Below are 72,089 nucleotides of genomic sequence, written 5' to 3'. Positions count from 1 at the left end.
GTTTTTTAAATGCTAATTCCTAACTATAACGTGTGTGAAACCCATGGTTTTTTCAGTGAATTTGTATGGTTTTTTAAATGCTCATTCTTATATTTAAAGTGTGTGATCTTTGCAAGGTTTTTTACATCTTTTTTTTTTTTTACTTTTTTTTCCCTTTAAACACTATGGTATAATTTAATGCATTCTTCAATATATACATTTTCACCTTTTTTTTAAAAAAAACAGGTAAGATATAGTAGTATAACATAGTGAATCTTTTTTACAATTTATTTATTTTTTTAAATTTTTTTTTACCGTGCGCGTACGGTAAGCTTATCGTAAGCGCACGTTTTGCTTTATGTACGTAATATTTCTACTCTGCGTATGGTTACGCAATTTGCGTAGACGTCCGTACTGCGTACGCGACGCGTAAGCGCATACTTTACACGCGTACGCGCGTGCGCACGTTACGCGGAAGTGTTCGAGCGTGCCTGTTATGCGCATGCGCGCGTGCACGTGTCTTTTGTACGTGCATGCGTACTTTTACCGTAAGCGCTCCGTAAGCGTAACGTACGCGCACGGTTGGTCATGTGATCAAGAAACAACACTTTTGATTGGTTTAAACTACTTTCAGTTCTAGAACCTTCCTACACCACACCCATTCCCCTCATTACTGCTTGTAACCCCTTAGGAGAAGGAGCTGAGTTGTCTTTGTGATACGATGGCAGAACAGCAGTCCTCTTCTGAGAGTGAGCCTGGTAGCAGCATCATCAGAGAGAGAAGGAGGAAACAAAAGACTTCTTTTGTATGGGAATATTTTACCTATCCAGAGGGGCAGAAAAAGGTAAATGCTCCTTTAGTCACCTGCTCACTTTGTGAGCGTGTCTTATCTAGAGGGAATCCAAGGAAGAAGTATTCCTTTGGAAATCACTCTATGGTTAGACACATTAAGGATAAACATCCCAGGACTTATGCTCGACATACTGGAGAAACATCTCCAGTTAGTCACCCGAGCACATCTGCAGAAGCTCAGCCGAGTACATCTTCGGCAGCTCAGCTGAGCCCTTCCTCTGCGGTGGGAGCATCACCCTTTTCTGCTCCTCTGGATATAAACCCTCGTTTTGGGAGGGTTGCAATGAGGTGCACAAGATGTCATGGCCTAATTGTTCATGCGGAGACCAGTGTTTCAGTCATAAACAATAGGATAGACCAGCACATCTGTGGTCCTTGTTAGTGTTCCCATTCTTTCTTTCCTCTTTCCCTTTATGAACACAACGGTTCTTTTAAGAGCCAACCTTACCTCTTAACTTTTTTTTAAATTTTTTAAATGACTTTTTTAATTTTTTTTTTTTTTTACCGTACGCATTTTTTTTTTTTTTTTTAAAACAAAAAATGTTTAAACAGCCTACAAGGTCCTTGAGGGACTACTACAGAAATGAGAAAAGCATAGAGAAGAGTAGTGAAAAAAAGTGAGCAATAAAGTAAATGTGTGATAATTCCAGAAATTTCACACTTACCTGACAATGAAAATAACTTAATTAAAAACAAGTGATTTATTTAACTTTATATAAAGAAGTTTATTTTTCATATTTTTCCTTTCTCAATCTGTAAAAAAAGAAAAAGGTATTAATATTTAACAATACATTTTAGAATACAGTGCACATATTTTCATATTTCAAAAAACATTTTTTTGCCCCTTTTTTGCTGTTTTCAGAATATATTGCATTTCACTGTAAATCGTAAAAGCAATTGCATTCATCACTTAACAGCGGGCAAAAAAAAAAAAACAATCTGAAAGATTGTTTAAAAAAAGCCCAGAATCTCTTCTCACTAACACATACCGTAATAGAAATGTAACATTTGCAATAAAAATCTCACCTAAGAACAATAACTAATTCCAGTAAATATCGTCTGAAAATTGTGTTGCATAAGCATAATCACCAAAATAATTTGTGTCAAAGAAGTCCACAATGCAAATTATTACCTTTCCTTTAGGCCAAATGGTAATTTTTAAAATATTTTTTGATGACGTTTCCAATGGTAATCCAATTAAATTGTAATAATGTTTTGTACAGATGATGCAATTTCTGTCTAAAATTTTGGTTTCAGAAAAATTAAATAGGAATTTGCTAAATCAAAAGGCAAACGTTGCTTGAAAACCAATTGAGAATCATTACACAGTGTCCAGCCTTTTTCACATTTAAGAAAAACTGTGTAATGACCAGAAGTTACAATAGGTCCATCATGGAAAATTATTGCAACTGTGACAAAAGTTTTTCCAGAAATTGATAATTGCTGTCCTGTAATTTTCTTTATTAAAGTGTCCAATTTTGTTCCATCTGCTCTACAACGTTGCATCATTAAAATTACATACTGTCCATATTTCTTTAAAAATAACGTTGAAAACATGTCTGATTTACATTTAGAACATTCCATGTTGTGATTGGCATCTTTAACTAATTTACTAAAAGTCACTGATTTAGTCTCTGGCAATGTTAAATAGATAAACCTTTCTGAATCAACATTAGAGCTGCATGTGTAGAAACAGTTTTCACAACTATGTTCCCATTTATAACAGAGACCAAACAAATTTTCAATTTCTATCCCTTCATCTTCAAGTACCAAAAGGATATACATCAAGAATTCCTGTGCATCTTGCTGGACATTTTGAGAAAACTGTGTTCGTCCTGAACAAACATCTAATAGATTTCTAATTTCAGTCGCACTTTCTATTTTAGCTTTATCAACACTCAGCTTCTCATAAAGAAGACTTAGCACAGAACAGAATCTTTTTTCATGATTTTCTATTATCTGCTCTTGCAAACTTTCAAGATAAAATACAACATTCAGCACTACATTTGCGTAGCAGTTGACACCAGAGCTATTTTCAAAATGGCAACCAACAACCTCTTCAACATTGTCCTTTTTCTTTTTGCTTTCAATCACATGACTCTCTTTTTGTTTTCTCTTCTGTACATCCTCATTACAGATATTCTCAATTCTCCTTTTCCGGCAAACAACACGTTTCTCCAACACAGGATACTGACCTAAACGAGGAGCATAGGTTCTTCTTAATATATTATACTCCTTAACACAATTTGCATCAGCAATAACTTTTGAGTCATCAAAGTCTATCATGAATAAACCAGATAATGTTTTCACTCGTGACAAAGCAACATATGCCATACCTTCTTTGAACACAGTAGATCCAATGTTTACAAATGCACTTTCAACAGTTAATCCTTGACACTTGTGAATAGTTACAGCATATGCTAGAGAAAATGGAAACTGCTTCCTACGTACATATAAGTCTTTCACAAGCAAAAAACGGACTGAACAACGACTAATGTCTTTTACCTCTTCAATCTGATCAAATTATATTTTTAAAAACTCAATTCCTTCTTATTTCTGGTAGTTAACAAAACCCACAACTTTACCCATAGCTCCATTTACTAAACCTTTTTCAACATCCAAATTTCTCCTTAAAAATACTCGCCAGTTCATGCAAAGATATAGATTTTTTTCTAATCCAGCTGTTTTCGAAATGTTCTTCTCTAGAGAATCCAATTTATTTTTCAGTTCGCCTGTTAATGTAATAGTAATTCTTTCATGTTGGATTTTGTCCACTGCTTCCATTTTCTTAATCTCTTCCTTTTCCAATTTCAAAAGTTCCTCATTGAATATTGAGCATTCACGTAGTGTTGGCATTAAGCAGATTACAGTATTTTTTTCTGCAATGTTCTTTTATATTTTCTCTGCAACTATTTCTTCACTTGGAAACAAATTATGTAGCAACCGACTCTGTAATGCTTTTCTGCCAACTTCTGTGAGTATTCCAATTCTGATATCTTTCAGAATGCTTCCATATTCTTCATCATTTGCTTGCCTCATATTGGTAGTGAGTTCTTTGTACTCAAAGGATGACCAAATATTCGCATTACCAATGCTTACTAATGACTTCTTCGTGTCCTCATGTGTCACAGTATTAAACACTGGTTGTCCTTTAACTGGAGTGAGCTGCAGTAGATCCCCAAAAACTATAACATGTTTTCCACCACATAACACGTCATAGTCTCTTTTTAGAATTTGCTGCATTCTTAAATGCACAAAGGCAAGCATTAAGTTTGATACCATGCTTACCTCATCAATAATGAGAACTTGCATCTTCTTCAACACTCTTGAAACTTCGAAACATGCTTCGCCAGTTAGCTTGTGATATTCTATTTTGTTCTCATGCTCCACTGGTAACATTAGCAAGCGATGGAGAGTAATTCCTTTAATATTATATGCTGCTAACCCAGTTGGAGCAGTAACAACACAAGATAAAGTTGAATCAGTTTTTTGCTGTAGGTAGCTTCTGATGACTTTAAATAAGAAACTTTTCCCAATTCCAGCTTGTCCACTCACATACAACCTAATTGGTTCAAATGATGTGCATGTGCACTCTTTATTTTCATGTAGTAATCCGTGATCAATTTTTTTTCTGACTTCTTCATAAATTTGTCGTTGTTCTTCATTCTGTTGTTGTTCCAAATCTGGTAAGTCTATTAAATCTTCCTGAGCTTGATTCATAGCCGTTTCCACTTCAGTCATGGCTATTGCAGCTTCATTTTCTAAGATTGGCTGTCCTAGTGGATCTTGACTGAGCGTTCCAGAACTTTGGCTGTCTTGAGAACTGTCTCTAGCTACTTCAGCTGCAATTGTAGCTTCCTGTTCAATTTCTTTGTTTAACATTTGGACATAATTCCTGAAAATACTGCATTCAATGGTATCTTTACATGCATTAAATGAATCCTCATAGCTTTGAAACTCTCCAAGTAGTTCGTCCTCTGAACGCCATGGTTTAAACAGCTGTAAAAGTGCCAAGTAGTAAAATTCCTTTTTGTCAGGAGAGTCACAACTCAGCTTCCTGTGATTAATCAAACTTCCTTTTGTTTGCTTCACTAAACATCCTTCCTCACCAATGACTTTATATTTTCCATTGTTGATGTCTTCTGTGGCTTTCCGTGAAAAAATGTAGTTCTGCAGCACTTCATAGAGACACATGTTCTCAAGATGATGACTTCTTTTTGGGTAATATGTGTCCAACATGTTTGTTTTCAAAATATCTGTACTTTCTGGGTCGTTCTCGGCCAAATATTCAATTTCTCCAACAGATTTCAGTACCCGATTTCGCATTCCTGCAAGGCCTAAACTGACCCAAATTATTCTTCTGGATTTCGAGTACATACTTGCAGATGATAACCTATCTGAACATTCGTAGGATCCAATTTCTCGATGTGATAACATCTTTAAACTGAAACTGTACAGCTTCTTACTGACAGTCTTCTCGTGAGAAATCTCTTCCCACATTTCCTTCAATTCTGTTTTCTCAGATTTAGTGATGTAAGATGTGACATACCGAGCAACAGCAATAGAATTGTCTGCCACATACTGAATATCCATGTTAGCATTCCACATGGATAAAATGACTGGGTTGTAGTCATTTATATATTTTGACTCTTCTTTTCTTCTTAGGTTGGACGTATTTTTGGTAGATTTTCTTGTAATAGTATGTCGCACGGCTGACATAAAACTGTTGACTCTTCCTTTTGAAAGAACAGGTCTAGGAAATCCAAATCGACATTTTGTGTAGAATTTGTCTTTGGTCTTGTACTTCCGTCGACAGTATTTTCCACACCAATGACTTTGGAAACGTAAAACTTGCTCTTTTAACTTTTTCTCTTCTGTGCTTTTAGGTATAGCACATGTTGCATATTCTTCAATGAAAGATAACACTGCTTCATCAGCATCTGTTCCAAATTTTGGAGCATCCTTGATCCACAACAGCATATGAATGTGAGGAGCACCTCTTGCTTGGTACTCTTTTCTCCAAAAGAAATCCACAACTTCTCCAAGTGGTGGATTTTTTTTTATTGCAGATGAAGGACATCATAGCCTCAAATCTATGATTGAAATATCTGCAAACATTAACCGGATCCAATGAGCACAGTTCTCCTGCTGTCTTGTATTCGATGTTTTTAATGTTTGAATTTGCCTCTCGTAGAAAATCCAGTAAATCATCCCAAGCGTACTCGGCACAGCTTAGGGTTAGGAACCATGTTGGAGTTCCTAAATTCCGTAACATACATTTCAATTCTCCATGGCGTCGGTACCAATATTAATTCGTCCCACGCTGACAAGCCATTAGATTGATCAATTGTGATTCCAAATGATCATCTCGCTGCTGCACTTTGTTCATAAAATCCTTAGCAGACACATTATGTAGATGTGTTCCACTTTTTAAAATGTGGTTTACTGCATAAGATAGTGCAGACAAGTCACTTTCAAATAACAGATGGAACAAATAAGGAATACTTTGACGAAATCTGGGATCTTCTGCATATAATCTTGTAGTCCGATACTCAGAAGCAGGAATCTGGACTGGACGTTCATCGTATCGTCCACCTTCTCCTGTAGGAAACAGCTGGGGAAAACAACGAGCTTCCAAGCTCTCATCCCATACACTCACAGGAGTTCCTTGTGCTTTTTTCATTTGAAACAGATCAATGGTGTTTGCCATTACTTCTTTTGAATGAAGAGGATGTATGCTGAAATGTTCATCAATTTCTTCTTCTTTTGACTTGTCAACTTTTTCAATTTGCCCAGTTGGTGTTTCTGTGTCTCCTAGTACATCTTCTTCATCTTCATCTATATAAATTGATTCATACCATTTATTATTTTTTTTCAAATACAAATTTGCTCTTTGTACTTTTCGTACATCTACCAGCTCCTGCCAAATTTTCTTACTCTTTGTAGGTACACCATTAACCAGAATAACTAATGGTTCAGTTTCCAAAGTATCTGTTTCAATAGTTTCCATATTTTTTTTCAAATCCAACGGCAAATAGACAACTCTTCCTTTTAAACCTCTCTGTAAATCTGTTTTTGGCTCCATACGTACTATGGTCTGGAACGGATGAACACATTGAATGAGTATAGACTCATACGTATTTAAATCAGAAAGTTCTGCAGGAACTTCAACCAATTCTAAATTATTATGTACAGCTCTAGCTGGCATTTTATTTTCTTCTAACTTGTTGTAACAGTATTTACAAATACGATGATCTTCACCCAAATCAAAACAATTTTCAAGAAATATATATGTTGCAAAATCCTTCCACTTATAATTATCTTCTTCTTCACTTTTTTTGTAGAGATCAACATTCCTTGTTTGGATTTTATAATGGCTTCTCCGGCAACAAATACAAGTAATATTTGGTCTTTCATTAGAGATGATAGCAAATTTTGTTATTTGATCTTCAAATTTCTTATTTACGGAGGGTTCTACATTCTCTTCCACATTTTCCTCAATAACTGTGTCATTCCCTGCACTTTCTTGTTCCGGACCAAAGTAACTTAACTGAATTTCATCAGTAACCTTCTCAACATCTGATACAGATCCACGGAACAGAGCCTTATTCAACTCATTTAACTTTAGTGCTGGACTTTTAGCAAAATACAATCTTCTCACAAATTTTCTAATTTCAGTATGATGAACTGCCAGCATCCTAAAATGGTGAAAAACACTTTGACACACTTTCCTAGATAAACAAGCCAGAGAATGTCCTTGCAAACCAGTATTCTCTCTCACTCTGCATGGATCTAGTCCTTGAAGCACCTTAATCTTCTGTTTAACACTCTTTTTACTATATTCTCTTAAAAATTCACGTAATTTATCAATAGATTCCTGTCGCAAAGTACAAATACTACTACAATTCCAAGTATACACTGGGGCTTTAGGACGTCTCCCCATAACCTCATCCGCAATCACTTCTTCCTCATTTCTTGGAACCATTTTCTCCTTTTCCATTATACAACCATCTTTTACTTCATATGCTCGTCCACTGGTGTCAACTGCATGCAGCAAACTATTACTTTGAAGATAACTCTCTTCATTAAAAAATGGTTCAGTACTTGAACTATGCATCCATTCTCCTAAAAACACTTTACAAAAGTTATTTCTTTTTACTACTCTTTTCGTTTTGCTTTGTGACTTCATTACATTAACTATTTTTTCTAATGTACGCATCCTGTTCAAAATTAAAATGAATAGTTTTCTTTTTAAATCTAAAGCCTTAGCTACAATGGCTTCAATATCTTTTTTTCTCTTGTAAAATTTAGCTCTTTTCTTATATTTTTTCACATCCTTTAGCAAATTGGACATCACTCTTCTCTGAAACATTTTCCTACGGATCTCTTTAAATGCTGATTTTCTTTTCAAGTTAATTTTTATAGCTTCTGCTTGTACATTATCATTTAGTAAATTCTCACTATTCTCCTGTTGTTTTCTACTTGAAACAGTTTTTCCAATGGGGGCATTTTTTAAATTTTTCCTTTTTTTGAATATATTTTTAAAGAATTCCTTTGTCTACTTACCAGAAGACTTTTTCTTTTTCCCAACATGAGCATCTTCAACTAACTTGGGTCCTCCAGTTGTCTTCAAATATACATTTTTTTTCTGTTTTTTTCGCTGTCTTGATTTTATAGGCATCTTATATTTCCTTCACTGCTCTGCAGCAATACCTGAAAGACACAAAAAAAAATACCTTTTTGTAATTTTAATATATTACTATATTTGTTATGATCTTTTCTTTTCTTATAACACTATCTACCCCTTTCCTACAAGTGAAAAACACAAGAAAACCAACACAAATTTAATCTCTAAGAACAATTCCTGTGTGCACACAGACTCTTGGTGTGATTCTAGGCAGAACACGATATTTCATTTGCAAATCAAAAGCACACTTATTTTTTTTTTTTTGCAACTGTTAATTACTCTAACAGTCTGACACATTTTCTTTATAGTTTAGAGAGGCAGAAAAGAGCACATGTCCAATCAGCTTTTTTAGAGCATGTACATGTGTAACCTGGCTGACTGACTACACTCCAGCAAAGATAATGATCCTTGGTGATGTTCAATGCATTAGCGTTCCTCACTCCTACCTAAAACACCACACAGTGCTGATTAGTAAGCATGAGTGTACAGGAAAAACAGCTACCTCTCTGCTAAGTGTGTGGTTCTGAAGACTGTCTACTGTCAGGTGCAAGAGAGACTTGAATGGACCCTTACATAACTGCATAAACACTGTAAACATGTATGTAAGACTACATGTGTGGTAAGGGTTAATATGAGTTTTTAGCATGTAGCAACTACATGACTCATTGCAAGAGTGGAAGAAAAATCTACCATATTGATTTCAAATATGTTAGCATTTGCCTCTTATTTGAGAAACTGTTTTGGGCTGAATGCTAACCACCACATTTCCAGAAAACAAGCTTCCCCTTTCACAAGAAATACATCTCTGACAGCAATTCCTCTGTGCTCACAGACTCATGCTGTGATTTTACGCAGAAAATGAAATTTGCTTGCCAATTTCAAAGCACACTTACTACTGTTTTCTGTGATTTTAGGCAGAAAATGAAATTTGCTTGCCAATTTCAAAGCACACTTACTACTGTTTTTCCCTCCAAGTGTTAAGTACTCTAACAGTCGCATACATTTTCATTACAGTTTTCAGATACAGAAAAGAGCACATGTGCAAACAGCTTTTTGAGACCATGAACATGTGTGACCTTGGTGACTGACTACACTCCAGCAAAAGAAATCAGCCTTAGTGATGTTGAATGTATTAGCGTTACTCACTGCTACCTGAAACACCACTCACTTGTGAATACTAAGCATGATTCTACAGGATAAACTGCTGGGTGTGTGCTAACAGTCTGCTTATGCAGACTGTGTATTCTCAGTTGCAAGAGACATATACATGGTTACTTCCAAAAAGAATCAGAGAGACACGAAATACATCTCTGACAGCAATTCCTCTCTGCTCACAGACTAATGCTGTGATTTTACGCAGAAAATGAAATTTGCTTGCCAATTTCAAAGTACACTTACTACTGTTTTCTGTGTTTTTAGGCAGAAAATGAAATTTGCTTGCCAATTTCAAAGCACACTTACTACTGTTTTTTCCTCCAAGTGTTAAGTACTCTAACAGTCGCATACATTTTCATTACAGTTTTCAGATACAGAAAAGAGCACATGTGCAAACAGCTTTTTGAGACAATGAACATGTGTGACCTTGGTGACTGACTACACTCCAGCAAAAGAAATCAGCCTTAGTGATGTTGAATGTATTAGTGTTACTCACTGCTACCTGAAACACCACTCACTTGTGAATACTAAGCATGATTCTACAGGATAAACTGCTGGGTGTGTGCTAACAGTCTGCTTAGGCAGACTGTGTATTCTCAGTTGCAAGAGACATATACATGGTTACTTCCAAAAGGAACCAGAGAGACACGAAATACATCTCTGACAGCAATTCCTCTCTGCTCACAGACTCATGCTGTGATTTTACGCAGAAAATGAAATTTGCTTGCCAATTTCAAAGCACACTTACTACTGTTTTCTGTGATTTTAGGCAGAAAATGAAATTTGCTTGCCAATTTCAAAGCACACTTACTACTGTTTTTTCCTCCAAGTGTTAAGTACTCTAACAGTCGCATACATTTTCATTACAGTTTTCAGATACAGAAAAGAGCACATGTGCAAACAGCTTTTTGAGACCATGAACATGTGTGACCTTGGTGACTGACTACACTCCAGCAAAAGAAATCAGCCTTAGTGATGTTGAATGTATTAGCGTTACTCACTGCTACCTGAAACACCACTCACTTGTGAATACTAAGCATGATTCTACAGGATAAACTGCTGGGTGTGTGCTAACCATTCTGCTTATTTAGACTGTGTATTCTCAGTTGCAAGAGACATATACATGGTTACTTCCAAAAAGAACCAGAGAGACATGAAATACATCTCTGACAGCAATTCCTCTGTGCTCACAGACTCATGCTGTGATTTTACGCAGAAAATGAAATTTGCTTGCCAATTTCACAGCACACTTACTACTGTTTTCTGTGATTTTAGGCAGAAAATCAAATTTGCTTGCCAATTTCAAAGCACACTTACTACTGTTTTTTCCTCCAAGTGTTAAGTACTCTAACAGTCGCATACAATTTCATTACAGTTTTCAGATACAGAAAAGAGCACATGTGCAAACAGCATTTTGAGACCATGAACATGTGTGACCTTGGTGACTGACTACACTCCAGCAAAAGAAATCAGCCTTAGTGATGTTGAATGTATTAGCGTCACTCACTGCTACCTGAAACACCACTCACTTGTGAATACTAAGCATGATTCTACAGGATAAACTGCTGGGTGTGTGCTAACAGTCTGCTTATGCAGACTGTGTATTCTCAGTTGCAAGAGACATATACATGGTTACTTCCAAAAAGAACCAGAGAGACACGAAATACATCTCTGACAGCAATTCCTCTCTGCTCACAGACTCATGCTGTGATTTTACGCAGAAAATGAAATTTGCTTGCCAATTTCAAAGCACACTTACTACTGTTTTCTGTGATTTTAGGCAGAAAATGAAATTTGCTTGACAATTTCAAAGCACACTTACTACTGTTTTTTCCTCCAAGTGTTAAGTACTCTAACAGTCGCATACATTTTCATTACAGTTTTCAGATACAGAAAAGAGCACATGTGCAAACAGCTTTTTGAGACCATGAACATGTGTGACCTTGGTGACAGACTACACTCCAGCAAAAGAAATCAGCCTTAGTGATGTTGAATGTATTAATGTTACTCACTGCTACCTGAAACACCACTCACTTGTGAATAATAAGCATGATTCTACAGGTTAAACTGCTGGGTGTGTGCTAACAGTCTGCTTATGCAGACTGTGTATTTTCAGTTGCAAGACACATATGCATGGTTACTTCCAATAAGAACCAGAGAGACACGAAATACATCTCTGATAGCAATTCCTCTGTGCTCACAGACTCATGCTGTGATTTTACGCAGAAAATGAAATTTGCTTGCCAATTTCAAAGCACACTTACTACTGTTTTCTGTGATTTTAGGCAGAAAATGAAATTTGCTTGACAATTTCAAAGCACACTTACTACTGTTTTTTCCTCCAAGTGTTAAGTACTCTAACAGTCGCATACATTTTCATTACAGTTTTCAGATACAGAAAAGAGCACATGTGCAAACAGCTTTTTGAGACCATGAACATGTGTGACCTTGGTGACTGACTACACTCCAGCAAAAGAAATCAGCCTTAGTGATGTTAAATGTAATAGCGTTACTCACTGCTACCTGAAACACCACTCACTTGTGAATACTAAGCATGATTCTACAGGATAAACTGCTGGGTGTGTGCTAACAGTCTGCTTATGCAGACTGTGTATTTTTAGTTGCAAGAGACATATGCATGGTTACTTCCAAAAAGAACCAGAGAGACACAAAATACATCTCTGACAGCAATTCCTCTGTGCTCCCAGACTCATGTTGTGATTTTACGCAGAAAATGAAATTTGCTTGCCAATTTCAAAGCACACTTACTACTGTTTTTTCCTGCACGTGTTAAGTACTCTAACAGTCGCATACATTTTCATTACAGTTTTCAGAACAGAAAAGAGCACATGTGCAAACAGCTTTTTGAGACCATGAACATGTGTGTCCTTGGTGACTGACTACACTCCAGCAAAAGAAATCAGCCTTAGTGATGTTGAATGTATTAGCGTTACTCGCTGCTACCTGAAACACCACTCACTTGTGAATACTCAGCATGATTGTACAGGATAAACTGCTGGGTGTGTGCTAACAGTCTGCTTATGCAGACTATGTATTTTCGGTTGCAAGAGACATATGCATGGTTACTTCCAAAAAGAACCAGAGAGACACGAAATACATCTCTGACAGCAATTCCTCTGTGCTCACAGACTCATGCTGTGATTTTATGCAGAAAATGAAATTTGCTTGCCAATTTCAAAGCACACTTACTACTGTTTTCTGTGATTTTAGGCAGAAAATGAAATTTGCTTGCCAATTTCAAAGCACACTTACTACTGTTTTTTCCTCCAAGTGTTAAGTACTCTAACAGTCGCATACATTTTCATTACAGTTTTCAGATACAGAAAAGAGCACATGTGCAAACAGCTTTTTGAGACCATGAACATGTGTGACCTTGGTGACTGACTACACTCCAGCAAAAGAAATCAGCCTTAGTGATGTTGAATGTATTAGCGTTACTCACTGCTACCTGAAACACCACTCACTTGTGAATACTAAGCATGATTCTACAGGATAAACTGCTGGGTGTGTGCTAACAGTCTGCTTATGCAGACTGTGTATTCTCTTTTGCAAGAGACATATACATGGTTACTTCCAAAAAGAACCAGAGAGACACAAAATACATCTCTGACAGCAATTCCTCTCTGCTCACAGACTCATGCAAAAATCACCACATACATCCCCTCTCAAACTCATAACTCACCTTTAAAATTAGTTAGTTGAGAAAGAAATGTGGCACTCAAACAGCAGACTATCAGAGTCAGAATATCAGAGCTGTACACCTCTCTCCTCTGAGCAGAACCAATTAATGGCAATGTTTCCCTCTCTTTTTTCACACATATACATGTTAATTACAAATCTCAGTGCTTCCCACTTTTTTCAAATGAAATCACACATTTCTATTGGTTGAAAAATTCAACCCTTTTCCAAATGTACCCTTCCCCCAACTTGACTTCTGCCTGCTACCATAGCAACAGCTCATGGAACACTGCTGTGAGGAGAGAGGTCAGAAGTTCACCACACAATGTTTCAAATTGAAAGACCAAGAGTGCTTCACCTGTCCAACCTAACAGCAAATCCAAACTATTCTTCTGTGGGAACACAATTTTCTGAACCAATACAAAACATGCTTCTAAAAATGTACACATACAGCCTACTTTTTACTGTAAAAAGAGTTCTTTTTATTTAAAAAAAATATGTATGCCTCCATTTTCAAACTGTCTTTCATTTCATATTGCCATTCTACTGAAAGACACCTTCTGAGTGCATCCAGATCTCCTTGAAAGATGTTCACAGTGTAGATTGTAGGTCACAGCTATGTCTTCTGGAGTGAAAAGTATGCAGAAAACAGAGGTATGGTGAGAGACCTTGCTTTGCCAAATGTAGACATTAAATGGATTGGTCAGAGAGGGTTAAAGTGGCACCAATTATTGCCTTTGGTGAAAACCTTTCAACATCTCCCACAGCCTAACCTTATTATTGTGCACTGTGGTGGAAATGACCTAGGCACTTTAACTGGTGTAGGTCTGGAAAAGCTTATTAAGGACACCTTTGTGCAATTGATGTCGCTTTTTCCTCAATCTGCCTTTGTATATTCTAACATATGCCAAAGGCAAAAGTGGAACTGGTGCAACCAATTTTGTCCGCAGATTGACAAAGCAAGAAAGCACGTCAACAAATCTGTTTCTGCTTTCCTCAGAGACTATGGTATGGGTTCTATATGCCACAACAACTTGCGTTACAACATGCAAGACATTTATAGAGGAGACGGTGTACATTTCAATGATGAAGGGAACAGAGTATTCCTCTTGAACTTTAGACTCTGCATCGGTACTTACTTGTAGGTACCAAAAAACACTCAATAAACACAACGGCTCTTTTTAGAGCCCCCTAATATCTTAACACTTAAATTTGTTTTTTTCTTCTTTTTTTTTTATTTTCTACCGTACGCGTACGGTAAGCTTACCGTACGTGCACCCCACGATTTAAAAAAAAAAAAATTTAAATGTATTTTTCATACTGTTCTGGCCTTCTGGGACCCCCTGACAAACGCTAGGGGGTCTGCAACTCTCTTCGTTGCCCCCTTTCCATGTTCTCCTCCTTTTTTTATCAGTGTGAGACACACAAAATGGAGGCCGACACTTCCTGATTTCGACCGATTCGAATGTTTACAGTCATGTAACCACCAATCAGAATTGACCTCGCGCATGGCAGCGTGCGCGTACGGTAAGCTTACGGTACGCGCTCGGAGCGCGCCTATAGATATATATATTGATTTAAATGCTATTTTCTCAGCAAATACTGAACACATTTACACCAGACCTACAAAAGGCACATCCCTGACCTGAGGACTACCTCTCTGCCAAATTTCAAGTAATTCTGTTCAGCCGTTCGGGCTGTAGCTTGGACTAAAGGTCCTATGGAAAAATGCATGGGGAAAACACGTTTTGGGACCCCCCCTTTTTCTCAGCCCCCGCTTGACGAATCCCCCCGAGACATTCAGGGTAGGAGCGGAGCGGAGCGCCCCACCTATTTTGAAAATTTCACCAGGATTCGTCAATCTGCCTCAAAGTTATTCAAAATAGAATGTTGCGGGTTTCCTATGGAAACATGGTCCTAACTATAACTACCTACTGGCAACCGCCAGTAGGTAATATATATAGATATATATTACCTACTGGCGCTCGCCAGTAGGTAGTTATAGTTAGGACCTATTTTCCATAGGAAATCCACAACATTCTATTCCAAATAAGTCTTGCGCTGGTTGACGAATCTTCGCAAATTTTTTCAAACTTTTTGCCAGCTCCGGTCCGCTCCTCTCCTGAAAGTCTCGGGGTGATTCATCAAGTGGGGGCCGAGAAAAAAGGGGGTTCCCAAAACACGTTTTCCCCATGCATTCTCCCATAGGACCTTTAGCCGCAGCTACAGCCCGAACTGCTGAACGGAATAACACCAAATTTGGCAAAGAGGTAGTCCTCAGTTCAGACTCGTGCCTTTTGCTTAAATGGTGTTAATCTGTTGAGTAGTTCCTGAGAAAATTACAGTTAAAAGTACATATATATCTATGGCCTCGGATATATATATATATTCACTGAAAAAACCATAGGTTTCAGGCACGTTATAGTTAAGAATTAGCATTTAAAAAACCTTAGAAATTCACTGAAAAAACCATAGGTTTCAGGGGCATTATAGTTAGCTGGACTTTTCACTCGTACAAAACCATTGAAATTCCCCCGTTATAGTTAGTTCAGCTAACTATAACTCGCGTGCCCGCAATGCACTGCTGATGACGTCACATATTACATCACTCATGACATGGTCAGTGACATCACTCATGACATCACTGATGACATCTCAAATGACATCACTGATGACATCATCCTGTGAACATGTGTTTTTCTGAAAATTACATATGTTTTATATATGTATATCTCAAGGTCGATGGAAGAATAAATGGGTATATAAGTGTCTAAATGGATGATTTGTTTCTGAAAATTGATTGTATAACTGACTGATTAAGTGTATCTTAGTGAATACATGGCTTAGTGAGTAATGTTTAAATATGTAAATATCTGTATCAGTCTCTCACTTTGTGTATAAGTGGCTGCATGGGTTGGTGAGTAGCTACATGAGTGTCTATATAGGTTATTAGTTGGTTTTTTGAGTATCAGTATGAGTGTCTGAGTGTCTGTATGGTTCGGTGGGGGTATTACGTAGTGCATAGGTGCATGAATGAGTGACTCACTGTTTGTATGTGTTGAAGACAGCATGTGTGCAGGACTGTATGGGTGGATGAGTGTGTGCATGGGTGTGTTAGTGAGTGAATGACTGTCTCAATAGTGTCTTTATGAGTAACTACATATGTTTTAAACTAGTATATGTGACTATTGGTGTATATAATTGAATATATGTGAGAGTGAGAGATTGAAAGAGTTCCTGTATGAATAAGTATGTGTTTCTATAAGTGATTGTTTAAAAGACTAAGTATGTGTAAGTTTCTGTAGAATTAAGTGTGGTGGTGTGTGTATAACTGTATATGCAAGTAAATAGATGTTTGATTCTTTATTAGCATGAGTGACTATGTGTGTGAGTAACTCTATGGTTGAGTGGCGTTGTGTAACAGGATGTATAGGTGTATGAGTACATATGATGAGTGAATACATGTATGAGTGACTGTATAGGACTGTTGGTGAATGAGTGGATGTGTTTGTGGATCTTAGAATTACTGAATAGGTTGTTGTAACTGATATTGGTATGTCCATTGTTTTGAAAATTTTAGTTTCAGGAGGTCTGCCACTCTATCACAAGGATGATGTCATCAGTGATGTCATTTGAGATGTCATCAGTGATGTCATGAGTGATGTCACTGACCATGTCATGAGTGATGTAATATGTGACGTCATCAGCAGTGCATTGCGGGCGCGCGAGTTCAGTGAATTTCAAAGGTTTTTTAAATGCTAATTTCTAACTATGGCTACAGAGATAGGACATGTGAAGAAAGAAGAAAAACGCACAGAAAGAAAAAAGAGAAATGCAGAAAGAAGCAACAGAAGTCCTCAAAGATGAAGAAAAGTGCAGGAAGAAGGATAACGTGCAGAAAGAACAAACAGAAGAGCAGAAAGAAGCCTTGTTGCAAAATCATCCTGTACCCTCAACTTTTTCAGACGGATACTGGTGGTAACTGAGTCTGACTAGCCAGTCCTAGAGCCAGTGGTATGTTAAAAGACACTCAGAATACAGTGAAAACACCTACATACACTAGGGAACACTATGCGTTGGGGTCCCCCTGTGATCAGCATGACCTACTCTGTAAGCCCCTAGTATATAATAGGGCAGGGGATTAAAACTACCTCTTAAAATGCGCCACAGGGCGTGTTTGCACACGTCACCTCAGGCCCCGTCCCCTCACTTCCCCACTGTGTAAACATGCCCTGTGGCCGTTTTTAGTTGGGAGATTAAGTTCATTTGAATCCTGAGGGTCCCTAGGGTCCAACTAGCCCACTAGGTACCTCCAGTAAGCGCCACAGAGCTGCGTTGCAGAGAGGTGTAAAAAGTGGCACGGCCTGGACCACCTCTCTGCAACGCAGCTCAGTGGCGCTTACTGGAAGCACCTGGTGGGCTAGTTAGCCCCCAGGGGCCCTCAGGATTAAAGGGGAATTATCCCCCCAACTTAAAACGCGCCATAGGGCGTGTTTGCACACGTCACCTCAGGCCCCATCCCCTCCCATCCCCACTGTGTAAACACGCCCTGTGGCCATTTTTTTACGTTGGGAGATTAAGTCCCCTTGAATCCTGAGGATCCCTAGGGGCAAAATAGCCCACTAGGTACGTCCAGTAAGCGCCATTGCAGAGAGGTGTAAAAAGGGGCACGGCCTGCACCACCTCTCTGCAACGCAGAGCAGTGGCGCTTACTGGAAGCACCTGGTGGGCTAGTTGGCCCCCAGGGTCCCTCAGGATTGATAGGGAATTACTTCCCCAACTTAAAACGTGCCACAGAGCGTGTTTGCACACGTCACCTCAGGCCCCGTCCTCTCCCTTCACCACTGTGTAAACGTGCCCTGTGGCCGTTCTAAGTTGAGAGATTAAGTCCCCTTGAATCCTAAGGGTCCCTAGGGTCAAACTAGCCCACTAGGTACCTCCAGTAAGTGCCACAGAGCTGCGTTGCATAGAGGTGTAAAAAGGGGCGTGACCTCAGAACACCTGTCTGCAACGCAGCTCCCTGGTGCATACTGGAGATACCTGTTGGGCTAGTTGGCCCTCAGGGACCCTCAGTATTCAAGGGGAATTAATTCCCCAACTTACAACTGGCCAGGGGGCGCGTTTGCAGAGTACTGCAAGGAGGGGGCATGGCCTCTGAAGCGATGCCGGTCTTTTATTTTTTTTATTTTTTTAAGGAGGAGGGCTGTGTGGCCCCCTTCTTGTTCTAATTTACTGGCCCTGGGGACCCCATCCCCCAGGGCCTGCACCCTAATTTTCTGTTGAAAAAAATAAATTTGGCCCTCCCAAGGGCCTTAATCGGCCCCGGGGACCCCAAACCCCCGGGTCATTTTTTTTTAATTCTTTAGCAGGGGGCTGCGTTGCCCCCTTCCTCAGGCCACTTATGGCCCCGGGGACCCCATCCCCCAGGGCCGGCCTATGTTTTTTAATATTTTAAAAAAATATATATTTATAGAAACACCTAGGACATGCTGGACAAACCGTATGTACCTATCACCATGACGATTTGCGTGATATTCATTAAAAGGCGACTATGCATAGAATGAATCCACATGGAATGTATTTACACCGCTAGTGAAGCTCTGACGTGTCTGACACCCTACCGTGCCTAATCCCGGCGCCCCTGCTGGTGGGTACTCTCCAAGTAGACACCCTTGTCGTTTATTTATAAAAACATGGGTAGCTATTGACGGGCACATTTAATATACACGAACACCAAGCCATTTAAAGGGGATTCAACAAAAATTCGACCAAACTATGCAAGAAACCCCCCTCACGGTTAATAAAATACACATCCACCGCCGGAAGTGTAATACTTTTTATTTTACTCTCTGGAAAGGAGACGAACCTCACTTGAGAGTCACAGCGTGCTCCGGGCTGAGCCCAATGCTGTGTTACACCCACCAGTGCCCGCCGAGTGCCTCACACCTCTGTGTTGTATTCCACCAGCTAGTGCGTATACTATGACACTCTTTAGCCCATGTGCACTGTAACACCACCCCGTGAATATGTCATGCCACACTTGCCTTCGCACGGGTTATATCGCCCCATCTAACGTGCCTTCCTCGATGCCTATGTTATAACCCACAGCGCTATGCCATACATATTACAATCTGGGATCCATATCTTTGTCACAGTGCATATGCAACGTTACACTCCCCAGCACATATTTTATATTACAACTTTAGAGACTAGTTAGGTTACACAACACTGCCCTGTGCATATTACACTCCAAGGCGCATATCGCATAGCACGCCCTAGTGCCTGTTCTATCTCGCGCTCTCCAATGAATCTGTCATTGCGCACAATGTATTGCATATTATATTTCACGCCCCGGTTCATCTTATATCGCACTTTTTGGTGCATAGTTTATACCATATACTATATCTAGTTTTCATTTTCAATCGTGCTCTCAGGACTATGTTCTATATAACACTGCGTCCACCTACCCTTTTCACGGGCATTACATTTTGCGATGGGGGTGGAGGGTCAGGGGGTGTTTCTGCCAAGTGAGCCCGGAGTCACAGTCACAAACGTCCTCTTCTTCCTGAATAAAATTGAGATTATGCTGCATACTTGTTCATATTTTAAGTAGTTCGCACAGACACACATTTTAAAAACAATAAAGTTCCTAATATAGCTTGCTGCCCCATCCACCTCCTCCCTATCCTCTGTTGTCTGAATCCATGGACTAGCCTCCTCCCTCCTGCCATGCATGGTCTGATGTGCTGCCACTGCCCTCCATTTAGCATGATGTACCAGTCCACTCCTCCTGTCCTCCATTGCCCAATTCTATGGCCCATCATTGACCTCCTGCTTAGCCTCTGTGCTTAGCTTGCTGCCCCTATTCTCCTTCCCCCTGCCCTCCAATGTCTTTGTGCATGCCCCTGCTCCATCCTTTTTGCCCACCATGTTCCATGGACCTGCCACTCCTATCTACTCTGAGTGTTCTGTTGAGCTGCCACTCCCCTCCCACCTGCCTAGCATTGTCAGATGACTGTAACCTGTCCCTGCAACCTCCACCCTGCCTGTCCACATGCCATGCCCCTATCCCCTTCCTCCTGTTCTCCATGGTCCATTTTACTGCCACACCCTTCTGCCCTCCCTGGTCTGTTGTGCTGCAACTGCTCCTCCTGCCTGCCCCGCGCAGTCTGTTGTGAGGCCCCTTCCCCTGAACTCTCTTGTCTGTGCCCAGGTCCTGACCCTCCCTTCTATCCTCCATGGTCCTTTGTGCATGCCCCTGCACCCTTCTTCTTGCCCATCATAGCCATTGTGCCTCCACTAACCCTCCCGCTTGCCATGCATGGTCTTCTGTGCTGCCATGGCCCCTCCCACCTTCCCTGTGTGGTCAGCTAGCTGCCCCTGTCCCCTCCCACCTTCCCTCCATGGTCTGTGTGTATGCCATCATAGTCTCATTGTTGCTCTCCATGGTGTGTCTTGTTTCTAGTGCCCATCCTGCCTGACCTCCATGGTCATCTTGCTGCTCCTGCCCTGCCCCCTTGCCCCCAGCCCTCTGTTTCCATGTGCAGACCCCTATTCCCTCCCTCCTGGCTTGTCTGTTCCATTGTAATGACCCTGATCCGTCCCTCCTGCCCTTTATGGTCTGTTATGCTGCAGCTTTCTCTCCTGTCTGTCCATTATGGTCAGCTAGCTACCATTGCCTCTTTCTTTCCCCTCTGTTCTCTGTTGTCCATGTGCATGGTCCTGTCCCCTCCCTATTGCTTTCTATGGATTGTTGTGCTGCACTCCCGTCCCGCATGCGCTGTGTGGTGTATTGTGCTGCTGCAAACCCTGATGCCTGCCCTGTAGGGTCAGTTTGGTGCACCTCTCCATGTCCCTCCTGTCCTCTGTTATCCGAGGCCATGTCCCTACCCCAATTCCTCCTGCCTACCATGATCCAATGTACCATACTTGCGAACATTTTGAACTTGGTAAGAGGGAGATTTTGGGGAAAAAACTGGGGTATTGATTTTCCCCTTTGAGTTACATTGAAAAAGAGGAGATTGTAGACAGGAGACAGAACAAATAAAGCCCATTTGAGCTTAAAAACATTGGACGTTTCCTGGCTGAAACGGGTCTGTTGGCATGTATGGTTGTACTACCACTGCCTCTTCCTTCTGCCCACAATGGTCTATTATATTGCCACAGCCTCACTTGACAGTCCTGTATTGTTGGTTTGTTGCCCCTGCCCCCCTTTCCACTGTTGTGCTGCCACTGGCCTTCCTGCCTGCCCAGTGTGGTAAAATTGTTGCCTCTGCACTCTCCTACCTGCCTTCAATTTTCAGAGTCCGTGCCCCTGGCCTCTGCCTCTCAACAGTATCCCAATGAACAACTAGATTGCTAACATTCTATATTCATTACAAAAGTGTGGAACACCTGACGTCATCTTGATGTAATCAAAACTTTAATACCTAGAGTATTGCCTTTAGAAATTACATATATGAGAGGGTCTTATTTGCATCAAAATTATGGTTAGTGCTCTAAAAAACTAAAATGAGGACATATTTTCTGAGTTTTCAAATATCGAAGCTCTTTTAAATTATTTGTAATATTTATGTTTTTTTATCCAGTTGACCACTTGATTAAATGTTGCACCAAGGGGAGAGGATGTGGTGTTACTTCCAGAGCTGCAGACTTTGCAACTGGGGAACCAGGTTGGAGTTTCTGCTTCAGCTCAACATTCTGTGATTCTGGTCAAATCACTTATTCTCCCCATGTCTACAACCAAAATGAATTTGATCTTGTGTGATGTAACCAATGCTCATGTAAAGCACTCCAATACCTGACAAGTCTGCACTATATAAAACTGCAAATACACAAAAAATAAGTGTTTTGCACACTTCTGTCATTGGGCTACATGTGGGCTACATCTGGGTGATATTTGGGCTACATTTGGGCTCTTTTGCCTCTGGTGGCCCTTTTGGGAGACTTATTTGTTATGATGTTTCCTAATTTCCTCATTTACTACAGTCTCCTCAGTAGGAAATACTTTCAGTTTTTTACTTTGATTCCATCAAGAAGGCATTCAGATGCGTCACACATTTGCCATAAATTCAGAATGTTAGCACTCTATTTGCTTATTAGATCACTGTAGTAAAGCTACTGCTCACCAGGGAAGTCTGCTGCTGGTATGAAAGTGCATGTTTCAGTCTGCATGTCAGAATTTTTTAATGAAATAGAAGAGGATTTGAGAAGTCACTCAAAATGTGCCCTAAATTTTCTTTCTGCAGCACTAATCATACTTTCTATGGCAAAATGAACCCCCTCATTTTGTTCCTTTTTAAATTAAATGTTTTAAGAGTTACCACTTTATTCCAACCAAGATGGCTTCAGGTGTGCCATACGTTTGTCATAAGTAGGACTGTTAGCACTCTAGTTGTTCGTTAGAACACTCTGGGAAGCTGCAGTAGAACACAAAGGAATCAACTGACAGTCTCTGGCCTTGTTGGATGTACATGTTTTACTGAGAATGTTAGACTTCATTCTCACATGACTGAGAAAGATAATGTGAATTTACAGAAAATATGCTCTCAGTTTAGCTTATAGATCACCTTCCAAACCTCTGTGGGAAAAGCATGAGAAAATAGTTTTCTCTCAAACATGATTCATGATATCACAGCAGAAGGCTTTTTCACATGGTAACATCACCTTAGAACACACCACAATTCCTAAAACGAGTAAGGTACCATCAACAAATGATTTATAATGTAACTAAAGTCTTAAAACCTTCTATTAACTGCAATGCTTTTTAATGAGGTGCTATCATGTATATTGGTCCCAAGATGGCTGCCAACACTTCTTGGATGAAGTGCTGACAGCCAATCAGATCTCACGATGAGATGAGTGGTTAGACGCCGCCCAGATATATATATGATTTTACTTTTGATTTTCTCAGGAACTACTGAACGGATTTACAGCATTTAAGCAAAAGGCACGAGTCTGAACTGAGGACTACCTCATTGCCAAATTTGGTGTAATTCCGTTCAGCACTTCGGGCTGTAGCTGCGTCAACAGGTCCTATGGGAAAATGCATGGGGAAAACGCGTTTTTGGGGCCCTCCTTTTTTCTCGGCCCCCGCTTGACAAATCACCATGAAATTTTCAGGATAGGAGCGGACCGGAGACGGCCAAAAGTTTGGATTCATCAATCGACGCCAACGCTATTCCAAATACAATGTTGCGGATTTCCTATGGAAAATAGGTCCTAACTATAACTACCCACTGGCGACTGCCAGTAGGTTATATATATAGATATATATATATATATATACATATACACACATATATATATATATATTATCTACTGGCGGTCGCCAGTAGATAGTTATAGTTAGGACCCTGTTTCCATAGGAAATCCGCAAAATTCTATTTGGAATAACTTAGGCGCCGGTTGACGAATCCTCGCGCAATTTTCAAAATAGGTGGGGCGCTCCGCTCCGCTCTTACCCTGAAAGTCTCGGGGGGATTCGTCAAGCGGGGGCTGAGAAAAAAGGGGGGTCCCAAAACGCGTTTTCCCCATGCATTTTCCCATAGGACCTTTAGTCCGAGCTACAGCCCGAACGGCTGAACAGAATTACTTGAAATTTGTCAGAGAGGTATTCCTCAGGTCAGAGATGTGCCTTTTGCAGGTATGGTGTAAATCTGTTCAGTAGGTCCTTAGAAAATAGCATTTAAATCAATATATATATCTGTAAGCGCGCTCCGTGCGCTTACGGTAAGCTTACCGTACGCGTACGGTGCCGTGCGCGAGATCAAGTCTGATTGGTGGTTACATGACTGTAAACATTCGAATCGGTCGAAATCAGAAAGTGTCGGCCGCCATTTTCTGTCTCTCGCACTGAAAAACAAAGGTGGATAACGTGAAAAGGGGGCAACGAAGAGAGTTGCAGACCCCCTAGCGTTTGTCAGGGGGTCCACAAAGGACCAAAAAGTACGAAAAATACATTTAATAATTTTTAAAAAAAATCGCGGAGTGCGCGTACGGTAAGCTTACCGTACGCGCACGGCAAAAAATAAAAATAAAAAAAAACGAAATAACAATCACATTTATTAAATAAATTGAAGGACCCGCAAGGGAGAAAAAAAAATTGTTACTGTGTAAAAAAAGGCGAGGCGCGCACGGTATGAACTGCGCAACGTGGGCGCTCGGTGCGCGATGCGCACCGAGTGCCCACAGCGCGCGCACGGTGCGCGAAGCGCACCGTGCGCGCAGGGTGTGCGCACGGTGAAAAACCAGAAAAATAAATAAAAAATAAATACATAACTTAGCATTTAAAAAACCGTACAAATTCACTGAAAAAACCATAGGTTTCACACACGTTATAGTTAGGAATTAGCATTTAAAAAACCTTGCAAATTCACTTAAAAAACCATAGGTTTCACACATGTTATAGTTAGCTGTACATTTCACTCGTAAAAAACCAATGAAATTCCACGTTATAGTTAGATCAGGTAACTATAACTTGCGCGACCGCAATCCACAATGTGTCATTTCAGATGTCATCATTGATGTGAAGAGTGATGTCACTGACCATGTCATGAGTGATGTAATATGTGACGTCATCAGCAGTTTATTGTGGGCGCGCAAGTTATAGTTACCTGATCTAACTATAACGTGGAATTTCATTGGTTTTTTACGAGTGAAATGTACAGCTAACTATAACATGTGTGAAACCTATGGTTTTTTAAGTGAATATATATATATATATTTTTTTGTAAACAGTTCGCTGGTTTCCCTGCCACTTTTGCGGTGGCGGGCTCAAGCGAGGTAGCGATCCTCCTTCAATTCTCCACAAGCCTTTCCACAATGAAAAAAGCGTTCTTGAGCCCAGTTCCTTAGCGTGCTTATTTATTTAGAAATAGCAAACAAACGCCCGACGCATTTCGGTGCCACTGCACCTTGGTCACGGGTAGTCAGTAGTTTGTGAAAAGTGCTACATATAGTGTGTAAACAAAACATAAACATAAAAGTAGGACTACCTGTCCCAACTCAACAGAAGGGCTTTCAAATTTGGCATCCATTTTGTAATGGTCAACTCGTCACAAATTCTTATTCAAAACAATTTGTACTTTCACTGATTACAACATCTTGTAAAAGCAACATAAACATACTTGTGCAGATTGGATGCGTGGTAATTTCTGAACAAAAGTAGTGATAAATTCAGCTCAAGTGAGCATATTACTACAAACCAATAATTTTACGCAGTTAACCAATCTCGCTCTGTTATACTTGATTAACGCCCAAGTGGGCAGTCTCGTGAGTTTATGTTCTATTTCTTCTCAAATAATTATTTGAGAAGAAATAGAACATAAACTCAATCCAATCTGCACAAGTATGTTTATGTTGCTTTTACAAGATGTTGTAATCAGTGAAAGTCCAAATTGTTTTGAATAAGAATTTGTGACGAGTTGACCATTACAAAATGGATGCCAAATTTGAAAGCCCTTCTGTTGAGTTGGGACAGGTAGTCCTACTTTTATGTTTATGTTTTGTTTACACACTATATGTAGCACTTTTCACAAACTACTGACTACCCGTGACCAAGGTGCAGTGGCACCGAAACGCGTCGGGCGTTTGTTTGCTATTTCTAAATAAATAAGCACGCTAAGGAACTGGGCTCAAGAACGCTTTTTTCATTGTGGAAAGGCTTGTGGAGAATTGAAGGAGGATCGCTACCTCGCTTGAGCCCGCCACCGCAAAAGTGGCAGGGAAACCAGCGAACTGTTTACAAAATTGTTTGCCTCTTTGAGACATAGTTTCCCTGCCCGCCTTCGGAGCTACATTGTTTGGATTGCAAGCGAAGAAGCTTTCCTGTTCCGGCAACATCTATTTTTTCTGCTAAACCCGAGGAGCCGATCTCGGCACGGGGAGCATAACCTTGGAACGTATCGGAAGCTTCGACTAAAAGCAACGGTGTGGCCGAAGTGCAGGTGGAACCAGCGCGGCTACGTTGGTAGGCGGCTGCTGAGGAAGCGTGTGACTGCTTTCGAAGAAAGCAAGGAAATTCTCGGATGGTGAATTTCAGAATATATGAGAAATGAATTTAGCAAACAGGGAGGCTTCACGACGGGAAGCGGCAGAATCGCTGTTTATCCCTTTAAACATGGAAAGATCGGATTTGAGTGGATCGGGCAATGATACAGCACGAGACCCGAAAAGTAAGAGAGAACTTTGGGACAAACTCTGGAAATGCGCAAAGATGGAACAAGTTAAGTGGTGGGAAGCCACCACTCTGCAAAAATATGTTGATTGTGAACGCGTACCACGCGGTCTGCGCATCTTCCTGACCCCAACATTTAGTGACCCAGACCCCGAACTGATTGAAGAATGGGTACAGAACAACCATCAATGTTCAACGACAATGCTGAAACTGCTGATCAAATATGCATTAAAAGATACTGAAAGATTGGCGAGAGAAATTGATCAAATTACATTGCAACTGAAAAGTCAATATTCCGAAAATGAATTTGAAACAGAAATGAAAAAACTCACTTCAAGGTTGGAAAAGGCTGAAGAGGAAATTAAAATGAAAAAACAAAGCAAATTTTATCGCGATCAACTGGACTACGAAAGGGGCCAAATTTTTACGTTTGGTAAGAAATTTGACTATTTGAGAGAACTTAACCAAAAAGTATTGGGAACCTCAGATAGAGATCAAACCAATCCAATTGTGGAAATACCAGAAACAAGTGGAACCAGTAGATCGCAGGACACCACCGTCCATTCAGCAAAACTGGATGAACCAACTGGAAAGCAACCAAACAGTGAGGGAGTAAAATCCAATATTTTAAAGGAATTCTCGCTTCTGGCACAAGGCCGACAAGGGATGGGAAGCCCAGGGCCACAAGAATCGCCAAGTCGAGGTCGAGGTCGAGGCGCCAGAGGAGGAAGCAGAAGAGGCGCAAAGAAACAAGGAGTATTGGATGCCTACGTGGGAATGACGACAAGAGGCAAGACGGACAGAAAATGAAAGACAACCGCACTGTGGTAAATTTATCGAACTTCCAGTTAACATGTGATCAGATTGAAGTATTGTCGCTAGGTCTCACATTTTGCCCCACAAGTAATTTTAATTATACAGAGGGAAGAATAGATCTCTTCCATTTTGTAAGAAAGTTAAAATTACGTAAATGGTTTCAAAATAGAAAATTGTCTACCATAAGTAATCCGGTAGAACCCAACATTTTAACCATTGCTGATATAGACTTACTCCAGACAATGAGGGGGCTAGAAGTTGATGATGACAATCCGATAGATGCGCGAACTTGTTTAACTGAGGAAAATGTAATTTTTGATTGCAGTAGCGACAGTAATTTTAAACCAAAATCCAGATTCTTGCCTCAAATCCACAATGAAATTATTGATGTGTTTGATAAAGGTGTAACTCAAGAATTTAAAAAATTGAACAAATCCAGTAAATTGAAATATACCAATTTGAGCAACAAACAAGCCACAGCAATCAGAGAATTACAGAACAACAATGAAATTGTAATTAAAAAATCAGACAAGGGTGGCAATGTTGTGGTATGGCCTACCGAATTGTATCTGAATGAAGGTAGACGACAGCTGGATGACGTTAACAGTTACACAATTAGTAACAGAAGCTGTTACGAGAACAGTAACATTGAATACCAACTACAATTAGCTGAGTGGAAATGTCAAAAATTGATATCAGATGAGGAATACAGATTTCTCAAATGTGATCACCCCAAATTACCGGCACTCTATTTACTGCCCAAGTTACATAAAGACAGGACCAATCCTCCAGGAAGACCCATTGTGTCTTCCATAGGAAGCACCTATGAAAACACCTCCAAATACATTGATCACTTTTTACGCCCCTTTGTTCAGAAACTCCCCTCTTACCTACAGGACACTCGAGATTTTTTAAGAGTTATTGAAAAGGTCCAGTGGGAAGATGACATGTGGCTAATGACACTTGATGTCAACAGCTTATATACGTGTATACCACACGATTTGGGAGTACAAGCCAATCAGCATTTTTTGAAGCAGAGAGACATCAAGTACCTTTCACACACTGAAATGCTAGTATGCATGATGCAAAGGTGTCTTTCAAATAATTTCTTTCTGTTTGATCACGTCATCTATTGCCAGGCCCGGGGTACGGCGATGGGAACCTGCTTCGCCCCCAGTTACGCGGGTCTTTACCTGGGCTGGTGGGAGGAGCAGGTGGCCAGTAAGATCTCAGCCTTTACCCAGAACGTCTGCCTCTGGGCAAGATATATAGATGACGTTTTCTGTCTCTGGAAGGGAGAAAAAGATAGTGCTTTGGAATTCGTGGCCAGTTTAAATGCAAATGAGTGCAATTTGACATTCACGTGTACAATTGAAAAGGAAACCATCGAATTCCTTGATGTGATTGTCAATGTCAGAAATGGCAAAATAGAAAGCAAGTTGTTCCGAAAGCCAACAGCTGGCAACAGCCTACTACATGCGGACAGCTGCCACCCAAAGAATCTGATTCGAAGTATCCCCTATGGGGAACTTTTAAGGGCCAAGAGAAATTGCAGCACACCGTCAGACTTTGAATCAGAGATGAAAAACATGAAAGAGAGATTTGAGGAAAGGGGTTACTCAAACAAAATAATCAAACAGGCATGTGCTAAAGTTAGAACTGTTTTGAGGGAAGATCTTTTGAACCCAAAAATCCCCAAAGATGACCAAGATGAACCAATAAGATTCATCACTGCATACTCTAGCCAGTCATGGCAGGTCAGAAAATGTCTGAAAAAATTCTGGCATGTCCTAAACATTGACCCTGAGTTGAAAAAAGCAGTGGGAAGTCAGCCAAAAGTCACATTCAGGAAATGTCCAGCTCTTAAAGATCTTCTGTGCAGTAGCACGGTGAATATTAAAGAGCAGAAATGGAATGAGATAAAGGGATTTTACACATGCAATTCATGCAAGGCATGTAAAAATAGTGTGAATCGGAAAGAACTAATTTTATCAAAAAACCAAAAACCCTACATAATTCAAAAACATCTAACATGTAAATCGGATTTTTGTGTGTATGCTTTGTGTTGTCCCTGCCCTCTAGTATACATCGGGAGCACTATTCACCAGGTGAAAAAAAGAATTTTGGAGCACACGAGGGCCATTATAAATGAAGACAGGCAATATCCCATTGCTAGACATTTTAAAGAAACACATGGAAAGAATATAAATGTCCTACAATTCTGTGCCCTAGATAGAATTCCAAAATCGGAGAGGGGAGGTGACAGAGTGAGGGAGCTACGAAAACTGGAGTCCAAAATAATTATTAAATATGACACCGTACAACCATCAGGTTTAAACAAAGATGAAGAGATGTCGGTTCATTTGGGCTAATTAACTTTAACAAGCTGTACATTTGACACTCTAATCAAAAGATATTATAAATGTAAATATGAAGCCATAAGTTTGTTTTTAAATTATCTGTATTAGTATAGTGATTGCAAAATTTGTTTATGTTTTGTAGGAGACCAAACTGTCAGCATGCCATTATGAAGATCAACTTTCAAAGGCTCTATGAAATTATGATTTGGTTCGCACATAGTGAAAGAATGAAATGTATAAGTGACTGATGACTTTGGGCCCACTGGGGCATTATTTGAGAAGAAATAGAACATAAACTCACGAGACTGCCCACTTGGGCGTTAATCAAGTATAACAGAGCGAGATTGGTTAACTGCGTAAAATTATTGGTTTGTAGTAATATGCTCACTTGAGCTGAATTTATCACTACTTTTGTTCAGAAATTACCACGCATCCAATCTGCACAAGTATGTTTATGTTGCTTTTACAAGATGTTGTAATCAGTGAAAGTACAAATTGTTTTGAATAAGAATTTGTGACGAGTTGACCATTACAAAATGGATGCCAAATTTGAAAGCCCTTCTGTTGAGTTGGGACAGGTAGTCCTACTTTTATGTTTATGTTTTGTTTACACACTATATGTAGCACTTTTCACAAACTACTGACTACCCGTGACCAAGGTGCAGTGGCACCGAAACGCGTCGGGCGTTTGTTTGCTATTTCTAAATAAATAAGCACGCTAAGGAACTGGGCTCAAGAACGCTTTTTTCATTGTGGAAAGGCTTGTGGAGAATATATATATATATATATATATATATTCACTGAAAAAAACATAGGTTTCACTAACTATAACTACCTACTGGCGACCGCCAGTAGGTAATATATATATATATATATATTACCTACTGGCGCTCGCCAGTAGGTAGTTATAGTTAGGACCTATTTTCCATAGGAAATCCGCAACATTCTATTCCAAATAAGTCTGGCGCTGGTTGACGAATCTTCGCAAATTTTTTCAAACTTTTTGCCAGCTCCGGTCTGCTCCTCTCCTGAAAGTCTCGGGGTGATTCATCAAGCGGGGGCTGAGAAAAAAGGGGGTTCCCAAAACGCGTTTTCCCCATGCATTCTCCCATAGGACCTTTAGCCGCAGCTACAGCCCGAACTGCTGAACGGAATAACACCAAATTTGGCAAAGAGGTAGTCCTCAGTTCAGACTCGTGCCTTTTGCTTAAATGGTGTTAATCTGTTGAGTAGTTCCTGAGAAAATTACAGTTAAAAGTACATATATATCTATGGCCTCGGATATATATATATATATATGCAGTTATTGGTATTGCATTATTTATGGATATGAGAATGGAACTCTGTAATTTTGAGTTGGTATATCAAAGGTTTTATAAGGGTGTGAGAAGATGTGGTAATTTATCGCATTGATGACGTCATCAGTGATGTCATCAGTGATGTCATTTGAGATGTCATCAGTGATGTCATGAGTGATGTCACTGACCATGTCATGAGTGATGTAATATGTGACGTCATCAGCAGTGGATGGCGGGTGCGCGAGTTATAGTTAGCTGAACTAACTACAACGGGGGAATTTCAATGGTTTTTTACGAGAGAAATGTCCAGCTAACTATAACGTGTGTGAAACCTATGGTTTTTTCAGTGAATTTGCAAGGTTTTTTAAATGCTAATTCCTAAATATAACGTGTGTGAAACCTATGGTTTTTTCTGTGTTTTTGCATGGTTCTTTGAATTCTAATTCCTAACTATAATGTGTGTGAAACCTATGGTTTTTTCATAGAATTTGCTTGGTTTTTTACATCATTTTTTTTCTTTTTCTTTTTTCCTTTAAACACTATACTACCTATGTATATATTCATGGTTTTAATGCATTCTTCAATATAGAACGATTCACCTTTTTAAAATAAATGGTATAGTTGTATAACATAGTTAAAATCTTCAACAAACCTTTATCTTTTTTGTAATTTTTTTTTAAAAATTTTTTTACTCTGCGCGTACGGTAAGCTTACTGTAAGCGCACGCTTCGCTTTATGTACGGTGAGCGTACGTAATATTTATACTCCGTGTGCGCATGCTTACGCAATTTGCGGACACGTCCGTACTTCCTACGTGGCGCGTAAGCGCATGCTTCATACGCGCACTCGCGCGCGCACGTTACGCGGAAGTGTACGAGCGTGCCTGTAATGCGCATGCGCGCGTGTCTTTCGTACGCGCATGCGTACTTTTACCGTACGCGCTCGGTAAGCTTAACGTGCCCGTACGGTTGGTCATGTGATCAAGAAACAACACTTTTGATTGGTTTAAACTACTTTCAGTTCCAGAATCTTCCTACACCACACCCGTTCCCCTCATTACTGCTTGTGAATCCCTAGGAGAAGGAGCTGAATTGTCTTTGGGATACAATGGCAGAGCAGCAGTCCTCTTCTGAGAGTGAGCAGGGCAGCAGCATCATCAGACAGAGGAGGAGGAAACAAAAGAATTCTTTTGTTTGGGAGTATTTCACTTTTCCAGAGGGGCAGAAAAAGGTAAATGCTCCATTAGTCACCTGCTCACTTTGTGAGCGTGTCTTATCTAGAGGTAACCCAAGGAAGAAGTATTCCTTTGGTAATCACACTATGGTGAGACACATTAGGGATGTACATCCCAGGACTTTTGCTCGACATACTGAAGCAAACCCTTCAGTAAGTCACCCGAGCACACCCGCAGAAGCTCAGCCGAGTACATCTTCGGCAGCTCAGCCGAGCACTTCCTCTGCGGTGGGAGCATCACCCTCTTCTGCTCCTCTGGAAACGAACCCTCGATTTCAGAGGGTACAAATGAGGTGCACCAGATGTTATGGTCTAATTGTTCATGGGGAGAGCAGTATTTCCCTAATAAACAATAAGATAGACCAGCACATCTGTGGTCCTTGTTAATATTCCCATTCTTTCTTTCCTCTGTCCCTGTATTAACACAACAGCTCTTTTAAGAGCCAACCTTACCTCACAACTTTTTTTTCAATTTTTTTAATTAATTTTTTAATTTTATTTAAAAAAAAAAAAAAAAGATTTTTTCACCCTACAAGGTCCTTGAGGGAGTACAACTGAAATGAGAAAAGCAGAGAGAGGAGAAGTGAAAAAAAGGGAGCATGAAACTAAATGTGTGATAAATACAGAAATTTCACACTTACCTGACCAACAAAATAACTTATTTATTAATAAATGGTTTATTTAAATTGCTAGAAAAAAGGTTTATTTTTTCCTAAATTTTCTTTCTCAATCTGAAAAAAAAGAAAAAAGTATTAATATTTAATAATACATTTTAGAATACAGTACACATATTTTCATATTTAAAAAACAATTTTTTGCCCTTTTTTTGCTGTTTTCAGAATATATTGCATTTCACTGTAAATCGTGAAAGCAATTGCATTCATCACTTAACAGCGGGCAAAAAAAAAATAACAATCTGAAAGATTGTTTAAAAAAAGCCCAGAATCTCTTCTCACTAAAACATACCTTTATAGAAATTTAACATATTCTTTAAAAATATCATCTAAGAACAATAACTATTTCCAATAAATATCGTCTGAAAATTTTTGTTGCATAAGCATAACCACCAAAATAATATGTGTCAAAGAAGTCCACAATACAAATTGTTACCTTTCCTTTAGGCCAAATGGTAATTTTTAAATTATTTTTTGATGAAATTTCCAATGGTAATCCAATTAAAATTGCAAAAATGATTTGTACAGATGTTGCAATTTCTATCTAAAATTTTGGTTTCAGAAAAATTAAATAGGAATTTGCTAAATCAAAAGGCAAACGTTGCTTAAAAACCAATTGAGAATCATTACACAGTGTCCAGCCTTTTTCACATTTAAGATAAACTGTGTGATGACCAGAAGTTACAGTACGTCCCTCATGGAAAATTATTGCAACTGTAACAAAAGTTTTTCCTGAAATTGATAATTGCTGTCCTATAAACTTCTTTATTAAAGTGTCCAATTTTGAACCATCAGCTCTACAACGTTGCATCATTAAAATTACATACTGTCCGTATTTCTTTAAAAGTAACGTTGAAAACATGTCAGATTTACATTCACAGCATTCCATGCTATGATTGGCATCTTTAACTAATTTACTAAAACTCACTGATTTACTCTCTGGCAATGTTAAATAGATAAACCTTTCTGAATCAACATTAGAGCTGCATGTGTAGAAACAGTTTTCACAACTATGTTCCCATTTGTAAGAGAGACCGAACATATTCTCAACATCTACCCCTTCTTCTTCCAGTACCATAAGGACATACATCAAGAATTCCTGTGCATCTTGCTAGACATTTTGAGTAAACTGTGTACGTCCTGAACATACATCTAAAAGTTTTCTAATTTCAGTAGCACTTTCTATTTTAGTTTTATCAATACTCAGCTTCTCATAAAGGAGACTTAGCACAGAACAGAATCTTTTTTCATGATTTACTATTATCTGCTCTCGCAAACTTTCAAGATAAAATACAACATTTAGCACTACATTAGCGTAGCAGTTGACACCAGAGCAATTTTCAAAATGACAACCAACAATCTCTTCAACATTGTCCTTTTTCTTTTTGCTTGCAATCACATGACTCTCTTTTTGTTTTCTCTTCTCTACATCCTCATTACAGATATTCTCAAATCTCCTTTTCCGAGAAACAACACGTTTTTCCAACACAGGATACTGACCTAAATGAGGAGCATAGGTTCTTCTTAATCTATTATACTCCTTTATACAATTTGCATCTGCACTAACTTTTGAGTCATCAAAGTCTATCATGAATAAACCAGATAATGTTTTCACTTGTGACAAAGCAACAGGTGCCATACCTTCTTTGAACACAGTAGAACCAATGTTTACAAAAGCACTATCTACAGTTAATCCTTGAGACTTGTGAATAGTTACAGCATATGCTAGAGAAAATGGAAACTGCTTCCTACGTACATATAAGTCTTTTACAAGCAAAAAACGAACTGAACAACGACTAATCTCTTTAATCTCTGCAATCTGATCAAATTTTATTTTTAAAAATTAAATTCCATCTTTTTTCTGGTATTTCACAAAACCCACAACTTTACCCATAGCTCCATTCACTAAACCTTTTTCAACATCCAAATTTCTCCTTAAAAATACTCGACAGTTCATGCAAAGATATAGATTTTTTTCTAATCCAGCTGTTTTCGAAATGTTCTTCTCTGGAGAATCCAATTTATTTTTTAGTTTGCCTGTTAATGTAATAGTAATTCCTTCATGCTGAATTTTGTCAACTGCTTCCATTTTCTTAATCTCTTCCTTTTCCAATTTCAAAAGTTCCTAATTGAATATCGAGCATTCACGTAGTGTTGGCATTAAGCAGATTACAGTATTATTTTCTGCAATGTTCTTGTATATTTTGTCTGCAACTATTTCTTCCTTTGGAAATAAATTATGTAGCAACCGACTCTGTAATGCTTTTCTGCCAACTTCTGTGAGTAGTCCAATTCTGATATCTTTCAGAATACTTGCATAATCTTCATCATTTGCTTGCCTCATATTGTTAGTAAGGTTTTTCTACTCAAAGAACGACCAAATATTCGCATTACCAATGCTTCCTAATGACTTCTTCGTGTCTTCATGTGTCACAGTATTAAACACTCGTCCTTTAACTGGAGTAAGCTGTAGAAGATCCCCAAAAACTATAACATGTTTTCCACCAAATAACACGTCATAGTCTCTCTTTAGAATTTGCTGCATTCTTAAATGCACAAAGGCAAGCATTAAGTTTGATACCATGCTTACCTCATCAATAATGAGAACTTGCATCTTCTTCCACACTCTTGAAACTTCGAAACATGCTTCTCCTGTAAGCTTGTGATATTCTATTTTGTTCTCATGCTCCACTGGTAACATTAATAATATCAAAATGGGGTAACCCAGTATCCCTCAGAACCTGGGCAGATTATCAAAATAATACAAACGGTTCTGTCGGGTAAACAATATTACTTCTAGAAAAAACCTTCATTTGTTTGCATATACGAACACACATAGAGACCATAAGTAGTTTTCAAAACGGCTTTATGAATTGCATCATTCATAGATAACTAATTGCAATGGCTGTCAAAAATTAAATGTGAAACACATTTGTGACAAAGTGACATATGGTGCTCAGTGCTGTGGTGAAAAGTGCGTAATATATACAGTGTGACTTATGGAGGTATTGATAATTTACAGAGGCCAGTTAAGCGAATATTCGAAACAATCTGCAGATGGGTTGAATGAGTCTTTTATGCAGAGTATTTCCAACTGATCCTTGAACAAATGTCGACGTTTCAACCCAAGGTAGCGTTATTCGCTAGTCAATACGGGTCTTCATCAGGACAGGGAGTGACAGCCTATGAAATAGTAAGGAATATGGTCAGGTGCGTTCGAGAGACTGAATGCCGTTTAAATTGGAGCATGCAGGGTGAAGACTCACCAAAAGGAAGCCCAATGTAACTTGTGGGGCGGTATGTAAAGGTAGGCAGACAGGAGCAGTTGTATCCTGTACGACCTGGCTAGGAATCAAATCAAGAAAATGAGACTTTGTTAGTCTTGGCCCTGTAATGGCTGTCAAAATGATCGCATTAATGAGGATAAACTCACTTGATGGGTGGGTGAATTCTTTCTCATAAACGGTTCAAGTCAAATTGTTTGATAGATGAAATGAACAAACCCGCGTAGGGGATTAGTCCAGGGCGGTAAGTGCGTGAGGATAGACAAAGTTTTGTCCTCAGGAGGAACGAATCACTGCGAAAATGAATAAAAGGAACTCAGTCAAGATTAAAGTTAAAACGGGCGAGGCGTCTAACTCAGGTGGGACAGGGTTAACGCGCATGAAGATCTCAACTCACCATCAAAGTCAGCCTGGCTTTGAGCAATTACTTCATACTCAGTAGCGCGCAGGCAAGCGTCCTGTCTTTCGCGAAGTCTGTCAGCGAGTGTGTGACAGACGCTGTCAGTTAAATAGAGCAAAGGGGCGCGTTGTGAGAGGCGCGTGCGGCCGCGTCATGCATTGGTTGCTAGGGGACGCTCGTGACGCAGACAACTAACATCAGAAGCCTGAATACTGATTCGCTGTGGTGAGGGATCCGGATTGGATAGAATGCACGTTGCTAGAGCAACAACGTCAAGCGTTCGTTGCTAGGGGCCCCAGTGTATGCAATCCGACTAAGGCGTGAGCGATTGGCTGGGACAACGACGTCAAGCTTTCGTTAATGGAAGATATCAAAACAGCGCGGACCATCTAAGCGGGAAGTATAATTAACACGAACAGCTGATTATTAAGGGCGGTCTCGTGATGACTCGCACGGTTTTTTAATTAGTCAAGGATTGATGTATTAGGTGTCAATATGGAGTTCATCGATTGGATTATACGCATAGTGGTTCCGTCGCATGTGTCTTGTGTCAACCAGTGCTGCAGGAAAGGAATCTAAGTAATTCGGATTAGTGTTAGAAATGCAAATTGCGAGATAGCACAGCATTCAAATCATGTACACAAATCACGTATTAGAAACATTAGTAAAACAGATATAATAAAGGATTTGAAACCTTATCTATTAATATGCCAAGGACCTTTCTGCAAGCATTTTCGTATCATGCATACAATTTCTATTAAAAATATTTTGTTTACGTACAATGATTCAGAAGTAAAAAGTCAACAAATAGCAGGTGATTTCTAACATAGGAGTCTTTGCAACTTAGTCTGAGACATATCTAACTTGTGCTGATCACGTATTAGAAGCATTTGTAAAATAGATATATAAAAGAATTTGAAACCTTATCTATTAGTGTGCCAAAGACCTTTCTGCAAGCATTTTATGCATACAATTCATATATTAAAATTAAAGTATTGTAATGATGTACATTATTTCAGAAGTGGAAAGTCAACAAATTGCAGGTGATTTCTAACACAGGAGTCTGTGCAACTTAGTCTGAGACATATCTGATTACCTCAGTTTTATGATGTTGCACAGACTAGTCTCTGCCACAGTATGGCACAGCGTGGTCTGTGTCAAAATAGGCATGCAAGAGCATGCACGAGGAAATCATGTAGCAGTTGTATTTCAGATCCTATGGTGGAATAGCAATGGAGATTTAGAAAGCTAAAGTTGCCCCATCTGTCTTGCAGTCTCCTCGATTTCGTTCAACCCGGTCTGTACCGAGTTGAGCAAATGGATCCATCTACATTCTTTGTAGTTTAAGGTCCCAGAAATTGCACCTCCTCTAACATTAGGGCTAACCTTCTCAAGGATCCACCATTTGATGCTGTCTGGAGGGTGATTGTGTGTCACAAAATGCTCGACCATGGGCGCACCTTGCACTTTGCACCTAATCCTGCTTGTATGCTGGAGAATTCTGGCCTTTGCTTTTTGGATGGTTTGTCCTACATAGATAAGGCCACAGGGACAGAGAATGGCATAGACAACCTGCGAGCTGTTGCAATTAGTAAAGTGGGGCAATTTGTATGTTTTGTTTTCATATGTAAAGCTGTTCCCCTCTTGGCAGAGGTCGCATGCTTTGCATTGCCCACATTTATGGTGTCCCGACACAGGTGGTAGTCCAAAATAGTTCCTCAGATCAAGTTGTTTTGGTGGTTCAAGAAACGCTCGTACTAACGAGTCTTTGATATTTTTGCCCCGCTTGAATGCAAAGATGGGGTCTTGCTGGGTCATCAGTTCACTCGCTACCAGGTTCCAGTACTTCTTCACGATTTTTTTGATGTCATTACTCTTGGTATTAAATGTTGTGACGCAGACGATGTTGTTGTTTTTGGTGTCTTTAGTTTTGACTTCCAACAGCTGTTCTCGTGGACAGTACCAAGCACGTTTTTTTGCTTTTTTGAGCAGACCCATGGGGTAGCCTCTTTCCCTCAGACGGTTCGTGAGGACATCAGATTCTTTAAAGTAGTCCACTCTACGAGTACAGTTTCTTCTTAGTCTTAGGTATTGTCCGTAGGGCAAATTGTCTCTCAAATTACGGGGATGGTGTGAGTTGTATCTTAGTAGTGTATTTCTCTCCAGGGGCTTGCGATAAAGATCACAGTATAAGAGCCCTTCCTCCACTCGAAAAGTAAGATCCAGGAAATCTATTGACTCGTTGTTAGCAAGCGATGTAAGGTAATTCCTTTTATGTTATATGCTGCTAACCCAGTTGGAGCAGTAACAACACAAGACAAAGTTGAATCTGTTTTTTGCTGTAGGTAGCTTCTGATGACTTTAATTAGGAAACTTTTTCCAGTTCCAACTTGTCCACTCACATACATCCTGATTGCTTCAAATGATGTGCATGTGCACTCTTTATTTTCATGTAGTAATCCGTGATCAATTTTTTTTCTGACTTCTTCATAAATTTGTTGTTGTTCTTCATTCAGTTGTTGTTCCAAATTTGGTAAGTCTATTAAATCTTCTTGAGCTTGATTCATAGCCGTTTCCACTTCATTCATGGCTATTGCAGCTACATTTTCTACGATTGGTTGTCCTAGGGGATCTTGACTGAGCGTTTCAGAACTTTGGCTGTCTTGAGAACTGTCTCTAGCTACTTCAGCCGCAATTGTTGCTTCCTGTTCAATTTCTTCATTTAACATTTGGACATAATTTATGAAAGTACTGCATTCAATCGTATCTTTACATGCATTAAGGCAACAGAGTCTTCCTCTTGAACTTTAGACTCTGCATCGGTACTTACTTGTAGGTACCACAAAAAAAACACTTCATAAACACAACGGCTCTTTTTAGAGCCTCCTAATATCTAAACACTTAAATTTGATTTTTACTTCTATTTTTTTTATTGTTTTTTTTCTGCCGTGCGCGTACGGTAAGCTTACCGTACGCGCACCCGCGATTTTTAAAAAAAAATTTAAAATGTATTTTTCATACTTTTGGGACCTTCTTGGACCCCCTGACAAACGCTAGGGGGTCTGCAACTCTCTTCGTTGCCCCCTTTTCACGTTCTCCACCTTTTTTTTTCAGTGTGAGACACACAAAATGGCGGCCGACACTTCCTGATTTCGACCGATTCGAATGTTTGCAGTCATGTAACCACCAATCAGAATTAAGCTCGCGCACGGCAGCGTGCGCGTACGGTAAGCTTACCGTACGCGCTCGGAGCGCGCCTATAGATATATATATTGATTTTAATGCTATTTTCTCAGGAAATACTGACCAGATTTACACCAGACCTGCAAAAGGCACATCCCTGACCTGAGGACTACCTCTCTGCCAAATTTCAAGTAATTCTGTTCTGCCGTTCGGGCTGTAGCTTGGACTAAAGGTCCTATGGAAAAATGCATGGGGAAAACACGTTTTGGGACCCCCCTTTTTCTCAGCCCCCGCTTGACGAATCCCCCCGAGACATTCAGGGTAGGAGCGGAGCAGAGCGCCCCACCTATTTTGAAATTTTCGCGAGGATTCTTCAATCGGCGCCAAAGTTATTCAAAATAGAATGTTGCGGATTTCCTATGGAAACACGGTCCTAACTATAACTATCTACTGGCGACCGCCAGTAGATTATATATATATATATCTATATATATATATATATATATATAGTTGGCTTTATAGATATATAGATATATACACATACACATACATCCAAGCATAAGCAAGTGCCATAGAAATCATTAGCAGGCCCGATTATATCTATTACTTATTATGGAGCGGTTCCCCCAAGACATTGTATGAAATTTTGCTCACCCATTACTCGAATCAATAGGCTGAGAAAAATCTCAGTGGGGTATTGTGTTTTTAGGTGTGCCTTTACAAATGCATATGAAGTACCCTGGAAGACCATGTTTTGAAACTACAGTAGGAACAGAGCATAACAATCTACATAAATGCATGCACCTGGCCAAGATCCGACCCAAGTTAGGGAGAAAATGTCACCATCACTTGTAAAATAAATTAGGGGTGTGAAAATTAATGTTTTTAACTTAAAGCTGTGCTTGATGGAAACATGACTGTCCTGAACGTGCAGAAAGCGGCAGGTCGATTAACCAGTGGCCCTCATCAACCACAGGTCTCCGTTCTGCCACTCAACAGCGCAGTTTAGAAGGGAACTACAGAATATATCTCATACATTCATTAGGCACTCGCTCTGGACCCACTAATGGACATCAGTTTAACAGGCAGTGGCTCTCTATTAAAAATATTTAAAATGAGGCAACAAGAAACAGTGGGGAGCTGTTTGGACCTCAGTTGTATTTTTTATGATTCTTTGTAGGAAATCTTTGAATCACACCTGTTTAGGAATTGATCGTGAAAGCGGTGCAGACTCAGTTTCAACCACTGGTTTCATTTATAACTATGTCCCCTTAAAACCCTTAAACCTGAAATCTGCATGAAAGATTTGGTCTGAGATTAAACATTCTTTTCTTTTTTTCGACCCAAAGTCCTTTATATTCACAGCAAAAATGTAGGATACCCTGGAACTAAGACAGCTGCTGCTCAGAGTTTCTGTCAGGGCAACTTCTACCCCAGCATGTTCTCACAAACAATACTCCGACACCTGAAGTGACGTCCGTTGCTGCTAGGTAATGGGTGTGTCGTACATAGTTGTCAATAGAAGCAGACCATGTCTAAGAGCCTGGCCGGGGGAAGAGCCTGTTGCCCTTGGACAGCGATGCATACTGCATGGGTGTCTCAGCATGTGACCAGTCCACCAGCACTGACCGCAGTGCAGAAAGGAGGCAGTGGGGGTAGCTTAGCGGAACAATACTGGGCTCTCATGGCAGGAGCACCACAGCTGTGGCTGTAGTGTAGTGATTAAAGCACCCCAGCCCAGCAGCAACAGCTCAACCCAATTTCTAATCTTCCTATGCCGATGTGCGGTGCTACAGCCACGCGGCCCTGCAGCAGATTGGGCAGGAATGCTGGGCTTGCTGAAGGCATGATGGGGTAGTGCCAACGGGAAATTAATAAATAAAATTTGAGAGCCTTGCATTCTCCAATTTTCTTGAATTGAAGAGTAAGCCATTGGAAGAGGGAGGGAAGTGAACATGAATAACAAAAACTCTTTAATCTCACACGTACATGGGTCTCCTAACATTCAGGGCTTTGCGGGGATTGGGTTCTTCTGCATCTCCCTATTCAGTCATGCCCTGGCCACTGCCCCCAGAGTACACAATGTTGTGTCATGCAGTTTCCTACTTTAAGTTTTTGTTGAGAAGAACTTACTTCTTTCTTTCGAGGGAGTCGGAGAGTCAAGACTAGCCGATGGGACAACTCTCACTCTCTCACCTGACCTAGGCCAGAGACAGTCACAAGGAGTCTGAGTCAATCAGGTTGATGATAAAGAGACTGGGAGGACTGACAGTGATGGTGCTGTGCTTGCCCTCCTTTCGAATCTATCTCAGATTCCCGTGCGCAGCGAACATGCGGAGCGAGCGTGCCACAAGGCCCCACCCAGAGAACAGCTAGGTCAATCATGACCTAAAAAAAAAATAACAGGCCTAGCCCTCAACACCACATTGGTCTAGACACTCTGGGGGCAGGCCAGCAGCATGCAGCAGGGCTATCATAGGTTGCACTTTTACGCAATCAATGATTGACGGCAGGGGGGCGTGGCCTGCTGAGCTGCGAAATGGCCGCTTCTTGAGCGAGCTCCGCCGGCCGGAAAAATATCCTCGACTAATCCTGCACTTTCGGATCGGCTGAAGCCCTCGGACCCGCTGCGGAGCTGGCGCAGGCTGTGTGGCACTGGCAGGCAAAAGTTGAAAATGCAGCGGCGACAGACGACTGCAATTTCGCCAGCCAAAATCTCGGTCGGGAGAAGACCGGACACCTCCCTGGTGCGTGGGCGGGGCTGTCAAAATCGAGCCTGGGGCTTCTGCGCAACCTAAGGCCATGGGGCAGGCGGAGTGAGTCTACGCCTGCGGCGAGGGGAGGGCCTGACAGAGGTCTTGTGGAGCCCAGACATTGACTCCCGCGTGGCTGCTGCGGCCCCGCTCGCCTGTTTGGGGTGCTGGCGTAGACGCTTGGGTGGCTGCTCGGGCCCCGGTGCGGCTGGGGAGTGAGCGACGACCTGCCGAATCGCCTGCAGGATCTCCTGGTGAGGAGCGGTGGGGCAGCGAGCGCCGGCCTGGAGGCGCGAGCACTGCTGCGACGGTGGGTGCTGATGCTCCGGTGCCCCTGCCGCGACTGCCACTATACGTTGCCTATGAGGGGGCTGTTGATGACCGCCATTTTCTCTGGCGAAGCAGATGATGGCCGCGGACGTATCCCACGTGGAGGGGCAAGGCGGTGAGATGCCATAAAATGATGCTGTGCCTGCTGTGAGATTTGATGGTGCTTGATGTGGAGCGTAGGCCCCCCGTGAGGTGTGGAGGTGCTTCGCTGTGTGGCTGTACTGCCTGTCCCCCCATGGGTGTCGTATGCGCGTATTGCACTAATTTGGGAGTATTGGAAAACACAATTGAACCTGCCCGCTGAGCCGTCTGTACTCGAGGCATCTGTGGACACTTGGCGCTGCGACACTGTTAGTGCGATCACTGGGCAGGGAAGGAGACCAGTTTGGAATCTACTTCTTGTGGACAAGCCCTGGATGTAATCTCTTGAGCGCACACTGCTGCGTTGCTGCAGAGCTGTGATCGCCTGCTTCGCAGGTTGCACCCCGACATTCCGTACTGGGGAGCTGGAAAGGCGGATGTGAAGCCTGGTCTGCCCGTGGCGCGGTGGACGACACACTCTTGAGTGCGGAGGGGAGGCTGTGGCCTGGTCCCATTGTGCTGCTTGGAGGACGTCTTAACTGTCCTGTGCACCTGCCCCCACCCGACGGCCTGCTGTGGATGATTGGCAAAGTCTAGGAAGGTGAGATCTACTTGTGAAGCGGCTGGGTATCTCTATCCTACAACTCATAGGGGGTGTATCATACCTGCCGAAATAGGGAAGCACGACGCTAAGCAGCCGAAACTTACCTTCGACCATAAGCGAGTGATGAGGCATGCAGACTCCGAAGGTGAGACGCAGACAGAAGGTCGGCGCGAACCCGTCGCAGAAGATCAAGGGGAGGATATGAGGACTCTCATGCTGGAGATGAGGTCCAGTCTCCGCAACATTGATACTAAACTGGACACCCTCACATCGCAATTGGACTCTGTCAAATCGCAGGTTGCTACGCACGAGTCGTGCCTAGACACGCTTGACAATCGTACCACTGACTTCCACGAGTTCCAGGTTGAAACTAAGGAGCAACTATTGCATATGGATAAACTACTGGGAGTCATTAGAGTGAAGAACGATGACTTGGAAGCCAGGTCGCGACGCAACAACCTCCGCGTCACGGGTATTCCGGAGACAACTGCCATATCCAAAATGGAGACCTACATTGCAGACATACTTCATGAATTTTTTGACCCGCACCTCTCTGCAGTTTTTGGGGTGGAAAGGGCGCATAGATCGCTAGGTCAGAGGCCACCTGTTGGAGCGCCACCTAGGCCTATCATTGCCAAGCTTCTGAACTACCAAGATAGAGATCTTATCCTGAAGCTCGCTAGAGAGAAGGGCAAGATTACGCACCAGGGAAACACCATTTTATTCTTTCCGGATTTTACTCCAGCTGTGCAGGCGGCGAGGAGGGAGTTCCTCCCGGCCAAGAGACTTCTCCTTCAAGCGCAGGTCCCCTACTCTTTGCTATACCCGGCGAAACTTAAGGTGTCATTTGAGGGCACCACACATTTTTTCACGGATGCCGAGTCGGCGTTAAAATTAGCTAAACACGCAGGTGGCAAAAGACCCAAGAAGCAAACTGAGAGTGCGGAGCCAACAGAAGGCCACCTGAGTGACAATGTCTAACAAGGGTATCGTATTGCTGTATATTGACTCAGTGGTTGTGCTACTTGGGGAACCTGTGCCTTATTGTTGTGAATATCTGCTCCTCCTTTAAGAGTCCTGGCCATGCTGCAGTGTGCTGTCTTCGTTGCTGTGGTCTTGGGCGGGCCGTGATGTCCGCAGATCTTCCGGCCACCCTGTTCCACACGGGGTAGATGCTGGCACAGTCACGCCCCCATGGGAAGGTTCCCTGATTTGTTGTATGCTTTCTATTTTGGGATGGGTAATCTACAACCTGATTGGGGGGTTGGAGTGGGTGGTAGGAGGGTAGTTGGGGTTTTGTTTTGTTCCTTATTGCCAGTATCATTGCTGTCCGATTTGTGGTTGATGTCATATTTGGAGGATGTGGGTGCTGTTAGGCTTATCGATTCGTTGATGGCGACACACACAAGTCCACTAATGTTCTAAATTGCTTAACGTGGAATGTTCAGGGGTTGAATGATTGCAGGAAGGCTAGATTGGTACATGCCTACTTAGCTCGCCACAACATTGATATATGCCTCCTTCAAGAAACGCATTTGAATGCCTCCCCGTCTCCCCGACTTCGTCATGCTAGATGGGGTCACGTATACTCGGCTACATATTCCAATTATGCTCGGGGGGTGGCTGTATTGATTAAGCGAGGGTTGGACTGGAAGGAAGGGATGGCACAAGGGGACCCGGAGGGGAGGTATGTATTGGTTCGGGGGCTCTTATGTTGAGTGCCAGTGACCATCGTGGCTGTTTACGGCCCGAATGTGGACCCTCCTGAGTTCTTTCACAAGATCTGGGCGATGGTAAGGGCAACCGGGTGTTATACCGTTCTCTGGGGCGGCGACTTCAATGCTGTCCTGGATGATGCGCTTGACAGACAGGGCGCTGCCCGTAACCTGTGCCCGATGGCTAGTGCCGCTCTGGCGGCAATTTTGACGGATGAGGGACTGGTTGATGTGTGGCGGGACAGACATGGCGGGCTAAGGGAGGGCACCTGTATTTCGGATCACCGCTATGCATGGTCCCGCTTGGACTATTGGTTACTATCACGGGATGTGGCTCTGTGGACAACGGAAGTTGTCCACATGCCCTGTTCTCTGTCTGACCATGCACCTTGCCTGCTGAGACTGTCGATGCCTGGCCTGCCCCATCGTAGCTTTTCGTTGTGCCTCCCACCGCATGCCTTGCTCGACGAGGCTTCCAAAGAAGAGATTAGGGGGGATATTACCGAGTATTTTGCGCTGAACACAGGATCGGTAGATACCGAATCCTCCCTTTGGGAAGCATTTAAAGTTGTTATTAGGGGCCAATGCATAGCCCGTCAGGAGGGGGTGCTGAGGGCAATACGAGGCACGCTTGCATCCCTGGAAGCTGGCATAAAAGACCTTGAAAAACACTTCTATGAGTCGGGCACCTCCGACACCATAGGTCTACTGAAGGCTAAGTTACTAGATTACGCTCAGGAGGAACAACGCGAGGTGAAATTTTTGGGCAAATATGCTGAGGCCAGGAGGTATGGGGAGGGGGATAGACCGGGCCGCACACTGGCAAATATGATACGACCTCCCAGATCCACGGCATACATTCACGAGTTGCACATGAAGTCGGGCGCCACGATTAGGGGACAAGGTGACATCCTAAATACCTTCTCTGGCTTTTATTCTGGCCTGTATACTGCCACTCAGGGAGCATGTCCGGAAGGGATGGAATCTTTTGGAGTCCATAGCGCTGGTCTGGTTTAATAACACCCATAGGGAATATATGGACCTCCCGATCAATGCGGAGGATGTGGCCCAAGTAATCAAAAGCCTACCTCTGGATAAAGCCCCTGGCCTGGATGGCCTGACTACTGCTTTTTATAAGGCATACGCTGAGGAACTGGCTCCCAGACTGCTGGCAGTCTACGAGGAGGCTTTGGAGGTGGGGATATTGCCTGCAACAATGCGCGAAGCATTGATAATCACACTGCTAAAACCCGACAAACCGGAGGAGGAGATGGACTCATACAGACCTCTTTCTCTAATAAATGTGGATGTCAAAATTCTTGCCAAATTGATTGCCAACAGAGTGCAACCTATTCTACCTCTGATAGCTCTTCCAGACCAGTCGGGGTTTATTCCGGGGCGTTCTACATCCTATAACATACGTACGATTTTTTCTACCCTACACTATCTGCACCCGGACGGACATGCAGCGGTGGTATTTTTAGATGCCACCAAAGCCTTCGACACTCTTGAATGGCCATATTTATGTACAATACTGAATCGAATAGGTTTTAGCCCGTTACTTATTAAAAAGATTTGCTTCTTTTATACTATGCCAAGTGCCAGGGTCAGGGTAAACAGAATGGTTTCTGACCCGTTCCCCATTTCGCGCGGCACGCGACAGGGGTGCCCATTGTCCCCGCTGCTGTTCGCAATAGCGATGGAGCCTCTAGCAGCTCGCATCAGACAACACCATATGGCGGTGGGCATAGGGTTCAGCTCCAGGTGTTTGTTGATATCGCTTTATGCGGATGATGTGACACTTTATCTCATAAACCCGGAGGACAACCTGGACCCAGTACTGCGCGAATTTATCCGGTTTGAAGGTTTGGCTGGGATCTCGGTGAACTGGTCCAAATCTGTGGTTTTTCCGCTGACAGACGGCACCCCGAGGGTCACTTCAGAATACCCCCTAAGGTGGGAAGCGGAGGCTGTTAAATATCTAGGAATTTGGTTGAGCCGTGAACCTCAGGAGATTTGGAATTTGAACTACGGCAGAGCTGTTGCGTGGCTAGAGGAGAAGGTGAAGACATGGGTGAGACTGCCTCTGTCACTTACGGGCAGGATCGCCTTGGTTAAAATGGTTATATTGCCTAAATTTTTATATTTATTTGCGAATATCCCAGTTCCTTTGACATCACAATTTTTTGCGACGCTGCGTTCACACTTGCTTACGCTGGTGTGGGCTGGCAGCCAGGCAAGGGCATCCTGGGACATGCTGACCCTGCCTTTAAAACAGGGAGGGCTGGGGGCGCCGGACATGCGCCTATACGCCCTTTGCGCACAAGCCCAATTTTTGCAATTCTGGGTGCACCCGACTCCCTTCCAACCTCATGTAGCTTTCGAACAAGACATTGTGGCGCCAGTCCCGCTAAAAGTGGCCATTTGTGTGAAGGAGCGCCGCCCTCGGGGAGATGTAGACTCTGCTGAGATGTTGCGCTGGGTCTGGGAGGAACTGCGACGGAGGGCGGGTTTGCCGCTTTGGTATGCCCCACCTCTGTCATTGGCACGGAACCCGCTGTTGCCATGTATTGAAGGCGGAATTAGTTTGCCTCTGATGCGGAAGATGCACCTTCATACGTTTGCGGATTTATTCCCAGATAATAAATTTGTGCAGCCCCCGGTGGCGGCGGAGGGGCAGACGGTACACTTCTCCGAACTATTTTTGTATCACAGACTGCGGGCGGCATGCCGCGCGCTAAGTGAGAGTTTTCCGTCAGCCCCCCCAGTCTTCCTTCCAGGCACTGGAGGGCCTGGTGAGTTCCCCATTTCCTCGGAGGTTGGTCACTAGGCTGTACAGACAGATGCAGAACACGGCGCCAGTGGTCCGACCACAATCCCTTCAACATTGGAATGAGGAGCTCCACCCTCCGCTATCAGAGGAACAGTGGTCCTTTTGTTGTGGGCAGTTAGCGGAGCTCTCTCCAAATTATAGACTACGGCTAATACATTTAAAATATCTGCATAGACTGTATAGGATGCCGATTAATCTACATAGGATGGGGCTCAGGGAGGATGCTGGATGTTGGAGATGCGGAAGTGCGCCTGCCTCTTTCTTACATATGGCGTGGTCCTGCCCCAACCTTGAAGGATTTTGGTCTCAGATTTTTACGTTGGTTAATCAGATTGTTGGGCGCTCTGATGCCCTATCCCCTGAGCTGGGGATACTGGGCTACGTAAAGAACACTCCACCTAAATCACGCAAATTGCATGCTTTGCTTCTTTTCTTCGCTAAAAGGCAGGTGGCGCTTTATTGGGATAGAAGCCGGGTGCCCTTGGTGAAGGGATGGTTGGCGGATGTGGCCTATGGGCATTCGCAACTGAACACATTTTGGGAATTGATGCCGCCGACCTCCCGCCCGCTGGACATTTGGGAACCATTTGTGCAGTGGGCTCAAGCGAGTAGATGAGGAGGGGAATGTTTCAGACGTGTGAGACCAAAGATGAGGGGCTCCGTTATGTGTAGGTATGTGGGAGGGACTGGTTATTGTGTCCGACTCCTGGCACGGAGGAGAGGGGCATGTGTAGACACTTTTGTTACCATCACTCCCTGCTGCAACTAAATGAACCTGCTATACATCAACATGCCAATGTGTAGGCATGCTAGTCAAAGATGGCCCGAGCATAAAGTGGATGATGTAATGTGTGTATATATCTAGGTGTACCAGAGTGTCCCACTGCTAATGATGTATGTATACGAAAGACATTTCAAGCACCGCAACTGTCGATTGGCTGTAACATTAACTGGCCTGTTTTGTTGGTTATGTTATGTTATGTAACTTTATGAAAATTTAAATAAATAAAAAATAAAAAAATGATTGACTGCACTGCCAAACTGCACACAGGGGCCTGAGAAACGTTTTCCCTGGTGGTGCCGGATCCAAACATTTTGCACACAGATAGACAAATAGCACTTACATTTTTGCAATCCACTGGGAGAGTTATTTCCTGCACAAATGAGAAAATTATCGCTCATTTGTTCAGGAAATATCCCAATCTGGCAACACTGCATCCCTGCCAGGTAGTGGTTTTCCTGATAGAATAGGGAATTCCTCAGACTTCTGTGCATGCTTGAATGAGAAAGAGGTATGTTTAACTTAAAGGGGCGTGATCATGTATATTTGAGAGAGTACAGTATTCCAGAACCACGTTTCAACAGAAAATGCTTCATGTCAGGTAGCTCACCTGTCTTCAAAGTGCATACGTGCATTCTTTCAAGTGCATTTGTGAAATATAATGCAAGCACGTTTTCTTTAAAAAAAAGAAACAAGAATTACAGCCCTGTTTACATAAACCGAAGCCAGCACTCTGAGCGACTGAAAAGATCGAGCACTCATGTGCAGTGCTCTTGGACAAAGGAAAAAGTAGTCCCTTTTACAGTTGCTAAAATGGGACAAGTGGAAGGCTACAAGTACTGGGGTGCTGCTAAATGGAAGTGAACAACAAATGAAAATGAGGGTCAAACAGGAAAGATGAACCACTTGTAAGCAAGGATTTTTCAAGGAGACTGAAAGAAACCAATGAAAATCAATAGGCGGGTTGTAAGCCCACAAAGTACATACAAAGTGTCGTTAAGAGACAGCGCAAGTGCTGTCTAGGCTCAACATAAAAAAGAAGGTTTAGGCCTGGCAAAAGGCTTATTTTGCCAGGTCGAAATTGCAGTTTAAAACTGCAACTACAGGCTGCAGTGGTAGACCCGAGATATTTTCTACAAGGCTAGGCCCCAACGCTGACCGGCGCCCTCTTCCCTATACCACCGAAGAAGGCTGTCAGCAACAAGGTCTCTAGCTACTTTGCCCCTTCTGTCACCAGGGTGGACAAGGAGGGAGACGAACAAGCCAGAGGTAGTATGGCCCTCACACGTGAGGATCTATTGGCATCACTAAGGGACTTCAAGAAAGAGCTGAGGGAAGACATCAAGGCAGACATAGGTGCCTCCTTTGAAGCATTCAGGCAGAATATGGGGTTGAAGCTGGTGGCCCTACAGTCGGATGTGCACTCGGTTGGTGCCCGGACGCAAGACCTCGAAGCGAAATGCCAAGAGCTGGAAGACCATTTGAGGCCCCTGGAGAATAGTTCCGCCGACATGCACAATCAACTACGTGCTACACCGCTCAAGTGCGAAGATCTTGAAAATCGCTCCCATAGGGACAATATATGGGTACAGGGGCTGGAGGAGGGCTGTGAGGGACCCGACCTGGAGTCGTTCTTGGTGGGTCTTTTCTCCACAGTCTTGGGAGAGAAAAGCCTGGAGGTTCAGCTTGAGCGGGTACACCAAGTTCGTTCGCGACTACAGGGAGATAACAGACGGCACAGAGACATTCTTGCTAAGTTCAGCTCCTTTAAAATAAATGAAATGGTTCTTCAGAAAGCGAGAAGCAGAGACAAGATCACATTCCAAAGCGCATCTTGCTCCTTCTTTCAGGACGTGGCTAAAGCTACACTGGCATGTAGGCAACAGTTCCATCTGATTACTGAAGCCCTGAGAGAACGTCAAATAAAATATAGGTGGACCTACCCCTTCAGCATAGCCTTCCTGCTGGACAACAAACAACCTCCCTGCACAGAAACAGCAGAAGCTGCAGACTTGCTAGGACTCAAGCTCACCAACCTGAGTCAGGCGACAGCCTCGTGGGACTAAAACATGGGTCAATCGGCAGAGTGACGGGCTTTAGGCCCTTGGCAGACTCCTGGAAGAGGCGGCAAAAAGACAAAGGGCTGACCCCTGCGGAAACTTTGGACGTTTGCTTCATTCTAAACCTGATCCACCCCACGGATCTAACATGATTGGTGTGATGGCATGACGGCCCAGAATATGGCGGACGTAGAGTGGACTCCCCCATTAGGCGAACAAGGAGCTGAGACTCTAATAGGGAAATGAGCTCAGTACACGCTGTGTTGTAATAGTTATGCTTGGCCCTAAGTTAGATGGTGAAGATGCGATAGACGACAATCACCTTATAAGGTATGTAAGCAGGGCCCTGGTAGTGGGCTCGCCTCTGGAGCTATTCAAAGTGGAACTCTCATCTGGAATGGGGGTCCACTCAACTCACGGTTACTGTTCGTATTGGTTTTTTACATGTTTTTTACATGTTTTTTTATTTTTTTTAAATGTTTTTAATCATGGTGTCCAAAGAGTTACCGGCTCTTCCGGATCCACGGGGTAGTGAGGGGGTCGTTGGTAATGAGCCACTTATTTGCTGTCCCGATGGCAGTTGCCCGCTGTTTAATGTTATATGGGGGTTAATTGCATGACATGGAATGTTAGGGGGCTTAACTCCCCCAACAAGAGGCGGCGCCTATGCAAATACCTAGCAGATCATCATATTAAGATAGTAGCCCTACAGGAAACTCATCTGAAAAAAAGTGAAGAACACCGCCTGAAGCATAAAGCTTACCCTCTAATTCTTTGGACCTCGGCCATCACAAAGCAGAATGGGGTTGCCCTACTTTACCAATCCTCGGTCCACTGATGGTCAGGGGAGACTTAATGAGAAGACCATGTACTATAGCTACAGTTTACACACCCAACTCAGGGCAATTGGACTTCCTCCTTACATTTCTAACAACACTGGAGGGGTTCGCCTCGGGAGATATCATTCTTCTAGGCGACTTTAATTTAATAGGAAATAAAATAGGCACACTGTTGGCACGTCAGCTCAGGGCGAAGCATGAAAAAGAATATGTCAAACAAATAGAAGCTGAAGCTGGTGTCTCCCACACTAGTAAAGAAGGAAAGACGAACACCTTCAGGGACTTTTACAGCACCCTTTATACTGCTGATACCCTTTTGCCGCAAGACCAGGTGGGATACCTCGAGGACCTGAACTTCCTGCATGTTTCCCACACTATCAATGAGGAACTCAGCAGACCTATCTCAATAGCGGAGGTTAAAAAGGTGATGGATACGCTCAAATTGAAGATGGGCCCGGGTCCCGATGGGCTAAATGCAAAATTCTATTGCACATTTGCACCCGAGCTGACTCATCAGTTAGCGAACCTCTTTACTCACATAGCTGCCATGCAATCGGTATCGGCCACAATGGGGAAGGCTCTAATCACTCTAATTCCCAAAACTGAGAAGGTCCCCATTTCCTCTGCCTGATATAGGCCTATAGCCCTTCTAAATTTAAAATGCCAAACTTTACTCTAAAACATTGGCCGTCCGCCTAGAAAATGTAATACCCAAACTAATTCATTCCAACCAATCAGGGTTTATCAAGGGGCAGCAAACTCATGATAACCATCGTAGAATCCTACACATAATAGAAAAAGTGCAGAAAAAGCATATCCCTGCAGACCTCCTATCATTAGATGCGGAGAAGGCTTTTGACTGCTTTGACTGTTCCTTCTTAAAACAGACGTTGAGTCGATTTGGGTTTGGTGATGTCTTTATAGGAGTGGTGCAGGCCAATTATCATCACCCAGATCTCGAGTTTTGGTGAATGGGGTGGCCTCGGATCACTTCCATCTTTCGCGGGGGATGAGGCAGGGGTGTCCCCTCTCCCACTTGCTTTTGGCCCTCTGCATCAAGCCACTAGTGGAGCGGATAAGGGCTAACCCAAACATCAGAGGAGTAACATTCTGCATGGCCGAGCATATAATCTCCCTATTTGCGGACGATGTCCTGCTCCCCATTACAGATCAGCTAGTCTCTCTACCGGCTATCCAGGCTGAACTCAGCCTCTTTGAAAAGGCCACTAGATTCGGAGTAAACCTTTCTAAATGCTTTCTGCTCAATTAGTCGCTGTCCCGGGAAGTTAAGGCTGGGATTGCTGTATACATAAGGAAATCACCTACCTGGGCATCAAAATTACCCCGAAACTAACAGACCTTTATAAAGCTAACTTCCCCCCGCTGTTGCGACAGCTTAAATCTGACTTTAACAGATGGGAGTCCGGCATTCCTCTCATGGATGGGCAGAATCAATGTTGTCCAGATGAATGTCCTTTCCCAGCTACTTTATCTCTTCCAGGACCTTCCGATACCAGTCGAGAGGGAACTCCTTGTGGAGCTCAAAAAGCTGACTAAGTTCATCTGGCAAGGACGAAGGACTCGCTTATCCCAACAACTACTGACTAGACAGCGCTTAGAGGGGTACTACAGAGCAGAGCATCCCAACTGTGGATGCTGACTGAGTGGTCCCTTAAAGTTTCCGGGAAGCATTGGCTCCATATGGACCAGCAAATAGCGGGCAGACTCATATGGGATCTGCCATGGAACTAGAAATGGGATAGGCTGCCTAATGTCTACCTTAGTACCCCTACGGTCACAATCCTTCAGGTGTGGGACGGCCTTACTTGGTTCCTGCCTCTGACGACATTTCCATCTCCCTACACCCCCGTCCACTTTAACCCGGCCTTTTTTCCGGCTCACCAGGAGGGACCATTTGATATGGGGGGAGATAGGTGGGTGCCTCATGATATCTGATCTTTTCAAGAGTGGAAAACTACTTACCTTCACAGAATGTGTAGAGCTGTTTAAGCTGCCACCCACAGAAGACTATCACTACTTACAGCTCAAGCATTGGGTGCAACAGCCTCAGGTGAGGGCAGCCCCAATTAGAGACCTTCTTCCAATTGAGAAGTTTGTACAGTCAGGCATTACTACCAGGGGCTGCATTTCCTTCTTGTACTCTCTTATTGAGGCGGTGGGCCCCCAGTCGACCCCACGGCATCGAAGATTTTAGGACACTATCCTTACCATCCCCTTAGGGGAGAAGCAATAGGGTTCCCTGTATAGAGATATTACTAAATACAATAGCTCTATGTTCTTAAGAGAAGACCACTTTGAAATCATGTATGAATGGTACCTCCATCCCCAGAAACTACACAAACTATTTCCTAACACTTCAGACAAATTTTGGAGGGGCTGTGGACTGTTGGGAGACTTCAGTCACATTTGGTGGGACTGCTCCTCTATACAGACATTCTGGAAAGAAATACTTTCTCAAATAAAATTGATTCTAGGCTACCAAATTCCAGACACCATAGAGCACACTCTCTTTGGGATACGGGACTCCAGCCTGAAACGCCAAAACACAAGGGGATTGGTCTATAATGTCGCTATGCCTGGGAGCAATGGCACACTAGACATTGTCAGGCCCTAGCTCGCGAACGAATGGCGGACATAGTGGAGAACGCAAGGAAGGGATTTGACTACATCTGGACCCCTTTGGTAGGATACTTGTCCGAGGGGCTACCGCTGTTTGCTTGTGGCCCTCGGCTGAGAGCCCTTCACCTCTTCCAGGTTTAATAGACCAGATATTATCTCTGATTCCGCGTGCAGTAGAGTCCTCTCAAGTTCCATGATATCCCTGGCGGGGTCGCCACATGGCTATACAAGATGCAATATATGGGATCAGGGGACATGCCGGATGCATGGGGTGGTGGCCACCCCCGAATACCCCCAGTCTCCGATTAAAATCGTCTTAATACATTACACCATGATATGGTTTAATGTGAATGTTTTGTTTTATCTTGAGGTTACGCACCCTATAAGGGGGCATTAGCACTAGTCGCAGGCACATCCTGAAAATAGGCCAACCCTTTACTGTTGGCCTCGCACTGTCTGGATTAACGTAACAGGGATATGTTTGATGAAAACCAAGTTATGCTGAGAACTTTTGAATATGCTGTGTATTTATTGCGAGATCTGTAACTCTTGGCTTATGAAATGTGCTCAATACAGTTACATCTACTGTGTTGTTGTTCAAATTTTTTTTTTAGATCAATAAACATATTTTGAAACAAAAGAGATTCGGGGATGAGACTGGCATACTTCTGTCAGAGAGCACCACTTTGATTATCAGCTTTCTTCCTTCTGTGCTTGTGCTTGTGCTTTGTGTTCCTACCACAGGGCACCATGAGTCACTTGCTCATCTATTAGATAACAGGGATGAGGGCCATGTCTATGGGTGAGTGATGCACTCCTGTGGCTGGGTATTAGTCAAATCTCTTAAGTCTCTGGCGTCATGGTCACAGCCACATCACATCATTCAACATTGCATCTCATTATCGTAAACATACTTCTTCATCACACCATCACAATATCACATTAGACCGTACAGCCACATGTTACACTATGGAGCTGCACACATCACCACACCAGTCCTCTACCAACATCACATCATGGTATACCACACCAAATGACACTGGTCCAAAGGTGGTAATTCCATTCTTTATTACATTACACTAAACGTTAATAAAATACCTTCTCTTGATGCCCAATCACACAATGCTTTAATTAAACATGGACTTCCATATCACACAGTATAATGTCAAACATTACAACACCATTCCACCTCAGACATCACATTTCACACGGTATTACTCTAACTCATTCTATTGCACCCCTTACAACACATCATCCCTCATCAATATACCAATGTACCACATGACACTTCAGCTATATGGCACTTTACTACACCACAGAAGATACAACAACAAAGCAAATCATGCTGTTACAACACAACATATCTCACAACACCACATGTTAGTGGACAGCAACACACTTACCACATCATCTTACATCAATGCAGAACACTACATAATTCAACATACTCTGTGGATTACATTTCTTAAGTTTCTGGCTTTGTTTAATAGGTTTGGCTTTTGGTCCTAGTTTCGATGATGACCAGGCTCAGAGTGAGGTGTCATTCCTAAAGAGTACCACTTCTGTCTTGTCAGAGTTGATCAGTAGAGAGTTGGTTTTCAACCAGTTGGTGATTTCATGCATGCAGGAGTTAAACTTCATGTTAGTGGTGTGGTGTTGTCGCAGAGCAAGAGGATGAGTTGGGTGTCGACAGCTTATGAGATGATGTTGAGACTCTGGGCTTGGATGATCTTGGCGAGCAGTGTCAGGTAAACAGAGCATAGGGCTGAGCGAGGATATGAGGACTCTGCAGACCAGGTTGGAAACAGAAGAGGAGGAAGAGGCCAGGCTGAAGGACTGTGTGCATCTGGTAAAAAAGGAGGGTAGGTCTGGGAACGCTATTTTCATGATGAATGCAAAATATGAGTATGTGGAGTGAAACAATGTTGTACGTGGTGGAGAGGACAAAAAGGATCAGTGCTGCCATTCATCCTTTCTCCATGATGTAAAATGTAAAAATGTAAATTGATACTTGTATAGCGCACTACTCACCCGCAAGGGTCTCAAGGCGCTTGTACGAATACCGCTGTGGAACCCATCCTGGCTTTCCCTGTGAGGCGTCCACTCCTGGGCACCCCCAAGGTGGAGGCCAGGCATCCTTAGCTTTGTGGGGGCCGTTGTGGAGATTAAGCAAGCTATTGCCCAGAGTTGCAGAGTGGGACTCCATGATTGGAATGGCACCGAGGTGAGAATTATCAGGTCCGTGGAATTTTGAGCCCAAGACCTGCCGAGGCGAGGAATTGAACCCTGGTCCCGGGATTTGACCTCTGCATCAGGGTCTGCCGCTCTAATCATTGAGCCACACTTCTCCACAGATGGCAGTGGCAGCAATGTGAGAAGTCTCATTGCTATGGTTGGGTCTGAATCCAGATTGTATCGGTTCCAGGAGGGGGTTGTCATTGAGGTGCTAAGCTACTTTTTTGTTGATAAGTTTCTCCAAAACCTTTACCGGGTAGGGTAGCAAGGTGTTTGCTATGTAGTTGGCTAGGGTTTTTGGGTCCACAGAAGGTTTCTTTCATAGAGATAGTGTGCTAGTGTGTCTCCAGGCATCTTGGAAGGTGGTAAAGGTGAGAGAGTCATAGAGTATCAGGTGAGGGCTTTGCAGATGGGTTTGAACCTTTTGGTGAAGATGAAGTGTTGGTAGAGTTCCGATGGGACTGTTTTCTCCAAACATTTCTAACTTTGCCTGCGTGGTGTACTGTATAACACACATACAAACTTGGAGAAGTATTAATGATTGCATAGGAATAGTATTTCTTACTGGATGAATACCCTTCCTGTAGAAAACATTTGCTCAATATCACACAGACATCCTTTTACTATTGTGTGAAGGTGTGTGTGTGTGTGCGTGTGTGTGCGTGTGTGTGTGTGTGGGGTGCAAGGCTGCCTAAAGGGTTACAGCATGGGGGAGAGAGCAATAGTACCATGTATTAAAAAATATGGTGATGTCCTCTCTACCTTTCATGTGCTGCATTGCCTGCTTTCTTTGCAAATTTACTCCATTTGCTGTGAATGTTCTCTGTGGCATCAAAGCAGTTCTAAATCTCAGAAAACACAAAGGAATATCACTCCCACCAGCAAAGTATGCCCCAGGGAAAAGGCACCAGAAACACTATTTTGGCCTGTCCTCAGAAAGTTTAAGTTTATTCCAATTCAGGAGCAAATTTTCCACTAACAGGTCCCATTCAGGGTGAAGTATGCATGGTGAAATTCCTCCAGGGTTTAAGGAAAATGGCTGGGGCCAGGGCTTCAGTAGATGCAGGGAAGGGGTGATTAGCTTAAATAGCTTAACGAGTACAGGTTAAAGTATTTCATCTAAACTTCAGACCAGAGGTGTTGCAGACCCCAAATTACTAGCAATCACCCCAATCCCACACCACTCAATTCAAGGCGCTGCTTGATCAGGGAGTCGGTGTTAACACCTTTAAAGTCACCTGCCACTGACCATTGATGCTGCACCTTACACAGCTCTTTTTTCATACTTATATTACATGCATTACAAGCCAGATACAGCACTAATACACTTAAACTGCTGCACATTAAACGCACGTTGCACCTTAATTGCCGTACTTGCACCTTCACACTTACACAGACAATAACAACAGCTAGAAGTGCAAGTCGTGTTCCTGGTACTCCCAGATTGCCATCTTCACCTTACAGGTGTATTTTACTCATATGCACCGGCCTCCAAGCCACATGGCACACAACGTCGTGGGGCCAACCGACTTTAAGATATAGGGCAGGTAAAGAGCCCGAGTCCTTATATCTAGTGATCTGCGGCGTAGTCAAGAGGGTTTTATGCTTTTTAATGGTGATGATGATGGCATTAGGAGAATGGTATTAACAATCAAGAAATAAAGATCTACTAGCCTCCTCGTGATGGGGGGGAGGAGGGGGGTTGGAGGAAGGACGCCAGAAGCAAAACACAATTGTGGCCTGTACTCCAATTCAAGAGCAAATTTTCCACTAACAGGCCCCATTTGGGTCCTTCCTATCCTCAGAAATTGTGTCTGCTCTTTTAGAGAGAATGCTAGAGAGTTGTATAGATGTCAGTCGAAGGCAACTCAGCTGAGTACACCTAGAATATGTGTTATGTCATAACTGCTATAAGTGTGCAGCATAAATGGACTCTAACTTCACTAATGACCTTTTAAACCCAATTACCAATCCCTGCAGATGTGGTTATGACTGTAATGTGTAAAAAAAAGTTGCAAACTAAAGATCACATTGATTTGAAATAGTGATTAATTTGTTTCCACTGCCATTGTCACCAGAGAGACATGCCGTCTAAAACTACAACTATGGTTAAAAAGCTAACAAATCTATCCTTCGATATCTCTTTCTATGTTTGTATTCTTGGTATGTGTGCAGGGAACATGCAGGCAGACACGCTGTTCCACAAGAGGAATAGGTATGGAAATCTTGCAAATAAAACAACTGTAATTTAAACAGAGCAAACGTGGATGGTCATATTTAGTGGACTTCGTGTACAGAAGATGGCAAAATGCCAGATTTTTTAAGACAGAAAAGACCAAAAGATAGATTTACATACAGTCTTCACTTGGTTGGCATTAGGAGGAGAAACGTCTGAGCTGGGCCCACCTGGATTTGACCCTGGAAGTGAAAGTTTGTGCCCAGATGTTTGCAGTATATTCATTAACCTATTGATCTATCTTGCAATAGAACACATGCTACGGTTTTGAAGAGTTTCAGGTCTATAGAACGATTCATTGAACAAAAATATGGAAATAAGGTGGTAAACTAATAAATAGTTCATTTATTTGTGAGTTATATATAGGACTATGTGTTACTCTTACATTACTTCAGAACTCTAATTCTACAGCTTGAGGACCGAGGATGCAAGTTAGAGTCCCATCAGGTGGATGAAAAGGCCATGTTTGTTTTTCTTCAATTGCCACCCTTCACCTGTACTAAGTCCAGATGAAACAAGGTAAAATAGTCCTCTTTGCAAACGTTTCCTTAACTAATTGTTGGTCGCTACATGACTGATTGGGTTCAATGGGCTCGGGCCTTGCTTTCACTCACAGGGATTTAATGGTTGGTGGATAAGGTGGGCACATTAACAGAAAGCAGGGCTCGATCTCAGGATTAGGGAAAACTAGTTCGGCAGATTTTTCATTTACCTCCAGGAGATCTCTAGCGATTTGGCTACAGAGGGTTTCTTGGTTTTGCAGAGACCTAAAGAAATACATTTTTGATTATTCACGATTTATATATAGCATTCAGTTCAGACCAACTTGTTTCTAGTTTTCTCCGGATACAGGACGAATCCAGTATAGTCAGCTTTTTCCAGAGATGAGCCAAACCATTGCTCAGTTGTGTTCTGGTGATAACAAATAGACTAGAGGCGACACAGATGTACTGCATCGATAACAAACAAGCCATCCTCCAATGAAGACGCAAAACAGCCGTGTTCTAACTATTTTCACTTGCAGTAAATTATGAATAGGGCTCCTGGTTTTATGGTATTTATTTTTTTGCCATGTCCGTCTGTATTTATCCATATTTATTATTTGCTAACTTTATCTGTAAGTATCCATATTTATTTTGGGTTTTGTGGAAAAGTTAAACTGAAGTTAGTATATTTTCACATTTATTTAAACGACAAATATGCACTCATGCTTGGATGTCTGCCAGGTTTCAGTGCTGTGAACACCTGCAAAAGATAAATCTGCTCACTTATATGAAAATATGCACATTTCAGTATCAACCTTGTGCCAATCTACTGCTGTTAAAGCCTCTTAACTAAAATTCCTTTCTTTTCCAAACCCCTTCTCTATCAATCCACACATTTATTGGCATGACAGTCATGGCAGATAGTATTCAGAAGTACTCAAAAAGCAACTCAATTTCTGTTTTTATCCATATTTAAAAATAAATACAGACAAGAAAAATAATGTATTTTGCCTGTATTTATCTGTAACATTCAGTAAAAACGGAAAACAGGGAGCCTTAATTATGAATGCAACATAAGGAAATGGACATACAATTTTGTTTGTTAGGCGTGCAGAAGGGGTGAGCATGTTTTTGAGAATTGGTTGTTGAACTGAAGTAAGTAGGTATGAGATTAGACGTATTTGCTGATAATAATCACATTTTAGTTTTTAAATATTTTTTATTTCATTTTCTTCTAGCTTTTATAGGTAACCAGTATAACACTGTTATGATAGCCATAACGATCACATGTCCCAAATATCCTTTCAGCTGTAAAGATATGTTTATTGCAACACATACCTCTATTAACTCCCACAGAGAATTCACAAAGGGAGTCATAGTGGGTGTAAATGGGATTCTAGGGTTCTGCTCCCATACATTTGTGTTAATTTTTTTCCGCAAATGGTTCATATATACATGCTGTGATCTAACTAACTTTATTCCTGGAATTTGACGTAATAAGCAAAACATGATATTACCGAAATTAAATAAACTTTCACTGGGCCAAGTGTTATTCACATTTTGTTTCTGCCCACTCAGCATACAACATGTGGCAAGAGCAAATGATCGGACCACACTATGGGAACGCCCAGAAATTAACATGTTTGTCAGGATTCCCAAACTTTCACGGCAAACCACACCTTGGATACCCACTTTTCACCTGTTCAGAGAGAGTGAGATTTACAGGTGTGGGTTTCTCTGCACTCAGGAAGAACAAATCCACAGCTGTAAACCCATTTGCAGTGCTTGTGTTTTTTTCCCTAGTTTGTGGCACAAAACACTTTCTCACATCCATAATGGAAGTGAGGACTTATTTTGCACTAAAATATGGCACCAAATAATGGATTTGCATTTCACATAATATCAGATAAATGTATGTAATTGAGCAAAAGCAAATTACACACAAATTTACCCCGCCCACCAATAACACCTGAACAGACAAATTGACTAAGCGAGCTCACTGAATGACCCTGTATGTTAGTTTGTTTCAAAATGTTTTTATTGAAATTTTCTCAGAGAGTGTGACACAAGCATTACACATGAAACATTTCTCGAAAATATCATCCGCCTAGCAAGACAATTCGTTAATGAAAGTTACAGTTTGCTCGCCATGTCCTAGGCGAATTAACTTTAATATATACTTAGTTTCATCAGAACATGTCGCAATCCCGACACTGTGCACATATAACCAGCTATCCTCCCTAGACAGTAACATGAAAAGTAAACTTAATTATACCGAAGGAAAAAGAAAAAGGAAATAAATCGAACTAAGATGTCCCAGGTTGTTTGTACCGAGGGACTTTGTCCTGGTGATGTCCGTGTCACACCTGAAGCAAGATATTTGGGCATAAAGATCAGGATGTCACTTCAAGAGATAGTTGAAGTGAACTGGGCAGATATACTTGCTGCTGCAAAAAGTCAATTGGAAAAGGTAGAGTGTCTCCATTTATCAATGGTAGGACGTCGCAATGTTTTAAAAATGTGTATACTCCCCCAGGTAATGTACTATTTTAGGACGGTATTGCTAGAGCTGACACGAGTACAATTAATGCAGCTTCAGTCTATTGCAGATAGGTTTATATGGGGGTGGAAGAAAAATCGGCGTGCTTCAAAATATATGACGCTTCCACTGACACGTGGTGGATGGGGGGTGCCGAATTTTGTTTTTTATTATCTAGCTTGCTTTCTGCAGAATATGCAGTATCTGGTGATTGGGGATGAGGCAAGGCCATTCGAAGCTCCTAACATATATCAGATGCTGTTGGGGACTCAGGCAAGTGAGGCCCTGCTTAAGTTCTATGAACCAAGCTATTTTAAAAGAACTCAATTTAAAACTGTATCTGCTGCATATAGAGCCTGGAAGATGATACTCAAAATTGTATCTCTAAATCGGATAGGTTACTATACACCGTTCAACTCTATGAAAATTTTTCCTTCGGTGTTCTGGGATACAAAGACGGCTATTTGGAAGGGTAAGGGGATACGACGCCTAGGGGATATTTACAGGGATGGGATAATTATTCCTTTTTCTGATTTAGTGGAACGACATAAAATATCTAAGCATGACTTCTTCAAATATTTGCAAATTCGTGAATTTATTAACAAACATTGCAGATACACGTCTATAACAACCAATGATTTATTAGAGGCATTGTCTAAAAAAGCCAAGATTGGGACACTATATGACATACTATTGGCGACTCAGCGGGATGATATTGAGATGCATGATGTGAAGTGGAGGGATAGATTTGGCAATACTGGCTCATATGTGCAATCATCAATTGATATGGCAAGTAAAGTTATATTGACGGCAAATCTACGCACCCAACACTATAAAACTTTGTTTAATTTATACTATACACCTGTTAAGATGATGAAGTGGGGTGGGATGTACGATGGGAAATGCTTCAGGTGCCAGGCGGAGAAAGCTGATATTGTACATATATTCTTTGATTGTATAGTTTTAAAACAATTCTTAGCTGACATCTCAGAATTTCTATTGCAAACTACCGGGGTTGATGTCCATATCTCTAGAGAGATTATGTTATTAGGTGTGGGCGAGGATATTGAACCTACGCATATTTGCTGTCCTTTTCGATATTTTATATTTATAGCTATGGCTGTTGCCCGATTATGTGTCGCTTCTATGTGGTTGCAATCAGAAGCGCCATCATGTGAAATGTGGCGTGCTAAGTTTTATAACGTGTTTAATCTTGAATTCAGCCTCTATCGCATAAGATCTTTGAGGTAGAAACAACTAGGGATTAAAATTTGGCAGCCAATGCTACAATATATGGAGATGTTGACTTAAAATGCAGCTGCTTTTCTATTATTATTGTTTTCTCCCTTATGTTTGTTTTAATGTGATTTATGCTTGGCGCTACTACATGCAATTGTGTAATATTTCTATGATTTAATTGATTGATTAATATATGTTATTTGCTATGAACTGAATAATAAAGAAATAAAAAAAAATTAAAAAAAAGATGTCATGGTGCAAATGAAAAGATAATAGAAATGGGCACAAGGATTGGGGAATCAGAGCCTCCGCCCGAAGCTCAACGTAGTGTTCATAGCTCCCTACGTTGGTAGGTGATTAGATCAGGAGCAAGTGGAGGGCCCTAAGCCTTGGATTGCAAGCCATCAAAGGAAGCCCCTCCGTTAAGTATCTAACTAATGGAGACCAGATGTAATCAAAACCTTTCCTAGTGTCTTCAAAGATATCAGTCATTCGCTCCAGAGCCAAAGCCCTCCACAATCTTGCATGCCACTGGGTTAGGAATGGGGCCTCTTGTTTCTTCCAGGCTGCGGCAACTGCCATTTTGGCGGCCCCCAGGCAGAGCCACAACACGGATTTATCGCCCTGTGTCTGCCTTTTCAGGAGTGGGTCCCGGACCCCCAGGAGAACCTTTCTATGGAGCTGGGAATGGGGTAGACTAAGATAAGTTTTATTTGGGACAGGATCTCCTTCCAAAAAGGTTTGATGATGGGGCAGTCCCACCAGATATGTCTGAAATCGCCTAGTAACCCACACTCCCTCCAGCACCGATCAAATGATCCAGGAAAAATCGCCTGCAGTTTCTGAGGGTACAAGTACCAATCATACATAATTTTGTAGTGTGCCTCCCTAAGATGCATGGAGTGATTGAATTTCACTATATTTGAATTTAAAAACATTTATTGAGCGCACGTTTACCAAGCGGTTTCATGGCGCTTTAAGTGATGCAGTAGCGGTCGGCGGAGGGCTAAACAGTGTAAGCTTGCTCAAATAACAGGGTTTTAAGGTCTTTCCGAAACTGTGTGTATGACGGAGAAGATCGGAGAGCAGGAGGGAGAGAATTCCAAAAAAGCGGGGCAAGAACAGCAAATTTCGCTCCACCAGATTTCTTTTTCTTAAAGCGAGGAATGTTGAGGAAGGCCCTATGGGCAGAGCGGAGTTCACGACCTGGGAGGTACGGTTTTATGGCGGCGCAAATGAATTCGGGGGCTGTACCTGCTCTAGCCTGAAAGGTAAGGCAACCCAGTTTAAAAAGGGCACGCTCCCTCACCGGGAGCCAATGCAAAGCTTTAAGCAGGGGAGTGGCACGATGGTATTTGGGTAAGCCATAGATCAAGCGAGCCGCTTGATTCTGAATGAGCTGCAGGCGATGGACCGCATATGCTGGAGCTCCATTGTAAATGATGTTACCATAGTCAACTCTCGACAGTACCATGGCCAGCACAATGATTTTTAAAGCAGGAAGGGAGAAAAAACGGGATACTTTCCTAATTAGTCTTAAAGAAAAGAAACAAGCAGAGACCACTAAACCCACCTGTGAGTGAATAGAGAGTTGTGTGTTAAGAGAAATCCCAAGAGTTTTGACCTTAGAGACAGGAAGAGGGGGAGCACCAAGTGACAAGGGCCAGTGGGCAGAGGTCCATGGACTGCAACCACCTCCGGTCAGGACTAACTCAGTCTTGTCCGGATTGAGTTTGAGGTGGTTGCAGTTCATCCAGTCCTGAATGAAGGTCATTACGGTCTGAACATTGGAGGCAGATGAGGGGAAGTTGGAGAGATTAAAGATTAGCTGGAGATCATCAGCGTAGTTAAACACTGTGACCTCCATCTGCTGTAACGAAAAAATGAGGGGGTAGATGTACAAATTAAATAAAAGTGGGGAAAGTGATGAGCCTTGAGGGACTCCACACTCCACTTTACGAAGGTCAGCAGTGAAATTGGCCAAATGGACGGCTTGGGCCCTCCCTGTGAGGAAGGACTCAATCCACGAGAAGGCAGAGCCTTCTATGCCCGCCGCCCTGACACGGCTAAGAAGAATGGAATGATCTACCGTGTCAAAGGCGGCGGACAGATCTAATAAAATCAAGGCTTGTGGAAGGTTGGTGTCAATGCCTTCACGTAGCACGTCCATAACCGAGATCACCACTTTCTCGGTGGAGTGCAGTGGGCGAAAGCCGGCTTGACGGGGGGAAAGACAGTGATTGGTTTCAACATGAGTACTTAAGGTGGTTGTGACGTGAGTTTCCAAAATTTTTGCTAGGTAAGGCAGTAGGGAAATGGGACGGTAGTTGGAGGGGGAGGAAGGATCAGCGTCAGGCTTTTTAATAATAGGTATAACAACCGCTGATTTGTGTAGATCAGGAACGTTTCCCTTCTTTAGCGAGTCATTAAGGAGAGTCAGAGGGGGAGTGGGGGAAGATAAATAAATTTCCCTGAGGATATGGGCGGGGGCAAAATCTAAGGGAGAACCAGATTTGACTCGGTGAAGTAATGAGAAGAAGGTGTCCTCCGTTAATGGTGGAATAAGGTTAAGTTTGGGGACAGTGGAGGGAGGGGAAGAATTGACAAATGCAGGGGAGGGTGGTGGAATGTTGAGTTTGATTTTGAGTATTTTATCAATAAAAAACTCATTGAGCGAGTTACAGAAGGACTGAGAGGGGGGAATGGTAGTCGTGGTACGACTGGATAATGCTAATTCGTGGACCGCGGTAAAAATTTCCTTTGAGCGAGACTCAGCTGCCATGATCCTGCTGGTATAAAATGCAGTTTTGGCCGCTAGAATGCCCGCTTTGTAAGTTTTTAAAACAGACAGATATATAGTCTTTAGCTCTGGGCTGTAGTCTTTCCTCCAGGCTCGCTCGGCTCTTCTAGCTGCTAGTTTCTGTTCTTTTAGCTCTAAGGTGAACCATCGATTGGCTGCATGGGCCCGCTTGACAGTGAGTCGCCTCATGGGGGCGAATTCGTCGCCTGCCAAAGTCAGCCAATTATCAATGGCGGCCAGTTGCGACGTAGCAGTGAGATCTGTAAGGTCGGGAGCGGTTTTGGCCAAAGTTGAACAGAAGGAGGGCATATCCGCTTTACCCCATTTCCTGACCCAAATGTTTTTAGGAAGAGGAGGTTTGACCAATGCGGTCAGTGCAAGGGAAAAGGAAATAATAGAATGGTCGAACCAGGAGCACGGGGAAATTATGGGGGGTGTGGATGGAATATTTAGCGCCCAGATTTGATCCAACATGTGACCATGGGTATGTGTGGGGCCATGAGTGAGCAGTGAAAAGTTCAAAGAAATCATGAAATCTGTAAAATCTTTGGATTGAGGGCTCTCAGCAGGTTCATTGGGCCAAAAGTTTAGGTCCCCTAGCACTAGTACCGATGAATTATTAACCACCAAGGTGGCTAAGAGAGCCTGGATGCTAGGGAGAAAGGAAGGGGTTAGCTGGGGGGGACGATAAATTAGGACAAAGGTGAATGGTACCTGATGAAGAGTTGAACGAGCTACAAGATAATCTACCTCAGGAATGGGTAAGGAAGGGAGAATCTGGAAGCAGAAGTCTGTCCGGGCTATTAAGGCTACTCCGCCACCCCGCTTGCCCTCAGGCCGATCTGCTCGAATGGCAGAGTATGATGGAGGCAATGCGGCTAATACATTGGGTAGGGAGTCTGCCTTAAACCAGGTCTCCGTTAAGAATATGAGGTTTGGATTATGGGTGTCAATGTAGTCAAATAGTTCGTATTGATGACTGACCGCAGACCTGGTGTTTAAGAGTATTGCTGAAGTATTACAAATTGGTGCTGGGGTGCTGGGGGGGGCAGGATGGTGCGGGATGGTGTATTGGATGAAGAAAATAAGGGTGGGCTGATACTAGGAGGACGATAAGGTGGGAAAGAGTATAAATCAAGCTGTCTCAGGTAGGTACTGATCGAAGGGTCAACCGTTCCAGGGACCCAAAATGAGAGTAGTAGTGCAGGTGAATACGTAAGTAAACGGGCAGCCTTTTGTGCCCCTAGCCCCGGTCGGCCGCGGACGGGCGCAGACGGGCTTAACTCTGGCGCAACTCCGGCGCGCCTACGTCGCGCCCGCTGCGCTCGTCCGCTGCGCTGACACATGCTGCACGATTAAGTAGGGGCGGAGCGGTGGAGGAGGGGCAGGGCTAGGAAGGAAGGCAGCCCGATCTAAGATGGCGCCCGTTGCTGCTTAGAAGCCCGCAAGTGCACCAACCCGCCCTGGCAACCCACCTCTGAAACCGCAAAAGGTAAGATACCTGCACAAACTTTGAAGATCAGTTAAAAGCAGTAAAATACAATACAAATGTACGTTGCCTGCGCTCGTAATCAGCGGGGGCGGAGAGCAGGATGATCGCGACCAGCAATCCAAGCGTCAACCAGCAAGCCCACTGCCACCGGGCTACTGGCAAACACAGTGGAAGGGCAGGTCAAGGGTCTTAAGTAGGGGCGGAGCGGTGGAGGAGGGGCAGGGCTAGGAAGGAAGGCAGCCCGATCTAAGATGGCGCCCGTTGCTGCTTAGAAGCCCGCAAGTGCACCAACCCGCCCTGGCAACCCACCTCTGAAACCGCAAAAGGTAAGATACCTGCACAAACTTTGAAGATCAGTTAAAAGCAGTAAAATACAATACAAATGTACGTCGCCTGCGCTCGTAATCAGCGGGGGCGGAGAGCAGGATGATCGCGACCAGCAATCCAAGCGTCAACCAGCAAGCCCACTGCCACCGGGCTACTGGCAAACACAGTGGAAGGGCAGGTCAAGGGTCTTAAGTAGGGGCGGAGCGGTGGAGGAGGGGCAGGGCTAGGAAGGAAGGCAGCCCGATCTAAGATGGCGCCCGTTGCTGCTTAGAAGCCCGCAAGTGCACCAACCCGCCCTGGCAACCCACCTCTGAAACCGCAAAAGGTAAGATACCTGCACAAACTTTGAAGATCAGTTAAAAGCAGTAAAATACAATACAAATGTACGTCGCCTGCGCTCGTAATCAGCGGGGGCGGAGAGCAGGATGATCGCGACCAGCAATCCAAGCGTCAACCAGCAAGCCCACTGCCACCGGGCTACTGGCAAACACAGTGGAAGGGCAGGTCAAGGGTCTTAAGTAGGGGCGGAGCGGTGGAGGAGGGGCAGGGCTAGGAAGGAAGGCAGCCCGATCTAAGATGGCGCCCGTTGCTGCTTAGAAGCCCGCAAGTGCACCAACCCGCCCTGGCAACCCACCTCTGAAACCGCAAAAGGTAAGATACCTGCACAAACTTTGAAGATCAGTTAAAAGCAGTAAAATACAATACAAATGTACGTCGCCTGCGCTCGTAATCAGCGGGGGCGGAGAGCAGGATGATCGCGACCAGCAATCCAAGCGTCAACCAGCAAGCCCACTGCCACCGGGCTACTGGCAAACACAGTGGAAGGGCAGGTCAAGGGTCTTAGGTAGGGGCGGAGCGGTGGAGGAGGGGCAGGGCTAGGAAGGAAGGCAGCCCTATCTAAGATGGCGCCCGTTGCTGCTTAGAAGCCCGCAAGTGCACCAACCCGCCCTGGCAACCCACCTCTGAAACCGCAAAAGGTAAGATACCTGCACAAACTTTGAAGATCAGTTAAAAGCAGTAAAATACAATACAAATGTACGTCGCCTGCGCTCATAATCAGCGGGGGCGGAGAGCAGGATGATCGCGACCAGCAATCCAAGCGTCAACCAGCAAGCCCACTGCCACCGGGCTACTGGCAAAACTATATCCCTTCCCAAGTGCTCCCAGTGCTTATCTTCCAAAGGGGCATTCAGCAGATTATTCCAAAAATGCTTGAAGCGTGGCGTTGCCCTGGGACTCAACGATTTGATAAGAGCATACAGAAAGGAGATGCACCCCTTGGAGGAGGACCCAGACTGTGCGAGCCTTTCGATAGGGAGCAACTCCCTGGTAGCGGCCCGCCGCACCAAGGGCTGCTGCACCCAGTGTTTCAGTTGTAAGTAGTGATATTCTTCTTTGTTAGTTAATGCAAATTGTTTCTTGCACTCCTGAACATGAGTAATTTTCCCTTATCAAACAAGTGCGAACTCATAAGGCAACCGCCTTCCCGCCACGTCTCAAAGGTACCTTCCTGTAAAGTGGGGGGGAACGCAGCATTGAAATGTATAGGCGTGTGAGGGGAGGGAAAGGTCATAAACTGTAGTCTGGAGGTGAGGATGTCCCAAACCTTGAGTGTGGTGGAGGTAGGTGTGCTAATATAGGCATTAAGTGGCCTGTCTCGCTTAGGCTTCCAGAGAAGATCCCACATGGTGCACCCTGTTATCTGTCTGTCTATGTGCAGCCAATGCTTCTCGGAGAGCCTCAGCGACCATTCCATGAGCACTCGCATTTGTGCTGCTCGATAGTGGGATTGAAAGTTCGGTAGTGCTAAGCCACCTTCCTTACGTGGTCCAATGAGCAATTTGTATGGCAGTCGTGCCCTTTTCCCCTGCCATATGAATTTGGTCAGCATGAGCCGCAATTCCCTAAATAATCCTCTCTCCACTGGATTAGGAAGCCCCTGGAAAAGATAAAGTAGGCGGGGGAGAACATTCATCTTAATGACATTAATCCTGCCTAACCAAGTGATGTAAGCTGCACTCCAGTTGCCCAGATCACTCTTTAGTTGTCTCAGGAGGGGAGAAAAATGAGCCTGATACAGATCCGCACCCGAGGGGTAAGCTTAACTCCAAAATAGGTGATCTCCTTAGAAGTGCAGCGGAAAGGTGACTCCCGTTCGATCCTCCCCCATTCGTTCTTGGGTATTGTCAGGTTCAGCAGGAAGGACTTTGTCGGATTAAACCTAAAACCTGCCACCCCTTCGAACGTGTTCAGCTCAGACTGGATGGCCGGGAGAGAGACCAGAGGATCAGACACCGGGAGAAGCACATCATCAGCGAATAACGAGATCTTATGATCACCTGTGCCAAACCGCATCCCCCGGATCTCCTTATTGCCTCTGATCCTGTGTGCCAGGGGTTCGATACTCAAAGCAAAAGAAGGGAAGATAAGGGACATCCCTGTCTCGTCCCGCGAGTCAAGGGAAAAGGGGATGATGCTACTCCATTGACAAGGACCCGCGATCTAGGAGAGTGATAGTTAGCGCAAATCATCCCAAGAAAGGCTTCGCTGAAGCCAAAGCGCTGAAGCACTTTAAATAAGAAGGACCATTCCATGGGATCGAAAGCTTTCTCCGTGTCTAGCAAGAGAAGCGCTGTGGGGATATTCTTCTTGCGGGCCTTTTCAATGATATGGATGATGCGCCTCAAGTTATCATGGGTTTGCTGCCCCTTAATAAAACCAGATTGGTCTGGATCTATGAGAGCGAGGACAATTTTTTCGAGATGAGTAGCCAGGAATTTGGAATAGATTTTGGCATCAAGGTTCAAAAGGGCAATTGGGCGGTAAGAAGAGCAAAGGGCTGGATCCTTGCCAGGCTTAGGAAGTACTGTCACTATTGCTTCTCCCATGGAAGGAGTGACTGTGTGCGAGGAAGTGATGAAATTGAATAGTATAGTCAAAAAGGGGACTAGCTCCGGTGAGAAAGTACGATAGAAGTGGGATGAAAAGCCATCCGGCCCAGGTGGTTTCTGGGGTTTAAGGAAGTCAATCGCCTTCTGCACTTCTTCAGCAGAGATAGGTTGCATCAGTTCGTCATTGGTGCAAGTCCCTACCTGTGGGAGGTCTAGGGAGTCCAAGTACCCTGAAGGGTCATGTGTCCCCAGAAATTCCGAGGTATAAAGGGATCTGTAAAAGTCCTCAAAGGCCCCAGCCTTACCCTCCTCTGACCTATGAGAAATGCCTTCCTCATCAACTATGTGCTTAATGTAATTTCTTTCCTGTTTAACCTGTGATTGGCGCGCCAACAAGTAGCCCACTTTATTCCCACTCTCATAACCCCTAGATTGTAATCGTAAGATGGATTTTTCAGCTCTATTAGTGTATATAGCCAGTAATTTCCCCTTTAGAGGTGTGATTTTCCGGAGAGTCAGAGCGGAGGGCCGGGCCTTATGGGCCTGTTCTGCGGACGTAAGGTCTCTTTCTAGTTGGAGGCGCTCCGCACATTGCTGAGAGTGTAAGGTAGTGGCCATTTCAATGCACCTGCCCTGAAGTACAGCCTTAAGAGCATCCCATGTAGTGGAATGTGGTGTATCCTCAGGGTAATTCAGCTCGAGAAACTCTTTAATAGTCTTCCGAAGTTCGTCCCGGAGAAGTCTGTCCCTGCATAAAAAGTTGGGGAAGTACCAACGAGCGTGTTTAGGGTGCGGATTTGGCCAGGTAATCGTCATCTCTAAAGGGGCATGGTCTGAAAGGCAGATTGGGTGAAACTAAGATTGTAAAACAGATGGGAGGAGGGATTGACTCAAGAAAATGTGATTGATAGGGGAATACGTTCTATGGGAGTGCGAGAAGAACAAGTAATCTCACGTCGTGGGGTTGGCATCCCTCCAGACTTCCACCATCCCCATGCGCTGAATGTGTGAGCGCAGCGCCTTGCCAAAGCCCTGTGTGAATGTGACGTGTCCCTGTTCAGATCCCAGACTAAACTGAAGTCCCCCAAAAGCAGTATGTCCCCCTGGGCAAAGCTCTCTAAAGTCGTAAGGAAGGAAAGGATGAAATCCCTTTGTCATGTGTTAGGAGCATAGAGTGCTGCAAACGTACATGAGCGACCTAAAAGGTCCCCCTTAACCAAAATGAACCTCCCGCTTTTGTCTGTTTTAGTGTCCTGGGCTTGAAAGGGAATCCCTGCATGGAACAATAGTGCCACCCCGTTGTGTTTCGAGGAATGTGAAGATCTAAATACGAAGAGATAAGCCTTGTGGTGTAGGTGCTGGTCCTCTGACTTTTTGAGGTGTGTTTCCTGAAGGGCTACTATTTGGACATT

This window comes from Triturus cristatus, chromosome 7 (assembly GCF_964204655.1).
Source record: "Triturus cristatus chromosome 7, aTriCri1.1, whole genome shotgun sequence".
NCBI lineage: Eukaryota > Metazoa > Chordata > Amphibia > Caudata > Salamandridae > Triturus > Triturus cristatus.
Note: the sequence above shows the minus strand (reverse complement) of the source record.